General features: G+C 44.3%; 1 protein-coding gene across 2 annotated transcripts; it reads right to left on the bottom strand.

Annotated features, from left to right (window-relative positions):
* Window positions 1–27,689: 27,689 nt before the first annotated feature.
* On the bottom strand, window positions 27,690–66,135 carry SLC17A5 (solute carrier family 17 member 5). 2 transcript variants are annotated; one of them, XM_034766200.1, is made up of 11 exons: window positions 65,934–66,135; window positions 58,434–58,630; window positions 56,672–56,905; window positions 55,940–56,027; window positions 54,079–54,165; window positions 52,359–52,477; window positions 48,598–48,756; window positions 44,047–44,179; window positions 38,780–38,927; window positions 31,382–31,472; window positions 27,690–29,160 (listed from the first exon to the last, which is right to left on the bottom strand). In XM_034766200.1, exons 1-11 carry the CDS (start codon window positions 66,016–66,018, stop codon window positions 29,023–29,025), a joined length of 1,479 nt encoding a protein of 492 aa, XP_034622091.1. In that variant the 5' UTR covers window positions 66,019–66,135; the 3' UTR covers window positions 27,690–29,022. The 2 variants fall into 2 exon arrangements, with proteins under 2 accessions (XP_034622091.1, XP_034622092.1); XM_034766201.1 differs by lacking the exons at window positions 27,690–29,160; window positions 31,382–31,472 and adding an exon at window positions 36,566–36,895.
* Window positions 66,136–72,089: the final 5,954 nt, after the last annotated feature.

The following is a 72,089-nucleotide window of genomic DNA, read 5'->3' as shown; positions in this document are numbered from 1 at the left end:
CAGCCCACGCTCCAGGATCCAGCAGCCAGACCAGCCGGCATGTACCCTGCGTCCCAGACGGAGGACTTGACAGAGGGAAATGGACTGGTAACCCCCCCCGCCCCCGGAGTGGAGAATATGACGTTGAGGGTAGGAAGTGACCCAGGGGAACTTTAGGGACAAGCTGTGTTAAAGCAGCACTGACGCTTGATGTGTTGCAAGTGGATCCCTGCCGAGTCAACGGCAAGGGGAACCCCGCCACTAGGAGAGCCCTGGGTCAGGACCCAGTGGAGAGGGTGGGCCTACTCCTCTGACCATTAGGCAACACTTCCCCGCCTGAGAGAGGGAAATATGGACTCTGGCCAGTGGGCCACGCTGCCCTGACACTCGGGTCGAGCACGTGGGAACCTGCCATTAGGCCCCATCGGGACTCCCTTAAAGAAGGCAGGCTGGGAAACTTGAGAGGCGAGGTGAGGCCCTGGCACCCCACCCTCCTCTGCCACAAAGGGGCGCTGCGGTGCCAGACCCATCACATATGGCGATGGGAGAGCTCTCTCCTGTCGGCATATAGCGTCTTCACCAGACATGCTACAGTGGTGCAGCTGCATAGGTGTAGTGTAGACTAGCCCTAAGACTGCCTCAAGGATGATGGGTTTGGCTGAATTTCCACTGTATTGATCCTGCAGTTACTCTTATAGTTTCCAAAAAGGGATCTCTTAGCAACTGATTACATACTATGAACTACTTAATTTAATGAATATAATTTACTGTGTAAATTCTGCAGAGAAAAAACTCATCTTCTTTGCTTATAAAACATGGGGCAAAGGGAAAGGGGAAAAAAGTGATCTGGGGAACTACAGTCCTGTTAGTTAGTCCTGTCTGTTAAGGACAAAGGAAAATGGGAATTGGAATAAAATGCAACATGGTTTTACAAAAGATAGATCAGGTTGGTCTGGCATGATCTCTTTCTTTAAGAAGATAACTGATATTTTAGACAAAGGAAATGCTATAGAGCTAATCTACTGGATTTCAGTAAGGCGTTTGATAAAATTTCACATGGGAAACTATTAGTGAAAATGGATAAGATGGGGATTAATATGAGAATTGAAAGGTGGACAAGGAACTGGTTAAAGGGGCGACTACAATGGGCCTTACTGAAAGGTGAACTGTCAGGCTGGAAGGAGGTTCCTAGTAGACTTCCTCAAGGATCAGTCTTTGGACCAATCTTATTTAACATTTTTCTTAATGACCTTGGCACAAAAAGTGGGAGTGGGCTATTGTATTGGCAATTTAGAGGAAGATTGGAGTATCATACAAGAAGATCTGGACACCTTGAAAACTGGAGTAATAGAAATGGGATGAAATTTAATAGTGTAAAGTCATGCCCTTAGGGATTAACAAGAATTTTTGCTATAAACTGGGGACGTACCAGTTGGAAGTGACAGAGGAGTAGAAAGATCTAGATGTATTGGTTGATCACAGGATGACTGAGCTGCCAGTGTGATGCGACCATGAAAAAGGCTAATGCAGTCCTAGGATGCATCAGGCACAGTATTTCTAGTAGAGTTAAGGAATTTTTAGTACCATTATACAAGGCACTTGTGAGACCTCATCTGGAATAGTGTGTGCAACTCTGGTCTCCTGTGTTTGAGAGAGACTATTTCAAACTGGGACAGGTGCAGACAAGGGCTACTAGGAGGGTCAGACAAATGCAAAACCTACCTTATGAGAGGAAACTCATTGTTTAGCTTAACCCAGGGATCAGCAACCTTTGGCACACGGCCTGCCAGGGAAATCCACTGGCAGGCCAGGACAGTTTGTTTACCTGCAGAGTCCGCAGGTTTGGCTGATTGCAGCTCCCGTTTGCTGATTGGCTCCGGTTTGCCGTTCCAGGCCAATGGGGGCTGCGGGAAGCGGCGCAGGACGAGGGATATGCTAGCCACCACTGAGGAAAGATATGATTGCTCTCTATAAATACATCAGAGGGATAGATGCCATGGAGGGAGAGGAGTTATTCAAGTTAAGTGTCAGTGTGGACACATGAACAAATGGATATAAACTGTCCATCAACAAGTTTAGGCTTGAAATTCGACAAAGGTTTTCTAACCATCAGAGTAACGAAATTCTGGAACAGCCTTCCAAGGGGAGCAGTGGGGGCAAAAAACCTAACTGGCTTCAAGACCAAGCATGATAAATTTATGGAGGAGATGGTGTGATGAGACTGCGTAGAATGGCACGATCTGTAATTGCTAGTAGCAAATTTCCCCGACAGCTGGTGATGGGACACTAGATGGGGAGAGCTCCTACTTACTACAGAGAATTCATTTCCTGGTGGCTGGCTGGCAGGTCTTGCCAAAATGCTCAGGGTCTAACTGACTGCCATATTTGTGGTCAGAAAGGAATTTTCCCCTGGGTCAGATTGGGAGAGACCCTGGGTTTATTTTGCCTTCACCTTCAGCTGCATCATGGAGCATGGGTCACTTGCAGATTTAAACTAGTGGAAATGGTGGGTTCTCTGTAGCTTAAAGACTTTAAACCATGATTTGAGGATTTTAGTAACTCCGCCAGAGGTTATGGGTCTTCTACAGGACTGGGAAGGTGAGGTTTTGTGGCCTGTGATGTGCAGGAGGTCAGACTAGATGATTATGATGGTCCCTTCTGGCCTTAAAGTCTATGAGTGTCACAATAATAGATACCTGCCTCTGGAAATTTCATTACTTGTGTCTGATGAAGTGGGCATTCACCCATGAAAGCTTATGCTCCAATACTTCTGTTAGTCTTAAAGGTGCCAAAGGACCCTCTGTTGCTTTTTACAGATTCAGACTAACACGGCTACCCCTCTGATACTTGACAATAATAGATAAATGTCCTTTTTGTAAGCAGGAGCGATGTCTGATTCTTCCCTCCCCCCGCTTCCCATCATTTCTCTGCTTACTTCTCCCTTAACATTTATGCAACTAAACTACAAGATGACTTAGTCCAAAGAAAGTGGAATGGACCAGCAAGCCTATAGGATAACACTCCATCTTCCTACCCACCAATCATGACCTGACCTGAAAATTAACATAATCACCTCAAAAATGCAACATAGTGAGCTGTTCTGACAGTATAGTGCAGACAATCCAGTAATCCGCATCACAAAACAATACAGTAAAGGTACCCCGAGGTACCCCAAAGTAAACTTTTTGATGTCACTTTCTTTGGACCTAAATCTGAAAATTTCATAGCATTTTTTGTATCAGATTTTGAAGTGAAAATGAACTCTTATGATCATCTGATCTGTGTGTCACCCCCCTGATTACCGCCTGTCATCCACAGGTCAGACAGAAACATGTTTCTGTAAAAAAAAAAAAAAAAAAAAAAGTCAGGCCAGTTCATAACTGAATGCTTGTACCTTGCAAAAATTTATTCACTTTTTCAAAGGTCTGAAAATTATAACAACTCTGCAGAATTTCACTGGATCCCCACTGCCACACCTTATGTAGTCATTTCACCTGTGCAAAGTGGATACATGACATGTCAGTTGAGGATTCTAATTTGATAGGTTTTACACTCACTTCTCCCAGGCCTGGTCTACACTACGGGTTTAGGTCGGCTTTAGCAGCGTTAAACCGAATTAAGCCTGGACACGTCCACACAACGAGGCCCTTTCTTTCGACTTAAAGGGCCCTTTAAACCGGTTTCTTTACACCACCTCCGACGAGGGGATTAGCGATAAAACCGGCCTTTGCGGGTCGGAATTGGGGTAGTGTGGACGGAATTCGATGTTATTGGCCTCCGGGAGCTATCCCACAGTGCTTCATTGTGACCGCTCTGGACAGCGCTCTCAACTCAGATGCACTGACCAGGTAGACAGGAAAAGACCCGCGAAGGTTTGAATTTCATTTCCTGTTTGCCCAGCGTGGAGAGCACAGGTGACCACGCAGAGCTCATCAGCACAGGTAACCGTGATGGAGTCCTCCCAGGATCGCAAAAGAGCTCCAGCATGGACCGAACGGGAGGTACGAGATCTGCTCGCCATATGGGGAGATGAAGCAGTGATAGCTGAACTCCGTAGCAGTAAAAGAAATGGAAAAGTATTAGAAAAGATCTCCAAGGCCATGAAGGACCGAGGCCATAACAGGGACACACAGCAGTGCCGCGTGAAAATTAAGGAGCTACGGCAAGCCTACCACAAAGCCAGAGAAGCAAACGGAAGGTCCGGGGCAGAGCCGCAAACTTGCCGCTACTACGCGGAGCTGCATGCGATCCTAGGGGGTGCAGCCACCACTACCCCAACCGTGTGCTATGACTCTCTCACTGGAGAAACACACAGGGAAGACGGTTCGGGGAACGAGGAAGATGACGATGGAGGTACTGTAGGTAGCTCACAGCAGCAAGGAAGCGGAGAAACCGGTTTCCCCAACAGCCAGGATATGTTTGTGACCCTGGACCTGGAACCAGTAACCCCCGAACTCACCCAAGACCCTCAGGGCACACAGGAGACCTCTGGTGAGTGTAACTTTGTAAATATTTGTAAACATTACAAAAAAAAAGCAAGCAAGTCTGTTAACGTGTATGGGGATGGAGCGGAAATCCTCCAGGGACATCTCCAGAAAGCTCTCCTGGTTGAAATGGGGTGATTTTATTAAGGGGGACATTCAGAGGCGCCCGTTCCTGCTATTCTGACCAGAAATGTTCCCCGCTGTTAACCACGCGGTGGGGGGGAGGGGTGAAGTGATCATCCCAGAGAATCGTGTGTGTGTGGGGGGGGTGGTTTACTTGTGTTTGTGCCGCATGTTAACCGGGAAACCGCAGCCCCCTCCTTTCACATTGAAACCCCATTTTAAATGGACAACCCAATTCATCCTTGATATGGGAAATGCGCTGCTGTTTGCAACCTTTCCCACATGTTAAGAAGGTTAAAAAAGCCAAAACACTGTGGCCTACGATGGCTGCCTGCAAGCCGAAATATGCGACCTTGTAATGAAAGAGTGTACCCATTGTTCCCTAAAATGTGTCTTTTTTAACCACCTCTCCCTTCTCCTCCACCAGCTGCAAATGTTTCTCCTTCGCAGAGGCTCGTGAACATTAGAAAGAGAAAACGTAAGACGAGGGACGAGATGTTCACGGAGCTGCAGATGTCCGCCCAGGCTGATAGAGCACAGCAGAATGTGTGGAGGCAGTCAATGTCGGAGATGAGAAAAGCCCAACATGAACGAGAGGAGAGGTGGCGGGCTGAAGATGATAGGTGGCGTCAGCTTGCAGACAGACGGCAAGAGGCAATGCTCCGTCTGCTGGAGCATCAAAGTGATATGCTCGAGCGTATGGTTGAGCTGCAGGAAAGGCAGCAGGAGCAGAGACCGCCGCTACAGCCCCTGTGTAACCAACAGCCCTCCTCCCCAAGTTCCATAGCTTCCTCACCCAGACGCCCAAGAACACGGTGGGGGGGCCTCCGGCCACCCAGTCACTCCACCCCAGATGATCGCCCAAGCATCAGAAGGCTGGGCTTCAATAAGAGTTAAAGTTTTAAAATGCAGTGTGTCCTTTTCCATCCCTCCTCCCCCACCCATCCCAGCTACCTTGGCAATTATCCCCCTACCTCTGTAAGGAACTAATAAAGAATGCATGAATGTGAAAAAACAATGACTTTATTGCCTCTGCAAGCGGTGCTCAAAGTGGGGAGGGAAGGGTGGGGTGGTTGGCTTACAGGGAAGTAGAGTGAACCGGGTCGGGGGGGAGGGGTTGGAGGGTTCATCAAGGAGAAACAAACAGAAGTTTCACACAGTAGCCTGGCCAGTCACAAAACTCGTTTTCAAAGCTTCTCTGATGCGCACTGCACCCTGCTGTGCTCCTCTAACCGCCCTGGTGTCTGGCTGCGCGTAATCAGCGGCCAGGCGAGTTGCCTCAACCTCCCACCCCGCCATAAAGGTCTCCCCCTTACTCTCACAGATATTGTGGAGCGCACAGCAAGCAGCAATAACAATGGGGATATTCTTTTCGCTGAGGTCTGAGCGAGTCAGTAAGCTGCGCCAGCGCGCTTTTAAACGTCCAAATGCACATTCCACCACCATTCGGCACTTGCTCAGCCTGTAGTTGAACAGGTCCTGACTCCTGTCCAGGCTGCCTGTGTACGGCTTCATGAGCCATGGCATTAAGGGGTAGGCTGGGTCCCCAAGGATCACGATAGGCATTTCAACATCCCCAATGGTCACTTTCTGGTCCGGGAAGAAAGTCCCTTCCTCCAGCTTTCGAAACAGAGCAGAGTTCCTGAAGACGCGAGCATCATGTACCTTTCCCGGCCATCCCACGTTGATGTTGGTGAAACGTCCCTTGTGATCCACCAGGGCTTGCAGCACCATTGAAAAGTACCCCTTGCGGTTTACGTAGTCGGTGGCTTGGTGCTCCGGTGACAAGATAGGGATATGGGTTCCGTCTATGGCCCCGCCACAGTTTGGGAATCCCATTTCAGCAAAACCATCCACTATTGACTGCACGTTGCCCAGAGTCACTACCCTTGCTATCACCAGGTCTTTCATTGCCCTGGCAAATTGGATCACAGCAGCCCCCACCGTAGATTTGCCCACTCCAAATTGATTCCCGACTGACCGGTAGCTGTCTGGCGTTGCAAGCTTCCACAGGGCTATCGCCACGCGCTTCTCAACTGTGAGGGCTGCTCTCATCTTGGTATCCTGGCGTTTCAGGGCAGGGGAAAGCAAGTCACAAAGTTCCATGAAAGTGCCCTTACGCATGCGAAAGTTTCGCAGCCACTGGGAATCGTCCCAGACCTGCAGCACGATGCGGTCCCACCAGTCTGTGCTTGTTTCCCGGGCCCAGAATCGGCGTTCCACGGTATCAACCTGCCCCAGTGACACCATGATTTCCACATTGCTGGGGCCTGTGCCTTGTGAGAGGTCTATGGCCATGTCAATTTCCTCATCACTCTCGTCGCCGTGCTGCAATCGCCTCCTCGCCTGGTCCGGGTTTCGCCTTGGCATGTTCTGGCTCTGCATATACTCCAGGACAATGCGCGTGGTGTTCATAGTGCTCATAATTGCCGCGGTGATCTGAGCGGGCTCCATGATCCCAGTGCTAGCTATGGCGCCTGGTCAGAAAAAAGGCGCGAAAGTAGTATCTGATGGACCAGGAGAAGGAGGGCGGGAGGGAGGGAGGGCCGAGTGACGACATGGCGTACAGGTACAGGAACAGGGAGAAACACAAACAACTGTCACACAGAATGGTCCCCCCAAAGATTAAACTGGAAACCCTGGGCTTAGCAGGCCATTGATTTCACGGAGGAAGGGGAAGCAAATGAACACAGAACAAATCTATTTTTTACATCTTAAGGTGGCAGCCGACGGTGCAGCATGAGTGATAGCCTCTCCAGTACGATGATGACGGATACCAATCATAAAATACCATCATCTGCCAAAAGGCAAGGGGCTGCTGCTGTGTAGCAATGCAGCCCCACGTCTGCCAGCCCCACGTCCGCCAGCACCCAGCATCGCCCTCGGCCTCTTCTGGGTGCTTAGCGGACAATATTGGGCAATTGGCAGAAAATAGTATATTATGACTGGTAACCGTCATCATCGAAACAGTAGCATGTCTGCCCAGGTGGCCATGATTGACAGCCATACCAGTACGACGACGATGGGTACCAGTCATAATATACCATTGCCTGCAAGGGGCTGGTGCAATGCAGCCCTACGGCTGCCAGCCCCACGGCTATCACTCATGCTACACCGTCTACCGCCAAAAGGCAGTTAGCAGCTGCTGCTGTGTAGCAATGCAGTCCCACGTCTGCCGGCACCCAGAGGACATATGGTGACGGTGAGCTCAGCTGTGCTGAGCGGGCTCCATGTTGTCTGCACAGGTAACCCAGGTAACCCAGGTAAAAAGGCGCGAATCTATTGTCTGCCGTTGCTGTGACGGGGGAGGGAGGGGCCTGACGACACGTACCCAGAACCGCCCGCGACACTGTTTTGCATCATCCGGGCATTGGGATCTCAACCCAGAATTCCAAGGGCGGCAGAGACTGCGGGAACTGTGGGATAGCTCTGGGATAGCTACCCATAGTGCAATGCTCCGGAAGTCGACACTAGCCTCGTACTGTGGACGCGGTCCGCCGACTAGAGCGCCTAGAGCATTGTATTGTGTGGACACACACAATCGGCTGTATACAACCGATTTCAATAAAACCGGCTTCTATAAATTCGAACTAATTTCGTAGTGTAGACATACCCCCAGTGTAAGTGGCTGAACAATGTGCAAGGCACCATAATCTTTACTGCTACCCTGCGCTGACACCCTCACCTTGTCCTTTGACAAGTTAGCTCTTTGAGGCAGGGACCTTCTTTTTGTCATATGCCTTTACAGTGCCTAGCACAATGGGGCTGGGACTTACAAGCACTACCGCAATACAAATAAGTAACAAAAGGGAGTAGAGAGTTGAACCTTTGAATTTATTGGTGCCAAAATGCAACATAATCATAGTGATGTCCAATGGTTAGGGCATTCACCAGAGACATGGGGAAACCCCTGTTCAAATCTCTTCTCCTCAGGCAGAGGGGGGGAAATTGAGCCAGGGTCTCCTACATCCTGGGTGAGTTCCCTAGTCACTGGGCTAAAGGTTATGAGGGATAACTCTGGTGCCACCATCTCTTCCTCCTCTCCTCCCGCATCATGCCATGGGCTGTTTTATGTCAAGTTCGGTGCACATGGCCACTGATCTTGCAAGAAATAGCTTTGACAAGAAACACAAAAAGTGGCTGTGGACCCCATGTGGAGATAGAGGCCTAAATCCAGCCTAGAAGGAGACACCTAACTCCCTGGAAGGGGTGGGGCTTAGGACAGACCTCTTTTCTTAGCATCTGCTGTTGGTTAGTTTATGCGGCTGGCCACTTAGCATGCTGGCTTTTGTGAATCCCATTCTAAGATGCCTCTCTCTCTTCTCCCTACCCCCGGTGCATTGTAAGTTGTGGATTCCACTGGGTGACTGGGTGCCTAAGGGCTTGTCTACATGTGCTGCTATAGCATTTCATAGCTGCTGCTGCACTGCTGTAGCACTTCAGTGTAGACACTATCTGCACCGATGGGAGCTGTTTCTCATCAGTGTGGGTAATCCACCTCCTGAGAGGTGGTAGCTAGGTCGATGAAAGAATTCTTCCATTGACCTAGCACTGTCCACACAGGGACAGTGGTTGGCTTAATTGTGTCACTCAGGGATTTTTAACACCCCGGAGTGACATAACTGGGTCAATCTAATTTTAAAGGCTGGTCTACACTAGAAAGTTAGGTTGGCAATGATGAGCATTGTAATGCTTAAGTCCCTTTGAGAATCCTGGCCCAGGGAACTGGGTATTCTGGTGTGTGGCCCTCTCAATCTCTCCTGTTGAAGCTGTTCCACTCTGCCATTAATAAAATATATATTGGAGCAAGGATTTGAACCTGACTTTCCACATCTCAGGTGCATGCCCTAATCACTGGGCTCTAGTGTCACTCACTCCCCCTGCTTCCCCCCCCCACCCAATGAATACACCTCTACCCCGATATATCTGAATTTGTGTTATATCAGGTCGTGTTATAACTGGGTAAAGCAGTGCTCCAGGGGGCAGGCCTGCGCACTCCAGCAGATCAAAGCAAGTTCGATATAATGCAGTAAGATTTTTTGGCTCCCGAGGACAGCATTATATCGGGGTAGAGGTGTATTTAATTATTCATACAAAGTGGAGCAGTTTCAACAGGAGAGACTCCCCCTCCCTAATATACAATTGCCCTAACCACACCAGGGTCTCACCTGGGATGTGGGTTTGAGTTCTTGCTCCAAATCAGGTAGAGCAGAATTTGAACTTGGGTCTCCTACATGCCAGGTGAGTGCCCCAATCACTGGGCCATTGGCTATAATAGAGTTAGTTATGGGACAACTTACTCCAGTTTTTCACAAGAAAAGGCTGACCTGGCTGAATAGCCTAATTCCAGGAGATGGGTTACAGCTGAGAAACCCAACCAGAGGGATGTTCCACCCTCCAGACAGTCAATCAGGGACCTTCTAACTCTCCCCATACAACACATGCGGAGCCCACCTAGCTCTGAGGAAGGAATTTTGCTAGACCGCAGGGCACCTAAGAGTTAAGCATTTTAAATGCTGAGCTTTGCAATGCATAATCCCCTTTGTGAACCTAGCCCTAAGTCCCACTACATTTCACTTAGGGGTTTTTGAAAGTGTTACCCACATGCTATAAGGTGTCTGTATACAGAATTCTAGAATAATAAGAGTAGGCTTTGGGATTGCAAAGAGACAGAGCTAATTTATGTATCCATGAAGCAATACATTCATTGTCTTTGAAGAGGGTATTAATTATATCAGCTACCACCCTACCACATCATCCCCTTTTCTTTTGAACATTGCTCCTTTCTCCATGATTAGTCTCTCTCTGTGTCATAGGAGATGGTTTGATATGCAAGGCCAATAGAGAATCTTGGCAAGGAAATTCTATCCCCATCCTCAAACACACACACATCAGAGGCTGAAAAGTGAAAGAATTGATTGCCTTGTCCCTTCTTTCTGAGGCATGAAGATTAAGACTGTCCTTAGTTAATCAATTATTCCTCACTTAACCTCTGAAGACCTCATGCAATAATCTTAATGAAACTGACCAAAGAACATACTAAAGTTAGACAATAACCAGATTACTATGGTTATGGCAAGTCTCCTAGCAGGGCTGTTGTTGCCTGAGGTTTAAAAGGAAACAGTTTGGATACAAAATATTCAATGTACTTCACAAGCAATGGCTGGCTGTGTAACTCTTATCCCCATTTTTAGTTTCCTTGCCTTATTGAGTGCATTGTCCAGACGGATACATTTTGAGGCCCAACAACAGTGCCTAAAATAAGCTGGAGAGTCACTGCATGGAAGAATATAGCAGTGATGGCTCTGGACATCACCACTAGGAGCTTCAGGGCTATTTTAAAACACGATGTGAAAATGCCTAATTAAAACACATGGCACTTCAAAGCCTTGTCTATTACAGGGAAATTTTGCAATAATTTCACAGTAGTACTAGTACCACTCCAGTTCCTCCAGTGTAAACAACATCACAAATGCTGGCATTTCAAGCACTGTCATCTAGGTGTGCTCAGCGCAGGTCTAACTGACTCAGTGCTTTAAACAATGCCAGTTAGGGTGACCAAATGTCCCGAATTTATAGGGACAGTCCTGATATTTGGGGCTCTGTCTTACATAGGCACCTAACACACCCACACCCTTTTTGGATGTTTCACACTTGCTGTCTGGTCACCCTAATGCCAGCAGTTAGTGGCCCATTTATGCAAGGGCTCCCAGAATCGTCAACTCCAGTGGAATTGAATCAGTATTAGCTACAATGGGAAATCTCTGCAATTTTTTTCCAGTGTGATCAAGGGAAATGCTTTTCATAGCATAGAGAGGGAGCATGCCATAGAGTAGAAAGATGCATTTGTGATTAAAACTGTACGTCTGGTAACAGTAAGAACCAGGGTCTTATTCCAGACTACCATAGACGTCCTAAATGTCCTCGGGCAAGCCATACATCTTCACTTCAGTTTTCAGATGAGGATAATGATTTCTATCTCACACTAATTGTTACTGTTTGTAAAATGCTATGGAAGCACAAAGTGTTATTTTCAACTTCAAAACTACAGATGCCTGTGAGGTAGACACCTACCATTCTTGTTTGAAATATGGGAAGACAAAAGGCAGAGAAGCTAGTGACTCTGCCAAAGCCACAGAATCAATGTGAAAACCAGGATTGGAATGAAGAAATTTCTGGCTCCTAGTCTCTGCTCTGAATACACCTCTCTCCAAACCAGTGCACAATTTGGAAGGGTTTTGTTTCATGTGATTGTACTGAAATCTCTGCTTACTGGTGACTAATAACAGCACATATGATAATGTAGTATAATCCATTTAACGGTGACAGACATTGTTTTTAGACTAAATCAATTCTCCAAGAGAATGAATAGCAAGAATTTTTGCTAATTCAGCACAGAATTAACACAAGTTTTGCTTAACAGGGATGCATTGAACCAGTGCCAAGGGGTTAAGAGGCATGTAACCAATTATTAAAGAGGTATGTTCTAAAGTCTGTATATTAATACAGAAGCTGCTAGAGATAAGAGGAACAAACAAGTCAAAAGGCAGTGACCATTATAATATCAGCATGTTATGCAGTACAATTTTAATGTCCTTTTAATATTTTTTATATTTTTTCTATTTAGAAGCTCCTCCTCCCCCATCACCATGGTATCTGAGCATCTTCCAGACACGAATGTATTTATTCTCATATTACAGGCAGAGAACGGAGGCACAGAGACACCAAGGACATACAATACCAAAACTGAACACAGCTCTCCTGAGACCTAGTCCAGAGCTTTAACTGCAAGAAAATCCTTCCACCTCTTTGTGGAAAAAGGGCAGCAGCTTGACTCACCATCCACCAGCGTATGTCAATTAAGACTCTGCTGTATTGCCAAGTGTACCATGATACCAAGAAGTTATCACCAAAGTGCTTACTACCTTGCATCCAAATCATCCCTTCTTGGGCAAAGACAGAATAAATTGACCTTTTGTGTAGGGGAACTCTGGATGGGCCATGGAACTCCAGCAAAGCAACTCCATAGCAGTTACTACAGCCCATTGCCAGCAATAGCCTCTGCAGACAGTGTCCCTCCCTACAGCAGAGTCTGGGAGATTTGGCTAGTGGCTCTACTGAGTTAGACTTTCTTATGACCATCTTCCCTGAGGCACCACTCTATGACATGCAGGGCACAGTAGCTGTCCATATGAAGGCTCTCCTACCTCAATCCACTCAACAGACCTGAACCACTTCCACTTCAGCTACCGTACAGCACCCAGGCACTCACAGGTCAGGCTTCCAGGGGTATGACTAAGCCTTGTTAATGAAATATTGGATCATGATTTATAATTGAGTAATAGTGACTGTCCCCACCCAGCTCTGCCCCAAAGAGCTCACCTTCTTTGGAAAGCGAACCCCTCCCTATCTTTACTAGTCCACCGAGTCTAACAAGTGCTCTGCACCATTCTTGTTTCTCTTCTAATTATTTCAAAATAAACAAAATTCCCAGTGGATAAAATAAGCAGACCTCATATTATAGCAGCTGAGGTTCTACAAATGCTTCATTTATAGAAGTGCAGAACATTCACCTTCTTTTGTTAATTTGCAGTCTATGTAGAACACAGAAGTGGTAATCATGTTTGTCATGTACATAAGCTACAGAGTTATAGAACCTTTTTTATTTGGCTAAGAAACCTGAATAACCAAACTTTTTGAACATCAGTCTCTTCCATTAGAAAAAAAAAGAAAAGAATGCAGAGCAATGTGGGAAGCACGGGCTGCCAGAAAGTCATTAATTTCAGTGAATGTGAGATCAAAGGGAGAAGATATAAAAATAGAGGCAGCTGCAGGTGTGGTGGCATGAAGTTTCTCAAATGAGTAGTTCTGTCTGGATTGGACTGACAGCAGGTTTGATCACTGGGACTAGATAGCAAAAGAAGATGAAATGAGATAAATATGCAGTAGAAACTCATTCCTCAGCTCTTGAATTCAGAAATCTACACAAACTCCCCAAACAACTCATCATGCATTGTGTAGGTGGTTTCTATATTTGGAGCAATTCAGCCTACAGTCAGTGTAATGCACACACTCACCAGTGTCCTTTCTTCCCCCTCCTTGTTAATGAGAAAGTTCAGTCTACCACAATTGTACCTGGCTTTTTCTAAACCTCCTTGCTTTTGATCTCCGAACTTCATTATGAAGTCTGCACCCAGCATGCAGGCAATCTGCTCCAGAGACTGCCCCTCAGGACCTTGCCTTTACAAACCTGTCTTTAAAAAAGAAAATCTAGTAAAATTCTCAGTTGCAACTGTGAAAGTTATTATACAGATGCCTTTTGCCAAAGAATTGCTCCACATACTTAAATATGTCTTTTTCAAAGTAACAAGCAGAACTAGACCTATATTAGGGATTCAATAGTTGCCAATTTCTCTCTCTCTTTTTTAAACAACATCATACCCGTATCTTCACTAATACATCTTCTTTAGCTCAGCTACAAAGAGCATGAAGTCATTTTGGCACTTCAAATAACATTGCAAACTATCACAGCCTTTGTTAGGGAGACAGCGTTGTCTGGTGGTTTGAACCTAGGGTCTACTTCCAGCTCAGTCACTGACTTAGTTTTGAGCATATCCTTTTGTGTCTGTGTGCCTCAGTTTTCCTCTCTGTAAAATGGGTTCAGGATTCAGCCTTTGCTGCATACAGGTTTTCCAAGCTGTAGAACCCTTTAGTGTCCATACTTACCATAGCTCTGAAAAAGTGGAAAGCTTCTAACGGTTTTCACTGCACAGACTATCTTCAAAACCTGAGCTGATGGCTGAAACCAGAAATGTACATGCCCCCTGACAATCAGGAACTGGTCATAGTCCTTACTAAAGCTTTTTGGGGCAAGGAACCCAAAAAAACTATTTTGTTGGGCTGTGTTTGCATTTAGAGGGGTGTTAAGTATCATATTAGCCTTCCCCAAACTCCAAAGGCCAGCCTTGCCAGTTAGGGTATGCCTACACTGTAGTTAGACACTGGCAGTTGGCCCTAGCCAGCTGACTCAGGCTCACAGGGCTTGGGGTAAGGGGCTCTTTAATTAACATAAGAGTTGTCATACTGGGTCAGACCAAAGGTCCATCAAGCCCAGTATCCTGCCTTCCGACAGTGGCTAATGCCAGGTGCCCCAGACAGAATGAACAGAACAGACAATTGCCAAGTGATCCATCTCCTGTTGCCCACTCCCAGCCTGCCCCTGCTCAGGTTGCAGCCCATGCTTGGGGACTAGGATGACCAGATGTCCTGATTTTTATAGGGACAATCCCAATTTTGGGGTCTTTTTCTTATATAGGCTCCTATTACCCCCCACCTCCGGCCCCATTTTTCACATTTGCTGTCTGGTCACCCTATCGGGGACCCTCAACACTTGCGGGGTCCTGGAGTCCAAGCTTCAGCCCGAGCGCAAACATCTACACTGCAATTAAACAAACTCTTCGCCCAAGCCCTAGTCAGTTGGTAGGTGTCAGATTGCAGTGTAAACATACACTAAGACTTCCCTTCCTAACAGAAGTGATGTCAGCCTGGATGTTTGTAATGTGCTTTAAGACCTTCAGACAGAAAGCACTAGATGAGTATAAAGCATGGCTATTCATGCTTTATTATCACATTATTAATAAGAGTTATACTTTACCAACGATTAAATTCCTGGTCACTGCCTTTCTCAGAGAATCAAGTAGCATTTAGTCAAACTTTTGCAGACCAGGCTCAAAGGGTTTTTGTCAAGTCTTACATAGCCTTTTCCCCTTTGATCTTGAAGGAAGGGGTGTTAAAATTCAGCCTGAAGCCATTATGCTTTAAAACCTAACAGTGTAAGGTGCTAATCATGCAATGGGCTGCATGTGGGTACCGGGGCCCTCCTAAGGAGAGGATTGAGACCTGTCTTGAACATTCTTTTAAGGATAGCACTGAGATGAAAATCAAGTGCTGTTATGATGCTATACACATCATGAGCTACAACTAATAATATGTTGTTATTATTGAACTAATGTATGATCTGCTGTGCTGTTTCATTTGGACTCAGATCCAAAAATCCTTTAATGGATCAGTGTTTTAACAGCCCTTGTAATTAGGTCCACGTGTTTTGCACCTTGAACATGCCTTAAATTCCTATAATTCTCCACCATATACCTTCTTCTTCTTTGCCTCCGCCAATCTATCATAACATAATGCCATTCTGAGGGAGGGGGAGGGGCACTGAGTGTACTGCAAGCTTTTCTATATAGCATGGGGCACCGGCCAGCTCTCTCTATTGTTCCACAGGCATGCACCAGCTCAGCAATGTGGTTTCAGTCATTCTAAATCCCTTCCTTTGTGTTTTCCAGCGAACAGGGACAGTGGCTCTAAACAGTAACCTCCTTGCCTAGTGCATTGAGACAAAGAAACGTACAACTACATAGTTATGACTCATGACTCAGCTAAAAAGATATGAATCAAACGGAACTCTCCTGAGAGAAACAGGAGCTGCACATTAGCCGTGATATATGGAAAAAACCCCTCTTGTTTGAGTCCTGAATCATACATTATGATTCAGAAGAGTTCAAATAGGTGTGTGTGTGGGGGGGGGGAGGAGGAGGATGGGAAGGGGATTTGCAAAGAGATTGTTTAGCTCTCCATAGAAAAACATCCGCCCTTGTAAAAGTGTGTTTATTCAGCATGCCTAAGTTGCACATGCTCTGAAATAGTTCATCTTTGAAGCCTAGATAGAAGTGACGTACTTTCACGGAGCAGAAACAGACAGCAGGGCCTAGTTTTGACTTTTGTTGGGCATGTTTGTGTTTTTCCAATAGGTCCTCAGTCAGAAGTGAAGCCAGCTGCTCCTTATAATTAAATGTCAGCGATTCAAACTGGATGTTGGTGGTTTGACCACTTGCTTAACAGAGTTGGTCTTTCAATGGCTAAAAGGAAGTTTTGAAGTTAGCACCCTGTGAAGAAGGAGTGTGGGGGGAAAACTACTGTTCCGTGTCCTTGTGGTTTCAGTCTGTTCTTACGAAGCTGAAACAAGACTGATGTGCATTGATTTTCTATTTTTGCAACAAGAAGGTACCCTAAGCACTTGTAGAATGAAAATGATGAACCTGCAGAATGTAGCCAACATCTGCAAAAAATATTTGTTTTGATTGTGTCTCAATCTGAGCTAACAGCATTTCATGTCATTTTTGCCTCTCATAAAACCAAGATTTTTTTCAAGGACTGAGGAATGGAGAAGTTTCTGGCAGCATACTGCTAGCTTCCTTACTGAAATTGCTATGCTTATCAGTACTGCAAACATTCAAAAACTATGAGATTGGCTAAAAATCTTGAGCTTTTTAAAACTAACATTTGGGCCTTTTATTTTTCTGGCTTCTTTGATTTTTGAACCATTAAGGTGATAAAAACTGGACAGGGACTTATAACACCCGGTTTTTATTCTACCGGCCTGCTGAGTGACCTTGGGTAAGTCATCCAGGGCTCTGTTCCTCAGTTTCCCCATCTGTAAAATGTGCATAATGATATGGACCTCCTTAGTAAAGTGCTTTGAGCTCTACTGATGAACAGCACTCTGTAAGAGCTAGGTGATATTATAGCATTATTATTAATGATTTCCTTCACAACCACAAGGGCTAGAAACTTTTAAAACTCATATACTCAGATAATCCAAGGATTCCAGGAACTGGGACTTTAAGAAAAATACCAAATATCACAATACTTGCAATATAACTATACAATTGTTGTTGTATGTGATATTTTATCTGAAACCTGATAAAGAGCAAAGCCTGACAGTTCTGATTTTGCAAGCACTTAACCACATGAGTAAATGTATTCACATGAGCAGTCCCATAGGAGTAAATGGCTAAGCAAGTAGTCTGGGGCTTGCTTACATGAGAAGGTTGCACTGGTTTAAGCTAATGTATGATTTTAAATTGATTTAATTAAACTGGTGCAAACCCCTTTGTGGACAGTCTTATTTCAGTTTAATTTCCGTTGCTTTGGAGCAGGTTTAAGCTAAACCAAAAATGCCTCTTTGAGACTGATGCAGGGGTGTCCACACAGGGGTGTGCACCAAGTAAACTACGTTCAAATAAAAACTGATTTAAGTTAAACTGATGAAACTTTCCTGTTTAGACAAGGCCTAGGATTCAAGAGATCTGGGTCTGATTTCCAGCTCTCCCATAATTTCCTGTGTGACCTTTCCTCACGGGGCTGGAGTAGTTAAGCCAATGGGACAGTTCTCGTCCATTGGCTTAGAGCAGCTACATTAGAGAGCTTGCAGCAGCAAGTGTAGCCATGCCCTTATTTTTTGTGAAGGGCTCTGAGGAGCGGGAGGGGGCTGCACAAGTAGCTAGAGAGACTGGCTTACCTACAGCTGATGCTCTTTAAAGCACTTTGAGACTACTGAGTCATACCTGTCCTTCCATAGTTTAGAGCAGGGGTTGGCAACCTTTCAGAAATGGTGTGCTGAGTCTTCATTTATTCATTCATTCTAATGTAAGGTTTTGCAGGCCAGTAATACATTTTAATATTTTTAGAAGGTCTCTTTCTATAAGTCTATAAATATATAACTAAACTATTGTTGTGTGTAAAGTAAATAAGGTTTTTAAAATGTTTAAGAAGCTTCATTTAAAATTAAATTAAAATGCAGAGCCCCCCAGACCGGTGGCCAGGACTCGGGCAGTGTGAGTGCCACTGAAAATCAGCTCGTGTGCCGCCTTCACCACATGTGCCCTAGGTTGCTTACCCCTGGTTTAGAGAGACAAGGTGAGTGACGTAATAATTTTTATTGGACCAACTTCTGTTGGTGCGAGAGACAAGCTTTCAAGTTTACACAGAGCTCTTCTTCAGGTCTGCATAAGTTTGAAAGCTGGTCTCTTTCACCAACACAAGTTGGTCCAGTAAAAGATATTACCTCACCCACCTTGTCTCTCTAATAGCCTGGGACCAACACAGCTGCAACAACACTGCAGACTTCCATACATTTGATAGTTACCATCACCCCTGTGTGAATATTTCTGTACATTTGACTCTTTTCTACTAATATTTCTTCAGTTCTGTATTGGCACTTGTACATTTCCTGTGCTTCACTTCCCTGCTCCCCCACCAAAAGTATTCAGCAATCCCATCTGCTATGTAATCATATAGCTGAAAGCAATTGTGTGACATATTTTAGTCTCCCACTCTTTACCCGAAGAGGTTTTTTTAACAGAAACAGGGTTTTTTGTAGGCTCGTATAACCATGAATGGAATATTAATAAAGATTATGTAAAAATACCCACATTATGTAACTAAACTTCATGATACAAAAGCCAAAAAACACTAACAAAAATATTCTGGACAGTGAGTTATGCATTTTCATGAACATTTGCAAAGGGTTTAGAGAACAAATTACAGACTGTGAGAGTCTCTTTTTAGTCTAAATCCTCAGTCGTGTGCACAGGCAGACCCTATGCAGAACTCCACTGACTTTAATTATCAGGGGGTAGCCGTGTTAGTCTGTATCCACAAAAACAACGAGGAGTCCAGTGACACCTTAAAGACTAACAGATTTATTTGGGCATAACCTTTCGTGGGTAAAAAAGCCACTTCTTCAGACTTTAATGGGACTCTGGGTGCACATAAGGGTCTACCCATTGGAGGATCAGGGCCTAAATGTACAAAAACTGTTACTGACAGTAGTGGTGAAAGGCAGTGAGTGACATAGAGTTGAGGTAAACCAAGAGGAAATTGGATTCTAGTAAATAACCAATTTCTCATTACTCCAGGGGCTGATTTGGGCCGTCTTAATTATGTCAAGTAGTGCCCTACTCTCTGAATATTTCCTTTGGTGAGTGTAACTCTTTTTTAATGTATGTACTTTTCCAGCCGAGCAAAAACAAAACAACCTATGCAAAGTGTACTGCACATGCAAATTTGAAAGTGTCAGATCTTGGTCAGATAAAAACCAAATTTTACTTGAAGAGTTCTTTCTTTACCAAATTTCAGTTTTTATTCCTAGCCATTTTCCCTTTAGAGCTGTTCAAAAAAAAAAAAAGAATTTTTTAAATAATGCAAAAAGGAGGTTGTTTTTTAACTCCCAGTCCCCTTTACTCAAAATAGCTGAAGTGTTTTTGCTTAATCTTTCAAAACAAAACAAAAAAAGCACCCTTGGATCGCTTAGGCAGTTTGAGTAAGAATGGCAGAATGAGGCCTGGAATTCAAACAAGTACACAAAAGCTCAAATGTGCTTCATTTCATTTCCCTTTTAAATCTGCAGTTTATAAACAGAGTTCATCATAGCAGCAATTCTTTGCCCATTGTCCTTTCAGATGTGAATTGTAATAAGCAATAAAGGAAACATTTAGTAATCATTGGCTTCTCACTTGAAGCAGGATTGTCCCTTGGCCTCACACCTTTACATGGATGGGTAAGCCCCCTTGTGCCCCTTCTTGCACTCCACATAGACTTTGGGGCTGGGCTTGCAGAGGTAAGTAGGAACTATTCACTGACTAGTCCCTATGGGTGTCAGGGGGATGGGGAATGAGCAGAGTCCTAGTTCTGCCCAATAGGTATTGGCCAGTACAGCTAAGCCAGCAGGGGAAGGTTAGTGATTTGCTTCTGGTACAGATCAGCAGAAGAGTTGGCTGAAGCCTTTGATGGAACCATATTCTATTGGAATGCACAGTTCCACCAAAACTGAAATCCTTTATGACATCGGGTTGCTTGGGCCAGAATTTCATTTTGGCAGGAACCCCCCGCCTCCAAATTCCAACAATGTTCCCTTTCATCATTGTTGGAACAAAAGGTTTGTATTGTTTTTAATTATTTCTCAATTGTTTTATTGTTGCTTCTATTATATAGAAGAAATTTAAAAAAAAAAGTCAAAATCAAAACAAAACATTTCAACTGACCTATTTTTTAAAATTTCCTTTGCCGAGATTTTAAACATTTTTAGTTTTTGTTCCAATTTGGAGCTAAGCCAAATTTCAAAACCTTTCCCAAAATGGAACTTATATACTTTGCACAGTTCTAGTCAGCAGCAAATTATCGTCCCTTGGAGGAAGGTGGGTGCAGGAAGGAAATTCTGGCTTTTGAAACCACACTTCATTTCCAGAGATGCTCCTGGGGTGACACAGCAAGTGCTGCTCCGATGATAGGCATATTCCAGCAGTCCAATTCCTCCCATACCATTAAAGCTAAGGTCACACGCTTGCATTAACCCTGCTTTCAGTAACTCACACCTACTTGATTTTTCACCTTTCAGGCTGAAGTTTTCCAGGCTTGGACACTGCCAATGTGAATATTTTTTGTGCGCATACACTTGTGGGAAAATTTAAGCAAACGATTCAGCAATTTTTAAGTTCCAGAAGAGTAAGGGGGAAAAATGTTTCTCATTATAAAGTAATTCTTATGACTTTTTTTTAAGCAGCCCTTCTGTTGAAATGGCTGGAAATAAACAATTGAAATTCACCATGGAAATAATTCTCCCAATGAAATTTGGTTGTACTAAGTTACAATCCTTTGAAGATTGAATTAGCCAGGTGTGTAGGAGTGTTAGTGGGGGGAAGGTTACTGAGTGTTGTATTAGACCTGACCCATTGTTTTAAACATGATAAAGAGCTAATTTTTTCATCTATCATTCCTGTACCTAGAGTTGTATAAAATACCCACTGACAATTGTAAATTCTTTGAGACAGGGAACGTATCTCACTATAGAATTACATTTTATTCCATAAGCGTATTTGCCTGAAAGGAAGAATGAAGATGCCTTCATGGTCCTAGTTCATCAGCAAGCTAGTACATTGATATTGTACATAGTATACATGTACTTAGTACATTACATGCAAATAAACATTGAAATAATCCACACTAAATTCAGTGCCAGTGTAGAGGCCTTTGGTGAGCATTGTATGAAGCAAACCACTTTAAGCGAGGGGCTAATGCAATCAGTTGCCTCTAAGCTGTTTTCTTCTCGAACTTCCTTCTTCTTTGGCTGTTTGATTCTAATAAGATGTTAATTTTTAACATAATGACCAATCAGACCTAGATCAATTATTGGGGTTATAATTTTTTCTTTACTGGAGAAGGCTAAGTAGTCTCATGTCATTTTGGTTTTATATTAAAACTGGGAGCACCTTGTACGTAGCACCATGTAAACCAGGAAAGTTAACCTCTTACATAACAATCAAAACAATCTTTGGTGTTAATAAATGGTTAAATAGCTTAGTCACACTAAGGCCATGTCTACACTATCACTTTATGTCTGCAAAAATTTACATCACCCATGGGGTGTGAAAAAACACACCCCTCTGAGCAACGTAAGTTTTGCACAAGTGGCAGCGTGCACAGCACTATGTGGGTGGAAGAGCTTCTCTAGCTACCGCCACTTGTGGTTAGCATGCCCAGATAGCAAGAGTGAAAAATCGGGACAGAGTGTGGGGGGTAATAGGTGCCCATATAAAAGAGAGCCCCAAATATCGGGACTGTCCCTGTAAAATCGGGACATCTGGTCACTCTACTTGTGGTGGTGGTTTGATATCAGTGGAAGAGTTCTCTCCCAGAGCGGCTACACGAGCGATCTTACAGCAGCACAGTTGCATTGGTACAGCTGTAAGCTCGCTAGTGTAGTCATAAACTAAGGGTATGGCTACACTGGTGCTTTACAGTGCTGCAACTTTCTCGCTTAGGGGTGTGAAAAAACACCCCCGAGTGCAGCAAGTTACAGCGCTGTAAAGTGCCAGTGTAAACCGTGCTCCCAGTGCTGTAAGCTAATCCCCTCGGGGAGGTGGAGTACCTGCAGCACTGGGCGAGCTCTCACTCGCAACCACACTCGCACTTCAAAGCGCTGCTGCGGGAGCGCTCCCGCATCAGCGCTTTGGAGTTTCGAGTGTAGCCAAGCCCTAAGAAAGCAATGACATTCCAACTTAAGTCTGCCATGCACCCATTTTCTCTTCCTTCTGTGGCTTTTTAAAGTAAAGCTTTTTGTACAGTATGAGCATGCTGAGGCCGAACGCCAGCTTGCACTGTTTTACTGAGACATCTCTCAAGCTGAGTAGAATTAGGCCAGCTCAGATCCAGGCTGGGAGAATTCCAAGAAAAAGCCCCAGAAAGCTGTTTGCAGTGGTGCGGCTGAGGCAGCATTGCCAGTCCTTTCCCCAAGGCACAGTCTTTTTGTTTGTTTGCATGGTGCAGAACGCAAAGGGGCCCCAGGCACTCTTGCAATACAACTGATAAACAATAACATTATTGCTGTGCTAGAGCATTAGTTCAAAGAAGAATGTGTTGCTCAAACTGCCATCTCGAGGGTGTGATGGAAAGCCTTCAGCCAAAGCACCTGCAGCTGTTGCAAAGTCTCCAGCGCCTTTTGTTAAGATAGGGGCATCAATACTGGGACATGGCTGAATCGCAGATATTCTGTATGTCTCAAATTTCCCCTGTAGCTTCAGTTGTTATTACATGTGTCTTTATTCTTTCCCTAGCTACTGTTCTGGTGGCTACACTCAAGGGATGGGTAAGGGATGTCTAGAGAGATTATATATTTCCTTTAGAAGCAGTTTGAGTTACTTTGGTGTTAAAGACACATTTCAAAATTAACAGCATGTTCAGCATTGTACAAAACACAGAGGAAGACAAGGTCCCTGCATACGGGAGCATCCAAATGAAACAGACTGACAAAATAATTCAGACACAAAGCAGCAGTTTTTTTGCTCTGGTGCAAGAGCTGGTAGGTTGTTGGTGGGTTAAAAGGAAACTTAAAAGAATTATTGGTTATGGTGGGTGGGATCCTCAAAGGGACTGAGGTGTTGTGATGCTCAGCGTGACAACACCTAACTTTTAGGCACCTAGAAAAAAACACCACCACAGGGACATCACTATGACTCAAAGTCTGTTAGGCACATAGGCCCCCCCATACAATGAATAGGGAGAACAAGGTGTCTTCGGCAGCTCCCTGCTTAGCATGCTGTTTTTGTGGATCGTGGTCTATTAGTGAATGGGAGACAGTGACCAAAAGCGTGTGTATTAAGCCCCATACCTCTGATGGAGATAGGTGCCTAGCTCTGCTCGCGATCCAGAAACCAAAAAAAGATAGGCATTCAATGGCCTAGTTGCATGCAGGGCCCAGAACAAAACCATCAGGGAGCTGGGAGGGGTAGGAGAGGCCCCTCATTGTAATCTTTAGCCTAGTGGCTAGGATACTCACCCAGAATGTGCAAGACCCCCCCCCCCCAGTTCAAGTTCCTCCTCCTCCTGAGGGGGGAGATGGGATTTGAACAGGGATCGCTCTCATCACTAGGCTATGGGATATTCTGAGGTGGGGCTCCCTCATTCTCTCCCATTGAAGTTTTTCCACTTTTACTAATTGAATAATTAAATATTAATTGAGCCAGAGAAAGAATTGGACTGACTCTGTAGCCTAGTGGTTAGGAATGTGTCACACATCCCGGGTGAGTTCCCTTTCCACTAGGCTAAAGATTACAAGGGAGGTTCTCTTCCTTCTCCTGCCCCCCTGCTGTTTTGTGTGAACTTACTGGAGGGACCTGAACCAGGAGCTGGCCTCTGCGCACACCTACCCGATCAGGCCACACATGCAAGTTAGGCAGCCAAATGTCCATCTTTCCCACGTTGTGAGCTCTCTAGAGGTCAGGTGGGAGATAGGTGTCCTGACACCTGGCAGCAGTGCACATCCCAGAGACTGAAACATAGGCACCTAGGGAACTTTTACCACAAAAAACTTAGATGCCAAGTGAATTTAGGTACTTGCAGGGTGAGGTGGCAGCCAAGCAGGAGTTTTGTGGCATGCAGTGGCGCCTAAAAACAGGATTAAGGTGCCTAAGTACCTTCATGGACCACCTGCTTGGTCATTACCATGCAGGCTGACTAAGTTATCCAACTTTACTTTCTTAAATGTTTATCTGTATTTTGGACAACTCTTTGCAGTATTTCCCAAGATTTCCTTAGGGGCCTCTGGTCTTTGATCATGAAGGCATGATTCTGAGTGGTACTGTACTTCGGAAGGAAAAGGATGGGCTGGCTGGCATGGACAGAAACACACTTTTGTAATCTCTCCTTGGAAGCAACCAGCATCCTGAACTAGCCCAGTTGTGATATCCTGCAGCACAGGATCCTGGAGGTGGTGAGGGAAGAGGACGGGAAGTTTCCAGCGCTGGTGAGAAGTATGTACTAACTCTTGTACATCCTTTTAAAAATGTCTATCACTAATCTGCATATTAGGAAAGACATTACAGAAGGCTGTTTCTGCCACTTGAATATTTTGCCAAGGGAGTAGGTTCTATCCTGGACCATTTAATTCATTGTTGCTAAACTTGGTACTGATGGAGTGTTAACTTCTTGCGGGCATAATGTTCTAATTTATTTAACACTTATCAATTTGGTAGTGGTTGGCATTGTCACAGTACAGCAGAAATAGTATATCATTGATATATCCTTGTAAATATAGCCTGGCTATTAAATTAGCTGCCTTTACAAAGAGAGTTTTTGTTTATCCTATTGCTCCCAGAATAGGACATGGCCAACCAACTACAGCTGTTTATAGATGTGACTTTGAAACACATGAAAGAGAGAATAGTGGACAGTAGACCTTTCCAGTACAGAAGTGTTTATATGGAGGAAAAACATTTAAGTTGTAAAGGTAGCCTGATTTAGGTCACAATATCCAGGTCTTGTTTCATATCGTGTTCCCTTCATGACAAATTCTGAAAATAGTTAGCTATCAATTAGACTCAATTACCAGTTATACAAGGTGGAAACAAACTATTCCAGCAAAATCAGGATTGGAAGGAAAATATATCTTTTGAGAATAGGAGCTACAGCCTGAGAGTAACTTAGATAGTCTGGTGACTAGCTACTAGGGGAAGACACAGGGAAGTATAGAAGCCATTAGTTCTATTTTTAATATAAGCTGACAAAATGAAGTAAGGAACCAGTTACAAAGGATAAGGAGGAAAATGAATAAATACAAAATTTAAACAGATACAATTTTTAAAATTAATTTTTAATTTTGGGTGTTCAACTTGAAACTTCTTAACAGGGCCTGATTGGATGTTTCAGAAAGTGCTGGACACTCAAAGACCCTTTAAGGTATCAAGCTGGGCACCCAAAACATTCTGAAACAATACAAGGAAGCAAGAAAACAGATAAATTGAGACGGGAGAGTGAGCAGCAGCATGGTGAAGAGGCAGAAGTGCAATAATGATTTGAATTATTTTTGACATTTTAATATAGTTTTTCTATTCTATGGGCTTGAGCCTGCAAAATAAAGTTAAGCATACGCTGAAGTGCTTTGCTCGATTGGGGCCAGAGTGCTTAACACCTTGTGGATCAAACTATCATCAAATGTTCTGGTTCCTACAGAATAAGAATCCCAGTTAGCCTTGGTCTGCTTTCTAGAAATAAACATGAGGATCTACTGTAATTTTTTGTCCCTGCTTTCCAGCCAAGCTTTTCGCTTAAAAATTAATGGAACACAGAGCACCTGTGTGAATTATGCATGAGATTAGAAGAAAAAAATAGGTATGAAAATCTGAAATTCCAAGACTCCTCAGTCTGGCCTGGATAACTCAAATAGATCCAATGTCACGGATTCTATTTAATGTTTACTGTCTTAACTCAGATAAAAAAACAATCAAAATAATGCTCTGATTCCATTTCTCTTCTGAAAATTCAGTGTTAGTGTTCACCAAAGTGCCAGACTGACAACACTGGTATCTAAAGCTCTGTCTACAGACCAGTCGTCAATTTAAAAAAAGAAAAAAAGTAGTGGTCATGCAAGCCTCTTCTCATCCTGCCACACCTCTGACCTGGAGCACAGTCCCAAGGTGGCAGGGGAAGCGGTTAGTTCAGTCTATGTCCAAACAATCCTTTGGACTCTTTGGCTGAGACCAGTAAAAAGCCCAATTGCTTTGTGAACAGAAAATGCAGCTACCTCTTTTCATAGAGACAGTACTCACCCGTCTCTGCTAGATTTGAAACTGCTGCAGTGGTTAAGGGTTCAGAAGCCCAATCACAATCCTCTAATCCATTCACCACCCACAGTTGGTACATTCTCTGTTTAATTGGAGGCTACAATTCTAATTTGTGGGAAGTGATCATTTCCAATAACAGTCACATGTGCAAATATTAATTCCATATGAATCTGGCACCATTTATTGTAGAAACATATTGATGATACAGCACAGCTTTAACATACTTCCATAGTAAGACAACATGACACTTCAATGCAGGTGAAAACACAAAGGTTCTTAAAGCTGGTAAAAAGAGGCAGTAGCCATTTCCTAGAAATGAATTCAGCCAGACTCCCCTGGAGCACCAGTAGGCAGGTGTGCCAGGCTTCTCTTTGTAGTGTTGGTAGGTGGAAAAAACAAAGCAAAGTGACCTTCACCAACCTGCTCCTATCCAGGAATCTTTGGAAAGGGGATTTTTACCTGCTCTACATGATGAATACTCTAAGTTGAGTCCCTCTGATTTTCAATCACCCATTCCTTCTAGACCAGTGGTTCCCAAACTGGGTTTCGTGAACCCCTGGGGTTCACGAAATGTTATAGGGGGTTCTCAGGAAAAAATTCCCTAATGGTGGACAGAGCTGTCACTAGGGATCCCGGGCAGCACGGGCCAGCAGCCTGGAGCCCCTGGACTTCCAAGAGCTAAGCAGATTAAAGCAAGCATATCTAGCATACTGAGGAGATTTAAACTTCAAGACTCCTTATAAGAAATGGAAAGGGAGGTGGATATTTTTTGCTGTTTTTAAAATGAAATAGGCAGCTAGTATTGTTTATAAAATTATTATGAAGAACAAGTTTAAGCTTTGTTGTAACGTGTGGTGCTTTCCTGGACGACTCAAGACCTGAATGCTTGTGTAGGAGGAACTCTGAGTTGGCTTCTTAAATACCTTCATGCTGTTTCACATTTGATACTCCTTGATGAAACACAAGAGCCTTGTCTTATAACAGGCTTATTCAAGTGATACAAGCTACAAAAGTGAGATTTTGGAAGAGTGTTGCCATTTTCATAATGTAATAATACTGTAATGATAAATAGTAATGAATAATAAATAGTGTGTAATAAACATGTCATAAAAACAAATTTTATATTTCCAAGATCACTGCTTTTATAATTTATACTCAGGTAAAGGAGAAAATCCCTGGGAATATTTATTTTTAGGAGGGGGTTCGTGAGATGACATTTTAGTGAAAGGAGTTCACAGGTTGTTAAAGTTTGGGAACCACTGTTCTAGACTATAATTTTCACTCACAATTGGGTTTAATCGGGTGTGTAGCATCCAAGTGTACATTTATAGTAAAAGAAAGCTCCAAGTGTGAATTCTGTACTAACAGCACAATTCTCTCAGACTCCCAACAGCAAGCGCCTGGGGCAACTTCCAAAAATGAAGTTGCACTGGTTCTTTTCCCAATATCACTGATTTTTAACCTGTGAACAGGGCTAGAGTAACCGTAGAAGAGAACTAAAAAGTATTATCCTTACGCTCTGCACTGGCCTCATTTTAGTACATTTCTACTGGCAAATTTACAACATGAGCAGAAGAATTTGAGAGTTCCATTGCTCTGAATGCTTATTGTCATGAAAAAAAAAAAAGGTTGTCAGACTGAAAATCATTTTAATACATACACTCAGCCATTGTGTTTCTAGCGCAATCTTCACATTGCTTAGAATTCAAACCATAGCAACGTACTCCTCTGTCAATGCATAGGACACTGAACGTATGGTATGTCAATATCTTACCCCACTGAGAAGAGGGGGCGGGGGGAGGGGAAGGACTCCTTCTGTCTGTTTGTCTCATATGTAAGCTGCTTGTTGTAAATTTGCTCTGTAATTACGCTGTATTAATTGTGAAGCCATGTTCTTGAACATGGAACATTTACATATTGGAAACGTGTGTAGTAGAACAGAGCCCTATAACACCAATTAAAATATTGGTAAAAAGAAAAATTAAAATATAATAAAAACCTCTAGAAAACCAGGACGTTCCTGGACATTAAAATTGTAGAAGCATGTCAATTTCATCATAAAAATTAAAAAAAGGTTCCTTATTACATATCATTCCTCCTCCTCCCTGCAACACCACACACAATCCCTTCTCTCCCCTGCGCCCTGTCAATGATAGACATCTTCCTACCCGTTTTAATTCAGAAAATATTAAGAGGTGACAGATAATGGTGCCCAGCACAGTGAGTTAAAATTCTAGGTTTTAGATCAAGTATCTGATGAAGTCCTAGCATGAGGCTATTCTACTAGAGCTAAGTAGTTTCTTGTTACAGATATAACATACATGCACTGTCAAGTGACTTCCAGTACAAACAGTACACAGAGAAAATGGTTAAACTGAAAAGCTTTTGTAGCTTTCTGGGCATCAATAGGAAAGGCACTTTTCAGGTCACATGACTTTAGTACAGTGATTCAGTATAGCCTTGATATCTCAATAACTCCTTCAGTTTCTATGCAAGTGGCGGCCATTGACTGCCCAGTCCTGCACGTCTCCACTGCCAAATAATGCAAAGAAAATTGCTCCAAATAAGTTAATAGAAGCAGCAATATAGAAAACAGTCTGCCACTCTCCCACAGTATTCTGCCAAGAGAAAAAAAATAAAAGCAATCAGTTTACAGCATCAGATCTTAGAATAAAAGTTGTTTAAAAGACATATTCCACATGCTCTTTCTTGTTAAATGAAAATTCTACCCAGTTCAGTTTCACGTTGACATCAAAAGCATTACAAACACAAAAGGTCAACTTAAATAGCAGTCTGAGTCAAATGCATTTTAAAACCATGCAATTTAACATTGTGATAAGGGCTGTTCCATCCAGTTTGTCATTTAACAAAGTGAGACAAAGTCCAAATGTATTGTCTCAAAATTGTATTTGGGCTAAACCAATGCATGGAAAATGAACCTAATGGAAAGGACTATTCAGTTTTCAGAGCAGCACAAATCTTTCCTATGCTTTATGGGTAATCAGTTTTATTATTTGTTACTCTATTATTATTCCAGACATGGGTTGTACATCAACATTTCAGCCCTGGATTGATTTTGGCCCACAGAGAAGTTAACTATTGGCAGTCACTGAAACCAGGATGAAGGTTTATAGTCTAAAAAAATGTCTCGGATGCATGCATGGCATTGGCTAATACTTTTCTAAGAAAATAAAAATAAATACTGAGGTTTACGTATATGTAGATGTTTTAAGGTTAAAAAGCCATCTTTAAAATAGCAGGTGACTATTCAAACAAGCTTGCAAAGTGTCTTTACTGGTAAAGAAAGGAAAAGCGCAGCTGAACGAGAATGTATTAACACCAGACTAAACAGTATAAGAGAATTTTTGTTAAGCTGTTCAGACAAAGCTGATCTGTTTGGACCCACAGCATTAAATAATACTTCAGTGTTTTTCAAAGCAACGGTTGGAGCGATTTATTACTAGGTTACTCAATTCACCAATTGTACTAGTAAAGTCACTCATCCCACTTGCCCTCCCTAAAGTATTCTTAAATAATTCTATCAATAATTCTAAAAGAAAAGCATTTTGGTTATGTACAGTAAAAGCTTTGTTATCCGGCACGTTGGGAGAATGGGAGGTGCCAGTAAGTGAAAAATTCCAGTTAACTAAGAGGGAGGGAGTTTGGGTGTGGGAGGGGGCTCTGGGCTAGAGGTTGAGGTGCAGGGGTGTGTGTGTTCAGGCTCTGGGAGTTTGGGTGTGGGAGGGGGCTCTGGGCTAGGGGTTGAGGTGCAGGGGTGTGTGTGTGTGTGCAGGCTCTGGGAGTTTGGGTGTGGGAGGGGGCTCTGGATGCCGGATCTGGGCGGCGCTCACCTTGGGAGGTTCCCCACAAGCGGCGACAAGTCCCTGCTGCTCCTAGGCGGAGGCACGACTAGGTGGCTCAGTGCGTTGCCTCCACCTGCAGGCGCCGCCTCTGCAGCTGGGGAGCCAGGGCAGTGTGCAGAGCCGCCTGGCCGCACCTCTGCCTAGGAGCAACAGGGACTTGTTGCTGCTTGCCAGGAGCTGCCAGAGGTGAGTGCCGCCCGGATCCAGCGCCCTCTCCCACGCCCCAACCCCACACCTCCTCCTGCACTCAGAACCCCTCCTGGCCATTCCTCTGCCTAGGAGCAGCAGGGACATGTTGCTGCTTCCAGGGAGCTGCGTGGAGCCAGGTAGGGAGCCTCACCAACTGGACTATAAACCACTTTCAATGAAGATCAGAAATGCCAGTTTATAGAGCTTTCCGGCTGGTAAAGTGCCAGATAACACAGCTTTTACTGTACATGATTGTTTCTGATTTTATGACTAAGTAGTGCTGGGAATAAAAAGTCTCAGACTGGGTATCTAATTCAAGTCTTTGAGGAACTGTAAAGTGTTTTATAATGTACACTAAAATCCCAGGATACACATTACAAATAAATACAATTGAAAGGAGTTCCTTCCTTGTTTACCTGACAAGTTTTTAATTCAGGATTCAAACGCCATCATTCTTCCATAACTATCCAAGGCAGTGTTTACCTCAACCTGCTAACACGTGTTAAAATACACCCACCTTTTTTTTCCTTAGTGAAGACAAGGCCTATTGACAGCCAAATAGCTAAAGCCCTATGCGGCTCTTTGAAATGCAACCTCACATTTTACTGCCAGTATAACAGCCACCAAAATAAAAGCCAGGGCACAGAGCTTTATCACAACTTAAGAGTAAGACTAGCATATACATCACGTTTTATTCTTATATAAAACAGCATCTCAGAATGGAGAGTGTCCATTAGAAGAGGGCATAGGAAATTTTATCAGTGAAACAACAAACTAGCAGTCTTACATGATGAGTCAGGCTTTTCGCAATGACTGGCCCCACCATTCCTGGGATAGTGGCAAATGAATTGGTGATTCCGAGCAGGATCCCAGCATACCTGTAGAAGAAATTGTTCACACTGCTTATTCAACTTATTCCCGTATTTGATGAAATTGCTTGTTATAGGAGCCAAACCACCTTCAGCTGTAGTCTCGTCAGATCACATGAGCTAAACAAAGCCAAGACAAGTTAGTACTTGCGTGGGAATGGCTCCCATTTATTTATTTTAAGAGCAACTCAGTGTCACCTTAAAATGAGTTACTGGTTTAGGTGCTTCATGCTGGCCAGTTATAGGGTTGCCACCTTTCAGCTAGGCCAAAACCAGTGAACTGCCAAGAGTCTCACCCAGCCTCTTACACCAAGCCATGCACTCTTTGGGAAGCCCCAACTAATTTGTCTAGGATGGATCCATTGGAGAGGTGAGGAGAAAAAGGGGTTGGAAGGTGGAGGTGGTTAGCGTGTGGCGCATGACAGGGTAATGTGTGGGATAGACAAAGAAGACCAAGATGCCATTGCTAATAAGACAGGAGGCATTAAGGATTTCTCCATTTACCTTTTATTGCAAAGCATAAATTCCACCAACCCAGGGCTTTAGAATATGCTCCATTGGTTTCCTTCCGATTTGTATGGGTCATGGCTATAGCACACAAATGGTAGGTGGGTTTAACTTAGGCCACCCATCTTTCTGGTTGCCACACCCACTTTTGCAGGTCCATTTGCAGACATTTGGATCTCTCTGGGATCTCAGGGTATGCTGCTCAACACACACAGCAGCAGTCTTACTTAGATGACGACTTGCTCTGTAATCTCAAGAAACTCACTTAACCTCAGTTACTCTTCCCTGTGCCTGTAAAATGAATATATTTACCTCTTATAGGGATGTTGCAAAGCATATGGACACCATGTTTGCAAAATGCTCTACCAGTTCAGAACATTAAAGCAAGTCAGTGGCAGAAGTGAGACTAGAACTAAGAATTTTAGTTTTCCAGTTCAGAACGCAAGGGATCGCAGAAGCAGAAAGGGGTAACAGGGCAAGATCTGCAGGCTGGATTTGCTGCCCCCAGAAGCCATATAAAAACCACTAAGGTTGGCCATGAGCTAATAAAAGGGAAAGGAGATATTCCTAATAGTTGTATTGGTTTAACTCGCTGTTTAACACAAACGGGATGAAATCCTGGCCCCCCTGAGTACAATGGCAGAATTCCTGTTGACTTCAGTATTTCACCCCATGGAATCTATAGCCTTCCTAAAGAGATATGCCCAGCCCTGGCATTTTACCTACTGAAACAGGAGACTCACACTGGAGATAAAAGGCGATGATGCATATGTATAATAGGGGTGTGAGAACATTTTGTACAGTGGGGGTGCTGACAGCAATTGAACCAACTGTAAACCCTGTATATAATGGAAACCACTTCAAGCTGGGGAGTGTGCATCATTCTCCCCGCCCTCCCCCAGCACCCCTTGTTCCAGCACCTATGCATACAATCAGATGGGATTAGCAGCACATGTGTGTGTTCTGAATAAAGCATTTACAAGGGAGCTACACATTCATGCATCGAGCCTATTGGCTGATTTTTATTTAAAGTCAACACACTTACCAAGCTTTATTAAGGCAGTGCACTGTATTTTACTTTGAACTTTGAAATTTTGACTAAAGTGATACTTATTTCTTTTAAATAAGGTATGTATTCATATTCCTTTGGCAACCTGAAAGTGCATAAAAATTAATATGGCATTCAGCTTCAGAGAGCCCAAGGGTAAAAGCCTCTAGGGGCACATAAGCGTATATGACAAGACACTATGAAGCCCTTAATGGACCTACGTGCAGCATTTCTTCCTTAAAACATTTAAGCACTGCAACAATATTAATATGCACTTTCAAAGCTCATCTAGGCCCCAGAGAAGCATTTGCAACTCATTCCTGGCTACATGTCTTTAATTTTTAGTGTTTCTGACATGGGTTGTGTACTTGATAACACACAGTCTGATGCACACAACTGTGGTTCAACTCCCTGTACAATGTAAAGAATCCAACATGAAACAGAAAGCTAAATATGACAAATCTGCAAAGCAAGACAGTCCAAATGATTAAGATCTTCTATAACATAGTAGGGGATGCATGAATACTATGGACTCACGGATTAAGTAAGGGGCAGAATGAGGAGACAAGGCAAGATATACGATGTGTTCAGCGCATCAGAGAGCCATGGGAACAATATGAGGGCTCTATGATGAGTGAGGTATTAAGAATCATCATCATTAAGGAAATATATTACTGTAATTGGTTGAATTAGCCAACAGTTCAGGAAAGAAGCCAGAAGTGAATATATTTTCCCCACACTGATAATTTTTCCCCTTCCCCAATAATTTCAAATGTTTACAACATCCTGGGAAGACACACCTACATTTTTATATTATAATTCATGTTTTCTACTTGGGTGTGAACATTTTTGTTCATTTATGGAAATATTTCTTGCAACTTAAATGTATTATACAAATTCCTGCTCTGGTGTGTTACAATTTTTTGAATAGCAAAAGGCCCTTATGGTAATAGCCAGCAAGCTCATCACTATTTTATTTTCTATGCCCACAGTAATTCCACAATTCATTTTCTCCCCCTTCAATGGTGGGTGTCTGCCTCAGTCTGAAGGGTTTTTTTGGAAGATTTCAGTCAAAATGGTTCAGTTATTTTCAAACATGACTTGTTTTTCCTGGGTCTCATTTTGCCCATGTCAAAAAATTCTGGGAACCTTTTCTTTGAAAAGTGCTAGGGCCTCCCTGCTTTGGAGCAAGGTATTGAAGTGTGTGTGTGTGTGTGTGTGTGTGTGTGTGTCCGTCCGTCCGTCCCTCCCTCCCTCCCTGATTGATCATTTTGCCACCCCTAGGAATATCTGACCAAATATAACCTTTGGTTAAAAAGAGCAGTTTTCACATGCTCACTAAAGCCTTCTTAGATAGCAGCTAAATTTCCTGAAGATTCCATCTACATTGGGCATATTCAGCAGGATGGGGAGTAGGGGGAAAAGTGAGACTGAGTGGGCAAGGACACTTGGAATGGAGAATCCAGCGAACTGAGAACAGGATGTGCTGGGCAAAGAGATTGGGAACAGAAGCCTGAGGAATGGAGACTGGGGCTGGCTAGGTGAGGAAGTGAGATTGGGACAAGAATTCAGGGGTAGAAAGAGATAGGTTGGAGGGTACAGGGTGAAAGGGGTCATGCTTGGAGGGAAAATGAACAGAAGATTCTGTACCCATTAGTACCACTCCCTCCACTGTGCCTCGAATGGAAGCCAAGGTATCCTAAGTCTGATAATTCCTCTGCTCCAAGCAGATATCTGTGAAACCCACTGGCATCCCCCTCTAGTGCTGGTTATGCAGAGGATGACAACCTACTATTACTCTCTGTTACGCCATTAGCTCAAGTGGGAGATACCTGTGTGATTGATCTAACAGTTCCAATCCTGCTGATGGCCCAGGCCGGGGTCAATATGATGTTACTTGGTTTTTTTTTCAGTTTGCTTTTTAAAAAAAACTTAGGAATTTACACATACAAAAGCTACGTTAAAAAACATTAAATTGCTAAGTCAAACACTCAAAAATTAGACAAAGCCAGAATTAAGAATGTCCGTGTAACCTTAATTCGGCCCTCTTGTATGCACTATAATACAGTCTCTCATTATCTGATTACATAATATTTTTTGCAAAGGACTTATGACTTATTAACTGCACAGGATGGACCTGCTCTGGGGCTGAATCAGGACTGGGTAGGGAAGGAGATTGGTCTCCTGGACCACAGCTTCACTTGTTGCAGAAATTGGAAGGTGTGTAGTGACAGAGGCAGGGGATTGCAGAAACAGAAAGAATGGCTTATGGTTAAGGCAGTTAAATGCTGCACCGAATACATGGATTCTATCCCTGCCTCTGCCACAGAGTACCTGTGTGATGCTGGGCAAGTCACTTAAGCTAAACTTTCCACACTGTCACTCACTATGATTTTAATTCCTCATTTTCTGGATATCCCTGGGGTCCGATTTGCAGAAGTGCTGTGCACTCACATTGAAGTCAACAGGAATTGTGCTTTCCACATACAAAATGCTATATAATGACAAGTTCTTTGTAAAATCAGATCGTAGGTACCTCTAATTGAGTACCCAAAATTTTTAAGTATCAGGGTAGCCGTGTTAGTCTGTATCCACAAAAACCACAAGGAGTCCGGTGGCACCTTAAAGACTAACAGATACTTTCTTTAGTCTTTAAGGTGCCACCGGACTCCTAAAATTTTTTAAATAAATACTTTAGACCTTATATCTCTGTGCCTCAGTTCTCCATCTGTAAAATGGAGTAATATCATGCCCTTACCCAGGGCCGGCTTCAGGTTTTCCCCTGCCCCAAGTGGAAAAAAACAAAACAAAAGCCGATCGGCGGCACTTCAGCAGCAGCTCAATCGCGCTGCTCCATTCTTTGGTGGTAGTTCGGTGACGGGTCCTTCACTCCCTCTCTTCCTCTTCAGCGGCACTTCGGCAGCAGCTCAAAGAGGAAGAGAGGGACTGAGGGATCCGCCGCTGAATTCCCGCCGAAGACGCGGATGTGCTGTCCCAATAACGGACGGAGTGCCGCCCCTTTGTATTGGCCGCCCCAAACACCTGCTTCCTTCACTGGTCCCTGGAGCCGGCCCTGCCCTTATCTCACAGAAGTTTTGCAAAGATAAAGTAATTAGCGTATGTGAAAAACTCAAACTATAGTGATGAGCACCACAGAAAAGCCCATGAGGAAATTAATAATTCTGTCTTTGGAGCAGAGTTTGAATTGTGTGCTGAATATAAGGCCTGGGATCTGAACAGTGGGGACAAAACAAAATATTGAATAGCTGCTCATTAAGGGAACACTGTCATTCTGTGGAATGAATGAGACAAGAGTCCTGTGGAAAAGATAGTATAGTCTTTAATGACATGATTACATATAATGCAAGAGGCCTGCACTATGGCGGTACAGGCAACCTTAATTCAGTCATTGCCTATCTTGAGTGCCTTACTTTGCAATCCTAATATTTTTTAATGTCGTTTTTTGGTGTATATATATGGCAGCCAGCCATCTAGAAAGATGGTGGTGTAAGAGTGAGTGTGTGTGTGTGTATATTATATATATTACATACACACCAATCAATACGAGGCCAATGATTCAGGGCAAGAGATGGGATTTATTGAGATTTTAGGAATTTGTCTGTTGTGTCTGTGAGGCAGTGTTCACAAGCAATATTTGTTAACAGTCCACAGCCTGTCTTCTGTGCTCCTCAGTCTCCTTTGTTCATAATGCCACTTCTCTCCAAGAGGTTTACACCAAATCTTTGACTTTTAAGAACGCAGAGAGCATCACTGAAATCTTTCTCCAATAGTAAACTGTGGAGCTGGTTTGAGGAGTTCAACGTGTAGCCCAGAATCCTGCACATCACCTGATTTCCTTTTGAACACTTAGATTAATCTTTTGTTGAAAAAGAAGGAAATTTCAGATTTTTTTTTATCTTGACCACCTCTCTTACAATTAATTCTCCACTTTGGGAAGCTAGGTGAATTGCATCTTTGAAGAACAACAGTAATACCACATTAAAGTAATACCACCATACGGCCTACTGGAATCAGCCATGACCCTTCAATAGATTTCATGCATATAGTATTTATAAACATGCATAGCTGAGGATGACCCCATCAGAATCCAAGTCTCACCCTGCTGCTAAGTTAGAAGAAGCCAAAAGCATGGGGAAAAACACAAAACAAAAAACCCCAAAACAAACAACAACTGTGCAGTAGATTGTCAGAGAGGAAATTCCTTCCTGACACCTGCAATTAATCAGATGGTGCAGAGGAAGCAGAAACCACACACAAGTCCCCAGTGTGGGGAATCCCCAAGGGAGACAGAATCAGTACAGCTGACTGTTAGCCTCCCTCCACTCAGCTACCAGCACAAAGACTGGGGTGGCAGAGTGACCAAAATCCGGCTATGCTTCCTGTGGCAGACATTAGAATAGAAACTAAAACTACAAGACTCCAAGTACAGTGCTCAAACCATTAATCCACAGCTCCCTGAAGGTGGGGGGGTCACAGACAGCTGGCACAAGCCAGAGCAGCCCATTCTGTTCATCCCCTTCTGCTTTGCTGTGCCCAGAGGCCTTGCACAGCAGAGAATCTGCCCTGATAAGTGTAGAAATCCTGTACTTCACTAGTGTCCTGCGTATGAGGGTAAATCAAACAGAGCTGTGTATTTCTTCAACTGGTCATTATTCGGTATGTATGTGGACATCTAAAGAGTACAGATAAATCTTTTAGGAAGGGAGATCTGCCAGGCTCCAGTCTTGTACAAGTCACAGAAACACAGATTAGAACAGGGGTAGGCAAACTTTTTGGCCCAAGGGCCACACTGGGATTGCAAAACTGTGTGGAGGGCCAGGTAAGGAAGGCTGTGCCTCCCCAAACAGCCTGGCCCCCACCCCCTATCTGCCCCCTCCCACTTCCTGCCCCCCTGACTGTCCCTCTCAGAACACCCGCCTCATCCAACCCCCCCCCTACTTGTCCCCCTAACGGCCCCCCCCCGGACCCCCCCCCCCCCCAACTGCCCTCCCGGGAGCCCACCCCCTATCCAACCCCCCTGCTCCCAGTCCCCTGACTCCCCGATCCCATCCACACCCCTGTCCCCAGACAGGCCCCCCGGGACCCCACGCCTATCCAACCCCCCCCTTCCCCATCCCCTGACCGCCACCCCCAAACCTCCACCCCATCCAACCACCCCCTGCTTCCTGACTGCCCCCCCGGCATCTCCCGTCCCTTATATAACCCCCCAGCCCCAGCCACGCTAAGCAGAGCAGCATGTCTGGCTGCCACGCTGCCCAGAGCTAGAGATGCTGCCACTCTGCTTCGCAGGAGCGCGCAGCTCCACCGCCCAGAGCGCTGCCTGCACGGTGGAGTGGCTGCGGGAGAGGGGGTCCAGCGGGGGAGGGGCCGGGGGCTCGCCTCCCTGGCTGGGAGCTCAGGGGCCGGGCAGGACGGTCCCGTGGGCCATAGTTTGCCCACCTCTGGATTAGAATCTAGCCTTCTATTTTGAAAAATTACACAATTACTGAAAAATAATTGTACATATGGATTGATCTGCTCATAGCCAGTGACTACATACTGCCTGCTTATGACACAGTAACATCTGACCAATTTATACAGCATGTTTTTCAAATGCAAATAACCTTTCTAAAAGGTTATAATGCTTCACCATTGTTAATATTTAACACTAAAGGGAACACATCACTCAGCTTTAGTGTTAATTCATGATGAAGATCATCAAAATGTCATCTGTATTAAAACCAGCTTTAGCAATACTTACGACGGTGCTATGTCCAGGTGGTTGATGCCAAAACCAGATGTACAAAAGCCTCCTAGTGTTGTTGATATGGTTAGGAATGCAACAGCCAATGTGTAGTCACAGCCAATGAATCCAGCTGCTACTAAAAATACTGCAGGTCCAATCATTCCTAAAAACAACAACATCATTTAGAAACCTCCAGACTCTTACCACCACAGAGATGCTTAATGTTATTTATCATACAAAGAACCTAAAACGAAGTTAGGTACTTAGGTGTATTTTCTATATTACTACTGCCACCTAGTGCACAAAACATAGCATGGTACTATTTAAATTAAAATGGAGATTTGCATTTTTATGGCTCCATTAGAAGAGAATCCAGGATGTCTGTGCTGCATGAACCCATTGAAGTCCATACCGGTGGCAGATAGGAGAGCAAACTTTAATTGGATGAAAGGTCATCAGAAATTATACTGATCAGTCCAGTCTTATCAGATCTGGTCAATTTTATGTATACACTATGATAAAATTAACAGAGGCTGCAATAGCAGATAAAATGGGGGAAGACTAGAGCTGTGTGAATTATATGTGATGAATAAGTTATCCAAATTGAACACTTTTCTTTTTGATGAACTGATCCTGACTTCTGCAAGTGTATTCATTATCTGTAATTGTGTAAACAGATGATTTGACCAACTTTCAGCCTGTGGGTGTTTGTCAGCTGTTTAGTTTGACTGGTCACTTAAGTCACATGTATTGTTTCTGCTCCCTCAGGGGTGACAAACTTTTTAAGACAGGAGAATAATGAACAACGAAAGGTGAATAATGAATACTGATGTTTGGGCACAAATACCCCCATTCAAATGCCAATACAGCATTGTTCTCTTCATGTGGAGAACAGCCATTCCTCAACCATTTGAGTGACCAGAAACTCATTTGCATGAATATTTGCAAATAGGAAATAAGGGTGAACCAAACCACCATTCAAATTCAAAGGAACGTCTGCAAATACTTTCTGGTCTTCAAGCAACTATATGTAATTAGTCAAAATAGTCTGAGCTTTGCAAACCATCAGATACCAAGCAGGAACAAGAGATTATGAATTCTGTAGTGGGATTCAGACATTATACTATCTGTAAGTACACTCTAATGGAACAGCTTGCTATTACAAGACATTACTTTAGATAGTCAGTTTCAAATGGTAACCCCATATGTTCCTCAAAAGTGTTAGCTTTAGAAAATTTTGATGCAGTATTTTGTCAGCTCTTTCCAATGGGCTCTTTACAATAGGTAAGTTCTGGAGCATCTTGAGACATACAAGCATGCAACCAAATCACAAGTTTCCGGATTTATGTGAGTTTTGTCAATGTACTGATATGCCACAACACTTGGATACTGAAAAGATGGCAGTCAGTTGTAAAAAAGTTAAAAATATATGCTCTAGCAATACATTTGGAAACTATGAATCATTCCTTGCCCTCTTTACCACAGATAGATGTGGTTGCATAAAAGGATGAAGATATGTCTTAATGATGTCTTTTTCAAGCTAAACGTATCTTGTTAAGGAATCTTAGGGAAAGGAGAGAATTTCTTTTTAAAATGTGTATTTCTGGATTTTTCATTTTGAGTTTTGCTGGCCTGGATTTCAAAATGTCCTGTCAGAATTTTTACTCCTTCCTCAGCTTTGTTAATTAGCTGTTTTTCCTCTAATTTACAGGCACTTACAAAAATTGCAACAATTAGAGATTTTCTTGGGCATGGGTGACTAAAATCAGCCAGGTACTGCAACCTGGAAGATACCAAGATTAGTCTATGATACCCACTTAATAACATTCTAAAGAGCATTGAATTACAGATAGTAATTTACGAGTCTAAGGGCTGGTTTACACTAGGTGACCAGATGTCCCGATTTTATCGGGACTGTCCCGATATTTGCTTCTTTGTCCCGCGTCCCGACCAATGTTTGGACGGGACACTGGACAAAAAAAGCACATTTGCCCTCCGCTCCAGCACTCATGCCCCCCCCTTCCCCCATTGGATCCCTCCTCAAATCCCCTCCCTGGCCCCGCCTCTTCCCCAAGCACGCAGCCCGCATTCCCCTCCCTCCCAGGCTTGCGCGCCGCTGATCAGCTGTATGGTGGCTGTGCAAGAGCTGGAGGGAGGCCGCCAGACACCAGTGTGCGGTGCTGCGTGGGATGTGAGGGGGATGGAGGGAGGCGGTTAGGAGGAGGGATGTGTGGAGGGGGGATGGAGGAAGGAGGGTTGGGTATCTACCAGGAGAGCAGGAGGGGAAGGAAAAGTTGCTGTGGCTGCCGGGGGCTAGCTGGGCATGGCCCAGGCTGCGTGCAGGCAGCAGCCCGGGCTGGCTCTGGCCCAGGTGGGCGGCGCGGCCTGGGGGCGTGGGTCGCCGGAGACGCGCGGGAGAGAGGAGCTGCGGGGGTGAGACTTTTCCCAGGCGGGGCGGCCGGCGGACAGGGGCGAGGAGCTGGCCGGGGTCCCCGGAACCCATGAACTTCCCCGCCGCTGCTGGGGAGCCCCGCACCTCTCCTGCTCGGCTGCGCTCCAAGCGGCTCGCCCTGTTGAGAAGGAGCTGCTAGAGCGCAGCCGAGCGGGAGAGGCGTGGGGCTCCCTGCCGGCAGCGGGACGCGCCGCATGTGCCCAGGGCGGCCGGGAGGCTCCGCGGGACCGGGAAAAGCCCTGGCTCCCACCCGCTGCCCGGAGCCCTGGGGAGGCGCTCGAGAGACTGGCTGCTGCTGCGGCTCGGCTGTGCCAGTCCCGGCCCCCTGCACGCCCGCGCCGCCCCCGGGGTCCCCGGCTCCCAGGCACCGACATTGTTCCGCGCCCAGCCCCGGGCTCGGGGCCTCCTGCAGCCGCTTCCAGGGGAGAGACAGCTTTGTCCCCGCCCGGTCCCGCTATGGGGCTCTGCCTCCTTGTGCCCATCCAGCCTGTGCCCTGCCCGGGGCCCCGCTAGAGCCATACGCCCTCGCCCACCCGGACTCCTGTGCTTCCCAGCGCCTCCTCTTGATCCCCCCCGATGCCCTCTTTATCCCCAGCCCCCTCTGCATTGGGGCCACCTTTTGCCCTGGAGTGGGCAGCGCGTGTGGCTGGGGCGCTGTGTACTATCCGGCAGCGTGGCTGGGGCCTGCTAATGCCCCCCACCCCTGCGAAACTGCTTTTTTTTTTATGCTCCCCCCACCCCCGCATCCCGATATTTCATCCGTGATCTGGTCACCCTAGTTTACAGTTACAGCACTGCAGCGTCGCAGATTAGCTTAGTGAAGATGCTACCTATGGGCACTCCACCTTCCGGGGAGGCGGTAGCTCTGTCGATGGGAGAAGCCCTCCCATCAGCATAGTGCTGTCTAGCCCAGGAGTTCAGTTGGTGAAACTGCAGAACTCAGGGGTGTGGATTTTCCATATCCTTGAGCAACGTAGTTATACTCATGTAAGTTCGTACTGTAGACCAGGGTTAAGGTCTACATGTCTTCACTGGTAACGTTAAAGCACTGCCGCAGCAGCGCTTTAACATGACTGTGTAGTCGTGGCACCAGCGACTATAAAACGCCCCCCACCTCCATGAGGGGAATAGCTTCTAGCGCTGGTGCACTGTCTACACTGGCATTTTACAGCACTGAAACTTGCAGTGCTCAGGGGGGTGTTTTTTCACTGCCCTAAGCGAGAAAGTTGCAGCGCTGTGAAGTGCCAGTGTAGACAAGCCCTTAGTCTCACTGATTTTTAATGATTTCCTCAGTCATTTAGGCGACTTTGAAAATTTCACCCTTTGATGCAAGCACTGTAAAAGAAATTTCTGCTCCAGCGGAATCTGTTTTTCTGAGAAATCAGATGACAAAAGTTGCTTTAAATAGATATGTTCATCTTTGCTTGTTAGAGATAACATAGTGGAATGATAAACTTTTTTCCCAGAAGACATTTCAGTGCAGATCGGTGGGAAAAAAACAGCAGGTTTATTATTATTTAGAAAAAAAGGTCTGACATTTAATTTCTTCAGTTATGTATATATAACGTACCCTCATCAGTGCGGCAGACAAGAATTTAGATTTGTAAACTTAAAATATGCCAAACACACTTCTTAACCCATCCGTTGCTGGGGACAATAAGCACATCCAATAGTTGAAGGAATTAGTAAAAACATTTGCAGCTCACCTTTTAAGAGCAGAGTAGGAATTTAAAATAGGAAGGGGGATTTTTATTTTAAAGCTAGACAGAAAAAGACAAGGCAAACCAAGCTAAAGTGACCAATGTATGATTGATGCACAGAGCTGTCCCTAGAGATTGTGGTGCCCTATGCAGCCTCCCTGCTCGGGGGCTGGCCCTGGGCTTCCAAGGGGTGTGTGTGTGTGTGTGTGTCTCAGGTCTCTGCAGGGGGTAGGGCTGCGCCCAAGGGCTTTGGGAGGCAGGAACAGCCAGTGTAGGAAGGCAGCAAGGGTTAGGCCCAACCCCAGACTCACGGGGTGGCGGGAAGTGGAGCGACCCGGCCCCAGCCTGCTCTGCTCTGCTCCCCCAGCTCCCAGGCTTGGGGGAAAAGAGGAGAACCTCCCCCCAACACTCACCGGCGGCATGGCTGTGAGCCGGTATGGCGTAGCGGAGTGGGCTGGGGCCGGTCGCTCCACTTCCCGCAGGGGGAGTGCAGGGCGGGCCCGACCCCTGCTGCAGTTCCCCGGGATGCATAGCTTAGGGGACGGAGTTTGAGGGGGGAAGGGGCGGGGCTGGGGCAGAGCAGGGGCAGAGGGGAAGGGGTGGGATAGGGCGGAGGCAGCTTTCCTGGGCCCTGCTGTGCGCAGCCCACGGGGGGCCAGCTCAGCCGTCCAGGCGATTGGGCCGGCTGCTGACGCTGGATGCAGCACGCAGCTGCATAGGGCACCAGGAAATCTGGGGCAATTTGGTGCCCCACATTTCCTGGTGCCCTATGCAGCTGCGTAGTTTGCGTATGGGTAGGGACGGTGCTGTTGGTGCATATCAAACCAGTCAAACATAAGATACATAGGTCCAAAGGAATCCTAGGAAATAGCGTAATATTAATGATTAGTCCAGCAAGCAAACACATACATTTTGGTACAACTTCTGCATGTGCCCTGCAACTCTCGGAGATCACTACGATTACCAGCATTGAAGAACAGCACCCCACCCCAAACACACATATACTTGGACCGACGGCAGACCATTTGTAAGGAGTCAAACTCATGATGCCTACGTTATCCCTAACAAGGCACCATTAAGTGTTCTAAACTGAAGAAAAAGCATGCACGTTATTCACCTAATTTACCTACCTATTAGGGTAAATGTTTTGCGCACACAGACAGTGGACAAGTTCTGTTTGTCCCTTAAGTAATCAGCAATTTGACCAGACATGATTATACACAGCCAACACCCAAAATAAGGCAGTGCAGATAAAAATCCATTCTGGAGAGGAGATAAAAAGGTTAGGGTTATTTTAAGTTATAATACCGAAACAAACATAAAATATTCGGAAAAAGCACTTGTGCTCCAGCGATAAGAAGATACTTTGCTCTACTAAAAATGTCAAGTGAGCCAACAGGATAGCCATCTGTTCTTTCATCAGATATCTGGTGATAAGGTAGGCAGATCATTAAATTTTTTACACAATTATTTTATTACATTTTAGAACGCATGAGTGCATGAATACTGCTCAGAGGCCACCACATACAGTTAGTCTGATCAGTATTCCGTTTAACAAAAATGGGGTTGGAAATAATTGTCAGATGAAAGCCAACAACTCAATTTAAGGGACAAAAGAGAAAAGAAGTAGAAAAACTCTATATAGTCAGGTTAACATACACCAAATGGCCAAGTCACAATTTTTAAGGCTAACAAAAATTTTGAAAGTTATATTAAACCTCATGGTTCAGAGTTTAATCCAATATCTATTAGAGAGCTACTTGAGACCTAATGTGGGCGGGTCAGATTATCGCAAATCTGCCTTTTGTGGGGTTTCTTATCCAGTATGGCAATTCCTACATCCTTGCAGGCCCTTACAGTGTTGCCACTAAACAAACTGCAACACACACATATTGACTTCCACAGAAGCAGGATTGGATCCTTAGTGTGCCCTTGTACTATTCCAAGTGGTTCATCTGATGTAGGAAATCTAAACTACTGAACTGTGTTATATGGTTCCCAAATTAACTCAACCTTTTTGCCTTTTCATTTAACTTGAGGGCTGATTATCTGTAGTGGCAGGGTAAGTTGCTAGGCTTTGACTTAAAGAAGTGTTTGGATGTCCACTGGATGGGGGTACATCTCTTAGGCACAAAAATATTATGTTACTCATTAAATGTAAAATAAATCAGGGAAGAAGAGAAACTTCTGCATTACATTTAATTTTAAATTAGAGCTTATTGCTATATTTGAAAACTAAAGCACAAGTCTCATCCCAACAGGATTCCTCCTAATCAACACTCAAAAATGATGCCCATTGTTTTTTAAACTTCCGCTTTTCAGAAGAGCAATAAGTAAAAACACCTAAAATCAAGAGACAGTCTCAGCAATAAAGATCCCCCTTTTGAAGTGCCTTTGAAATATCTATCAGCATTTTAACAAATTCCCTTTTATTAGGTGGACAACTAATCTAATACCGGAATAGTGTTGAAACTATGTGGCAGCTTTGCATTTTAAATGTTAATGTAATTCCCAACGGAAAGTGTGGCAATAGGCTAAAACGACACTCTTATGCAAGTGATTTTTTTTTTTTAAATGTCAAACATATGGCAGTCTGAAGTCAACTTGCTTTAAAAAACGCCAGGGATACAGGAAAGCTGCACTCAACACATTACTTGCTAACATTTAAGCAACAGTTTTATATAAAGTAGTAAAATTAAAGGCTGTGGTGGCAAACACCTCTGTCATGGGCTTGCTTGAACAGCTCCCGAGTCCTCTGATCCAATGGCCTGTGTTAAATAGGAAGGACACTAAGCTATGCTTTCCAAGTTCTTATTTAACTCTGAGCACCTCTGAATTTGTTCCCTGCTTACTTCTCCTGGCAAACTATTTCAGCTGTGATGCTGGAACTTTCTTCTTAATATAAGCATCGCAGTCAAGTGGCTTGGGCACCCACCTAGGAATCAGGACACCTGGGTGCTGAGCTCATTCACTGACCTGCTGCGTGAATACGGGCAAGCCACGTCACCTGTTTCCCTTGGTCTGTCTCATCTGTTTAGATTCTGAGAGACATTTGTCAAAGGTGCTAGGCTCCCATTTGTGGCTTTGAAAATTTCCCTCTGTAAGCAAAGTAGGCTTCAAATCACAATTGGAACCTTTAGGTGCTACTGTAATACAAATAAATGAAATCTAAATCAAGGGTTCTCAACCTTTTTCTTTCTGAGGCCCCTCACAACAAGCTATAAAAACTCCATGGCACATCTGGGCCACAACAACTCATTTTCTGCATATAAAAGCCAGGGCCGGCGTTAGGGGGTAGCAAGCAGGGCAATTGCATGGGGGTCCCGTGAAATTAAGCTGCTCAGGCTTCGCCTTCAGCCCCAGCTGGTGGGGCTCAGGGCCCTGGGCTTCAGCACCATGCACTGGGGGTTTGGCTTTCTACCCTGGGCTCCAGCAAGTCTAACACTGGCCCTGCTTGGCAGCCCCCCAGGTGTCCCGGATCCCCAGTTGAGCACCACTGATCTAAATTATATGTTCCTTTTGTTCAACTTCAGCCAGTCAGTCTTGTTTTATGATGTGTCTAACTGTTTTCCCTCTCATATCATCCTCATTTAAGTATTTACATAGCATAAGCATGTTTCCCCCTTTCAGGCTAAATAATTTCAATTACTTTATAATTTTCTCTTATGTCCTGTCATCATATTCCTGAATTATGTTACATTTTTGGATTTGTAGCACAACTAAATCCTGTATTACAACAGTGATTTGTATTTTACCTCTGCTGAGGAGGAAAAAAGGAAAAGGAATACCATGTTTTAAAAGGGATCCCATCAGATTAAAAAACATTGCCTAGATTTCAAATAAAAGAGTTAAAACTAATTTAAGATTATAAGAACAGCCATACTGGGTCAGACTAAGGCCTGGTCCCCACTAACCCCCCACTTCGGACTAAGGTACGCAAATTCAGCTACGTTAATAACTTAGTCCGAAGTACCTTAGTCCGAACTTACCGCGGGTCCAGACGCGGCAGGGAGGCTCCCCCGTCGATGCCGCGTACTCCTCTCGCCGAGCTGGAGTACCGGAGTCGACGGCGAGCACTTCCGGGATCGATCCGGGATTGATTTATTGCGTCTAAACCAGACGCGATAAATCGATCCCAGAACATCGATTGCCTGCCGCCGGACCCTCCGGTAAGTGTAGACGTACCCTAATGGTCCATCTAGCCTCGTATCTTGTCTTCCAACAGCGGCCAGTGCTAGGTGCTTCAGAAGGAATGAACAGTTTCAAATACTTTACCTGCACATCAACCCCAATATTTTTGGTTTTACCATTTCTCTCCCTTTTTTTTTTGGTTGCCAGGTGGAATACCCATCAACCCCTCTCCCCCCCCAGCCCAAAAAAACCCCCTGCCAACTAGACAAACAAGAAAACCAATCCCACCTCAAAGAGAAACTGACTATGCTGGGGAAACCATGAAACCGACTGCACACAAAGCACTAACAAATGCACAACAAAAATAAACTCCAAAGAATTCAGAGAAAATGTATTTTCCCACCTACTCTTTCAGTTAAAGTAATCTTAGACGTTCTAGTAACAGGTAAAAAATTCCAACAGAAAAAGTGATTTGGTAGTAGGTGCCTAAGGTCCTACCAAATTCACAGTCCATTTTGGTCAATTTCACAGTCATAGGATTTTAAAAATCGTAAATTTCATGATTTCAGCTATTTAAACCTGAAATTTCATGGTGTTGTAATTGTAGGGGTCCTGACCTGAAAAAGGGATGTTATGCGGCCCACAAGGTTATTGTAGAGGGGGTTATGGTACTGCTGCTGGCAGCAGTGTTGCTTTCAGAGCTGGGCAGCTGGAGAGCAGCGACTGCTGGCCGGGAACCCAGCTCTGAAGGTGGTGCAGAAATAAGGGTGGCAATACTGCAACCCCCTGAAATAACCTTGCGACCTCCCTGCAATTCCCTTTTGGGTCAGGATCCCCAATGTGAGAAACGCTGGTCTCCCCTGTGAAATCTGTATAGTATAGGGTAAAAGCACACAAGAGACCAGATTTCATGGGGGGGGGAGGGGCACCAGATTCCATGGTCTGTGATGAGTTTTTCATGACTGTGAATTTGATAGGGCCCTATAGATGCCCCTTGAACTAAGTCCCTTGGAACAGAAAATATTACAGTGTAGATAGGATCTCAGATGTATCCATTTAGTCTCGGAGATACACATTTTATTAGCTGATACTTTACTATTTTCTAACTGCACTTGTAGCCTCTTCTTGTTCCTCAAATTCATGCCACTTTCAGTGCACTGATTCTTCCTTCTGGGCTAATAAATAATGAGAAGTATTTATTTAGGAATTGTATTTTCTCCCCTTCCCTGTTCCACTGGGCTCCTACTTTGTCCTTTTCTTACATTTTTTTTCCAGAACACAAACAAAAACAAAAAGAACAGTGCAGAGAGGAGACAGTGCAATTAAACAATGTTAGTAGCTATGGAATAATTTAATGGACATCAGCAGGAAAAATTCAATGTGTGGAGACTAGTGATGACATGTCAATGACAATCTGGGGTAGAATCCAAGCTTCCCGACTGAGTACCCTGTTCTAAACACTAGACCATATCACCACTCTACTACACAGAGAAAAACTAAGTCAAGAACTATAACAGGAAATGGATTGGAATATTTTCATTTTATCTCACCTCTTGTGCATCAAACCGCAAGATCTCCTTCATGTACGTAGGCAATAGTGTGAGAAGAGTGTAGAAAGTCCAGTTATAAGAAAAGTGTGCCACTACAATAGCCCAGAGTGGAAGGGATTTCAACATGGGTTCCCATGGTACAGACTTCTGAGTAGAAAGCTAGGAAAATGGAGGGGAATAATCAGGACAACTCCTAGGAATATTTATTCAAGATATTTTGAACCTTACCTAAATCTGATTATTTTGCATTCTGAAGAGCACATTCAAACTCAGCCCGAATCCTTAAATGTGTGTTCTTTATAGTTAATTATAGTAACTGAACTAAACAAAACTTGACAAATTAGGAAGCAAATGGAAAGTCAGAAATCTATTATGGAGTCAATTATTAGGCCATATTTTTTGCCTTTTTATTTAAAAAGCTACTGCAGCTGAAACCCTACCGAAACCAATAATACAAAAGTGGGTTTATTCCCTCAGTTACTTTGGTATGTAGGTGTGACATTATCTGATTAAATTATGACCACGTAGATCGTTGCTACCACTGTTATACAAGTGCAACAAATCTTGTTCGAAATGTGGCATGTAAGAAGTCAATGGAAACGTTCTGATTCACTGAATATGATTATGCTATTTGTATGCATGTATCATTTTTGTAGCTGAAGTTAGGAATATTAACTATGTACTTGTATTTCTAAGGTGTTTGCTTCTGGGTAACACCAACAAGGTGTTTAGCCAGCACATTGTTAAGGAACTATTCAAGTAGAATGGCCCATTAAAGAACACTTAACTTACAATGGAAGATGTCCATCTACTCTTAATGGACTCCCCCCATCACTAAGTGAAGTCATGCATGGACATGTGACTTGCCCATGTGACTCCAAACTCCATCTTTTACCTGTAATTTTCCACAGTAAGAACAATGGGATTCCCTTCCCTTGAGAGAAGTTATAAAAGGCGCTGGAAAGATCTCCATTTTGCCTCTTTCCTGCTCAAGCCTCTGGACTATGGACTTATACAAATGGGAGCATTCTAACCAAGGGATTGAGGACCTTCCAATGATTTGGAAGCTACCAGAGACTTGACTTAAGCCAACAGTTTATTCCATCACTGCTATAAGCCTGAAAGAAGAACGTTGCAATTATTGTATGTACTTGATTCCTTTAACCAATTTTAACTCACCTTTCTTTCTTTCTTTTTATAAATAAACCTTTAGATACTAAAGGATTGGCAACAGTGTGATTATTGTGTAAGATCTGAGTTATATATTGACCTGGGTGTGTGGCTGGTCCTTTGGGATCAGAAGAACCTTTTATTTGATTAAATTGGTTTTAAAGAACCACTCATCTTTAAGTCTAGTGTTTTTGGTGGTGATACAAGGACTGGAATGCCTAAGGAAACTGCTTTTCTGACTTCTTGTTAGCCAAGTGTGGTGAAACAGAAGTTTACTTTTGTTGCTGGTCTGGTATATCTTAGGGGAGAAAACCACCAGTTTTGGGGTGTGTAGGTGTGACATTATCTGATTAATCCTATTTCTCAGCAGTTTGTCCCGAATTTGGTGTCCATTTATTCTTTTGCGTAGAGACTGTCCGGTTTGGCCAATGTACATGGCAGAGGGGCATTGCTGGCACAGATCACATTGGTAGATGTGCAGGTGAATGAGCCCCTGAATAAATGGACACAAATCTGACATCAGGAATCATAACATTCAAAACCCAGTAGGAGAACACTTCAACTTCTCTGGTCACTCAGTAGCAGACTTAAAGGTGGCAATTTTGCAACAGAAAAGCTTCAAAAACAGACTCCAATGAGAAACTGCTGAACTTTAATTAATATGCAAACTAGATACCATTAATTTAGGCTTGAATAGAGACTGGGAATGGTGGAGTCATTACACAAATTGAATCTATTTCCCTATGTTAAACATCCTCACACCTCTTGTCAACTGTCTGAAATGAGCCATCTTGATTATCACTACAAGTTTTTTTTCTCCTGCTGATTATAGTTCATCTTAATTAATTAGCCTCTTAGAGTTGATATGGCTACTTCCACCTGTATGTTCTGTATGTATATATAGATCTCCTTACTATATGTTCCATTCTATGCATCTGAAGAAGTGGGCTGTAGCCCACAAAAGCTTATGTTCAAATAAATTGGTTAGTCTCTAAGGTGCCACAAGTACTCCTGTTCTTTTTATAACAACTCAATTACTCCCTCCTTACTATTATCAACAATTAGGGACTTAAAGTCACTCCTCAAACACATGTGAACTGAATCTCTCCTATTCTGAGATCTTGAGCAGTGAGAGCACCATAGACACTCAACGTATAATGCTTGCATGTCTTGTAGTTAATAATCATTTGAGTCCATTCATGTTCTGAATTATGTAAGTGTTCCTGTATGCACCCAAATCACTTATCAAAATGTGACATTATATGCTAACAGGCCTGTAGTGGGGTGGTTACCCGCTCCTGCCCTGCGGGGCTTGAAACAGCCCAGGAGAGGGGCTGGGGCAAGAAGCCTGGGCTGATTGGGGAAAGTAGGCTCAGCTGTGGCCATGCCCCAATCAGACCCAGCTGGCCCCCATAGGAGGCTGTGAGCCAGAAGCCCAGTAAGTCTCCCTCTGCTTGTAGGTCCCCTGGCTGCAGGGACCGAAGCAAGACACCTAGATTGGGAGCAGGGGAGCTGGGAGCTCCGGCCTGGAAAGCCCCAGGCTACAGGCCTGACTATAGGCTGAATAGGTGCAGGGTTGCAACGGGGCAGCCCATGGGTAGGCAGAGGAAGCAGGTCCGAACCCCTTTGCCTGTGATGAGTGGCTTATACTGCAGTCTGCCCCAGTGAACGGGGGATAGATGGAGACTGGGCAGTAGCCAAAACTGAGGCGAAGTGGGGATAGCGGGTGGGGGTTCCCCTGGGAGAGGGAGACCCAGAACTTTGGGGGTACTGCCAGGGGACAGCACCCAGTCAAAGGGGCACTAGGGTCCTGGGAGGGACATGGGGGCCAGCAGTGGCAGCAAGATACTGGCCTGAAGAGGGTGCTCTAGAGGCTGAATGCTAATTCCCCGAGGACAACCAGCAGGAGGCGCCGCCGGGGAGTCTGCGCACACTTACAAGGCCAAACAAAGCTTTTTTTAAAATGCCAAACAGTGTGATTCCGGTATCTCAGTTCACTGATCTGCAAACAAGAGCTCCACTTTTTTTATTTTAAATCCATTTTAGTATGAAGTATTTTTGTCGATCACAGTATCTTTTATGCAAAATTAGACACAGAAGCAAACTCAATTTCTAGAGTCTGCATTTCCCAATTACTCTCTTTTAATTATACATCCCTACACTGTCCAGGCAGAAAAAGGTATGTTGTAATGCAAATCAATGCATTAACAGGAGACCCATGTTGCTAGAAAATGTGGATGGCATGCACCTGTGTATGTTGTCATACTGCATTCACCTTTTGGGGATATTTACAAAATGAACATGCATTCACATTACTTTTTGATTAAACATATTCAAGGGTAAACTTGCTTTCTTTTTACCAGGTATATCTCTTTTCATGACTAATGATTGTTTCTCACTGATCTAACAGTCCAGTATCTTAACATCCTTTGTTTTATTTGATTTTTTTATTATTATTAAAGTTTACTCAGTTGCTTCAGATTAAGAATGTTGATCTAAGCTTCAATTTTTCTTTCAACATTATGGCAGGTTTGTCCCTCAGTAGCTCCTACTCTTATTTAAATAAGAAAAGCTGCATCAAAGCTACATACCTGATCTTTGAGGGAAGAAAGAATATATTCCCTTTCAATGGGAGAGATTCTTCTGTGAGTTTCCGGAGTATCACTCACCAACCAGATCCAGAAGAGGAACCAGAATACTCCAAGTGCACCTTCCATTGAAAATAAATAAATAAAAGTTGCACATTAAATTGAAGAAATCCCTGAGGTACTACACAGATACAAACACTTAGAACCACAAAGGGAGGAAATGATTCTCTCAAGCAAATAAAAATGGCATTAGAATATTTGGGCCAAACTCTATCCTCATACCAACAGTGCCTCAGCTGTAGGTGAGGACAGAGAATGGACCTTAACATTTAGTGTGGGCAAGGATTCATATGAAGGACCTAGCATGGAGACATCTTCAAAGTGACCTTATTTGCAATAATGGTAAATAATGAATCTGTTATCAGTCCACTACATGGAACAGCTACAGGACAAGGTATCTGGAGGACACAGGAAGTAAGTAACATACATATACAAAATTTTAATCTAAAAATTCACAAGATGCACAATTATGAAAAGCCCAAGTGATTGTGGTATATCTATTTTTTAAATATAAAAATAGTAAACTTGGGCTGTGTTAAAAAATGTTATTTAACAACAATAATAAAACTGGCAGTAGCAGCAATAAATACTGTACTATAAATTATGGAAAACCGTTTCTGTGGTGGAATACCAGATCACAGCAGTACTACTCAATTGTATTTGTTTTTATATAATAAAAATGGTCTTCTCTTTCCACTAGTTTATCCATGTTTTTCTGCTTTTAACCCTTTGTTTTGCTTGGAGGTTAGGGTTGGTTTTGTTTTTTAGGAACATGAAATCAGGAGCTATTTAATACTTCATAATTTATTCCTGGTCTCCTCTCTCAAATATAAGGTAGATTTGGAAGTAGGCCAGATGCAGGGGAAGGGTTGTGGAAAGCAGCAGTTGAACCTGTGGTGGTCATTTCAAATACATTCTCTCTTTCCTTGAGGTGTGTAAACTGAGCTGCTATCACCTTTTAGGATGTGATTCTCAGTAAGACGACATCATCTCACTTTTCAATGCACTCTTTAGTGAATCCCTAGCTCAACTCCTGTGGCTTTGCTAGTGAAATATTGTAAATGGAGAACACATGCAAGTTACTTTTGAGAAGGTCTTCAGATAAGAAGAGCAGGTTAATTCCAGGGAAATTCAAGTCCTAGGTTTTTCTACATTGATTGACCTCAGAATATTTGATGGGTAATAGCATTTAGCCCAATTTAAGGGCAAATTTGCTTACTGAAGGCATAGTTTACAACCTCCTACAGGAATTTACCTTATATTGAAAGCAGCAGTTTCTCTGAAGAATCAAGCAACAAAGGAAGCAATGTTTTAATGTTTTGGGAAGTCTGGATCAGAATAAAACAATAAACCTTATATTTCTCTTGGGAAATATATTATTTACATTATTAATTATATATATATAAATATTAAATATAATTAATTATATTTTCCTTCAGGAAGTCCTTGTGAATCACTGTTCTCGTAAAGCAAGGGAAAGTGCCTTTAGATTTTCCATGACAGAAAATGTCTCTGCATCAGCAGCTTCAAAATATGGAAGAGCACATCTTTAGAAGTATTTGATCACTTATTTGCAATCCTAAGGTAAGAGGTGTCACAGAAATGCAAAAGGAAATCTCCACTAGAGGAGTACGTTTGGAATTTAAAAAACCCAAATACTTACCAAATATGTAGAATACATAAATCCAGTTCACGTAGTAGCAAATTAAGCCAGACAATGGAAGAGACACAACTGTTCCTAACTGTGCACCTAGAAGAAAACAGTTTGTTTTTCCATTTACCAATACACATTTAAGTGGCATATGGGTTGATCCAAGAAAACATACAATGGCTGGAATTACTAGTTGGATTTTGTTGTTGATTTACCATAAAGAAGTGTGCAGATAAACATTTTCATCACCACTAGAGGGCTGTCATTTCAGCTACTGGGAACAACAATGAAGTTCAACAGTAGTACTGTAACTGCTTTGATAGAATGAAAAAATGGAATTGCAAAGTCTCATAACATTCAACACTACCAATGAAAGATCTATGAAAGAGTGAGAAACACAGGGGAGTTCTTGGCCTATTACCAATCTCTGATAAACTGGGGGGTTCCAAATGTGAAATGGAGACATACTAAAAACACACTTCGACTCTGAAAAGTGACAGCATAAAAAGAAGGGCACTTTTTTTTAAGTCAAAGATATGTTCCCTACAAATCTTCTGACTCACATCTACTGACTCCCACACTCAGTTTTTACTGCTCTTAACTGCTGATAGCCATGCAAAGGCAGCACAGCTATGACTGTGAAAGCTGGATAGTATTCCCATAATCAACAGAACTGTTAACTAGGTTCCATTTGTAGGGCCACCATCTGCTCTCAGTTATGCAAGGCAAATCCTATTAACCTCAGTGGGATTGTGTAGGTAACAGAAGAATTTCATGTGCAAAGCTATTACTGGTGATGCTTCATGAGCAGGAAAGAACCTTTCTTGACTTTCCAATCCAAGATTCAGGTCGAGGAGACGGCAGTTAGGGGGGAAAAAAGCCATCATAGTGCTTTTAAACTAAGGAAATCTAACCTGGGAATCATTTAAACACAATCAGTACAGAACCTCAAAATGTCATTTTACAAAATCACTTTCCAAACCTAGTCTGAAACCAGCAGATATCACTGTGTTGATCTGTTGGTCAGGCAGGTTCAAAAAGTCAGAACAGACTAAGGTGTCTGAACTGTATTCTGGCTGAAATAGGGCAATATGAAGAGATGTGATCAAGTTCACTTTGGGAGAAAGCTTCAACCACAAATTGGCTAATTAAACAAAACACAATGTTCACATAAAACACACATCAAAATAATAATTCCATGGATATTTAAATGGGAACTATATATTACATTAACATTAAGTGTTGACAAAAGAAAATAAGCCCAAAAATCACAGGACTGCTAAGAATGAAAACATGAGCAAAGAAGAAAAAAAGATTGTTCTCTGAATTTACATTTAAGATGTCTTATCCAGCATAGTTCCCGCCCACTGAACAGGGTTTGGAATGGATAGACTGATTCTCCTCTCACTTATATACCTAGCTTATGCCATTGTAACTTTATTAACTTCTTTGGACTCTATTGACTCTCAAAAATTCTCTTTTTACTCTTGCCTGTGACTATCTTTCCTCCTTGGTTTCTAAGTATTTTAGTTTATTTACTATACAGCATCTTTGCAGCATAATTTTCAGTAATTTGTTGCACCATTGTATATAACATAACTCCGTCAGAGTGTTTTAGGACCACAGAGACAAATTGTACTGCACTGCACTTTCATGTGTGGAGCAGATAGTAAGGAGAGTCTTTATCTTGTTATTATGGGCTATTTTTCTAAGTCATTATCCTGAAGAGACATTTGAGAACAGACACTGAAACAGTAAACAATAGCTTGCAGGGTAAATTATGTTTTTAACTAGATACATGAATAGTTTTTAAAAAGTGTTAATAGACTAAACATAATCCTGTTATCAATCTGGACAGTTCATTCTCTTTCACCTGCATATGAAATGCTAAGGAGCTTGCTGCGTTCCAGTGGTGGAGCCCAAGACGACCACATGGCATGCATAGCAGGAAAGGTGACACCCTGGAAAACAATTTTTTATTCTGTTGAAATATATGGTAATTCCAGAATTATCTACTCAAACTTTCATGTGTCAATTAAATAATATACTTCAGAACAGCAGCACAACCTATTAGTCTCATGAATCAACGAGAAGCTGTTTGACAAAAAACGCACATGGGCAGTTAGGCAGAATTAATCTTTTGCTTGCAAATATGCCTTGTGCATGAAGAGGATGCAAAAGAACAAATAAAATAACTCTCTTTTTAACTCTTGATTTCCCATATGCTAGACAGGGGTTCTCAAACTTCATTGTACTGCAACCGCCTTCTGACAACAAAAATTACTACACAACCCCACAAGGGAGGGTGGTGGGCCGAAGCTTAAGCCCGCCCAAGCCCCGCCACCTGGGCAGGGGGGGCCAAATCCAAATCCCAAGAGCTTCAGCCCGAGGCAGGAGGCCTGTAACCTGAAGCCCTTGGGCTTCGGCCCTGGGCAGCCAGGCTCAGGCTTCAGCCCCAGCCAGGCTAACACCAGCCCTGGCGACCCCATTAAAATAGGGTCCTGACCCACAGTTTGAGAACTGCTGTGCTAGAAGAACACACAGGAAATGATACAGGAAATGACTCCAATTTGGATTAAGGGTAATACAAGACAATGTGGTGTACCTCTCCGAGCCCCTCCAAGACTCTGACTGCTATGAGGTATCCAACCCCCAAGTCTGCCGCTAAGGGGGTGAACAGAGTGAAGACAGCAGTACCCAGGATGCCAAACCCCAGCAACAGCTTTGCTCCTATTTTACGTGCAAAATATCCACCAGGAATCTGAGTAATGATGTAGCCGTAGAAAAAGGAACCAAGGATCCATCCTTGAGTATCCGCATCCCAAGAATACTTTTTCCCCTAAGGAAGGAAAATAGAAAAAGGCTTAACTAGAATTCTTTCTGCATCATGCAATACTAATGTCAGACAAAGAATGTAATTAAACCATGGTTCATTATTTAGTCCTGATGGCTAAACTTTGAGGGTCTCACTGCATTTCATCTTGGCTTTTACTCACTTGGCCTTTACTTAGGCAGATAGTTTTTGGAATAGGCATAGCCTGATGCAAGCCAAAATGCAAAGAGAAAGAAGAAAAGGAAAGTAGAGGTGAGACGAACAGATTATATGGGGCAGGATAAGCAGCAGATGGAAAAGCAGACAAATGTATACGGGAGCAGCAAGGTTATGGAAAGGAGAATGTTGTGATTACATTAAATTCAAGAAGAGACAGGGATGCACTAGTGGGTGAGAGAGAGATCAGAGTAATCGCATGGGCAGACAACCTTAGTAGAAGACTGGATGACAGAGTGGTAAAAGAAGAGATCAGAGAGGCGAAGTTTTCAATTATAAAGGTAAGAGATAGAAGGGCACTGACAGATGCAGAGGTGGTGGTTTTGGAGAGCATGAGACATAGAAGTTCTGAATCATCATTAATTATTTTCTGAGAATCCAAGTGTGTGTCAGGCACTTCACATGATCAAGGAGGGATCTGGTCCCTGCCCCCTGCCCCAAACAGCTTCTTCTAAATTCAGACACAACTCAACAAGCAAGTCCTAAATGAGCCTAAAAGGTGAGTCAGGATGAGTTTTACACTAATAAGATGCACAGTTGTCAGTTAAGACATGCACACATTTTCATGGGCACTCAACTTTTTTATTTTTTTAAATCATCAACTCATTTCTCATAGGCAGTATGACAAAGATTCTAGGAAGAGCTTCAGTGAAGAGAGATGGCTTTGCAAATCGGTTTTCCAGGGGAGAATGGAAAAAAGAGTAGGAAACAGAAAGGAAAAATCAGTGTGTTTGTTAGAAATAGATCAGAGAAGGTAGTTTCAAAGGTCGGAGAGAGGGGAGGAAAGAAAGGATGGATATGAAGGACCAACCAGAATTGTGAGAGAGATCACAAGTGAGGGGATAAAGAATATTATGTATGCAGTAAAGATATAATGAAACATGTCCCTTTCATTACAACAAAATTTCATACCAAGTCAAGACTATGAAAAACAGATGTAACTTAATATGGCAATGACACGGAATTCTCAATTGCTCTGACGCAGATACAACAACAGGAAATGTCCACTTCACACATACAATTCAGAGTGAGTCATATTAGACCTACAAGGTCAGTGTAGCCATTTTGCTAAGTACAATTTAGAAAGGATGTAATACAGTCTGTCCATTAGGACAGCGCATTATTCACCTAAGGTCTCAGAATAGCTCTAAAAGAGCCAATCTATATTCTGAGAAGGTCTGTTGGTAAAAAAACAAATAAAACAGTGCACCGCTCCTCTACTGTTAATAGAGCAATTAAAAATGAAACATCAAACTCAATCGCAGCATACTGTTGAAAATAACATCACATATTTTAGAAAATATATATTAAATCCTACCGTTGTATTCCGAGGTATGTTTAGGGCTGAAGAATGTTCTGGACACACTTTGGAAGTTGTATTCTTTGCTAAACTTGTATTAGGTTCTACCATGTCTACAAGAGCAACACTTAGATTCACACGTAACGCATACAACAGGAAGAATCCAAAAAAGGCCAGTAATGCTAAATTGTAGCGAGCGGAGCAGCACGTAGGCACTGAAACAAGAAATTTTTAAAAGTTAGATGCTGCAAAAAAAAGGATAAAAAGCATTTTGGTCAGTATAACAGATATTTATGTATAAAAAGTGAGAAAACAAGTTTATTTACCCTGAAAAACATATTTTAGATATTGAGTGACTCAGTGGGAGTGGGAAGAAAAGTTTTTGATCTAGTTCCCTGCGGACATGCAAATTATACAAGTGTAGCAACTCTCCCAAACATATTGGCAGTTAAGAGCATATATACCTATTGGTCAAAGGGCTGATCCTCAAGCATAAATGTAGTGCATGATTTTTACAAAGGGGATTTAACAGTATGGTTACAAAGGTTTCAAGAGGTCTTCTGAAACATGGTTATTCAAAATGAAACTTCACAATAAAAATAATTAAAAAAAAACAAAAAAAAAAACAAGGATTAGTGGCAGGTATGTTACACTTGAAAATGCGTGCAGTAGCCTGCTTCCCTTTGTGACTTAAGAGATTCTCCTGAAGTGATTCTATAGAATGGCCACCATGGGGTTCCATGTTTGTCACATCTCTATAGGTTCCAGGACAAATTTTGTTCTGGATGTTACTCTATAACAAGATGAGATTTCTAACTCTCCAATGAACTCAGCCTTGGATCTGGAAGTCAAGCGGGTTCTGCGTTTCACATCATCAGCATGAATATAGATTCTGTAGATAGAACATGGCATCATCAACAGAATTGAAAATGTGAGCCATGAAAGTCCAGCTCACGTTCTCAATGCTGATGGGACTGAAGAGCAGTAAAAATGTATCTTTTGGCTCAGTAAAGTGACTAGATCTGATTGCTACACCTGGAAAAGAAAAATCTTGCCCTCTCCTTTACAGCTAGCGAGATCTCTCCAGCAGCTCAAATAGTGCAACTCCTATACACTCAGTGTCAGATAAAAGAATTTTTTGGCTCTGTACACTATGGAAATTGGGGACTACTCACCTTCCTTAAGCCAGACAGATACTCCTAGGGGAATTCTGAGCTACTGCGCGCATACACAATTAATGAGCTGTGCATATTTTTATTTTTTTGTGCAATAAAAAGCTTCTGCTGAAATGTTGATGCAGTTCCGCCTTATGCCCACCTGGCACAAGAACAGTAGCAGCTCCCAGCAGAAAATAACTTCTGCAGTTCTGCCCTTTGCCCATCTGAGGGCACTGTGGTAATAGAACAGAGCAGCAGCTCCTGGCCAGCTAGGGAAGAGAAAGGGCCTGCCCTCATCACAGCACCTGTCAGGCCAGGTCAAGAGATGGTGGCTATGGGGAGAGAGACAGCGTGGGATGTTGGGGGTGTTTGTGTGTCAGACAGGGGCTTATAAGGGCTAGTGGGGGAGGACAGAATGGGCAGGGGCTGAATGGGAATGGAGGCACATGGCCACATGGTGACAGAGGAAGGGGTGCAGAGCTACATAAAGACAGGGTAACTAAGTGGGGGGAACAGAGACACATGGGGACAAAAGGAGGGGGTACAGGGACAGGGGGTGGCTGAGTAGGGGCACAGAGACACATGGGGAAGAGGTTCAGGGCCACATGGAGATGCAGGGGTATCTGAGTGGAGATGGAGGGACACATGTGGACAGGTGGTACAAGGAAACATGGAGGTGCAGGAACACATGGGGACCGGGACTGATGTGCCTGACTGAATGGGAGAGGCTAGGGATCAGCCAGCATGGGGGAAGCCCCCTAACAATCCCTCCCTGCCCCCACAAAAACCCGTTCCATATTTTTCCCACCCATACCCAACAACCCTACAAGTTCACACCCCAGGCTCTTTCCCAGCAATTTACTTCCCTCTCCCTCAGCTCCTGATTCCTTCTTTGCACTGCTTCTGAGAGGTGCGGGAAATACGGCTCTGTATTGTAGTTTAAATGAATTATTACTCAGAGTTTTGAATTAATATGCCTAGTAAGGAATCTATTTGTCAAAATTTTTTTCCTGAATCTTTTTTGTTGTCTGTATTGTTACAAAAATAATTAAAACTGGTGTGATTATATGGTGTTATTTTGACAAATAAAATATGCAAAATTTTAAAATAGTGTGCAGAATTTTTAATTTTTTGGCAGCACAGAATTCCCCCAGGAGTAGACAGACCAAATGATATAGTTATAAATATGAGAACATCTCCAATTAATAGTTATTAGATTGAATATTTTAAAATATAGTATGAAATATTTTTATTATATTAAATATATACTAATCAAAGCTAGAATATTTAATTTCAATATGCATGGCAATTTGATTTTTAAAATAAATCTAATATTCAGGCTCTCATTTTGTTCTGAGAACATTTGCTAAGTAGGCTAATTGCCTGGGTGTATTTATGAAATGTGACTTAGAAATGAACTTGAACAAGTCCAGCTGATTCCCCAGCTCTAGGGGAAAGGGTTCCTGATGAAAGCAGAACTTGCTGGAGACCATACAAATCAGAAAACAGCAAGTGCATTGGATATCTGAGCCAGAGATGCTTTGCTGCCTTTTGAAAAATAGATAGGGCTAAGATAGGAACTTTACTAGCTCCTAAGAGAAAGGGACACTGAGTCTTAGATGGATCTGGACACAAATTTGAGCTGAATCAAGTGACTGACGCTGAGACACCAATTCCAGCATTTGGCATCAGCAGCCAAAGCAAGCAGGAAAGCTGTTTCTTGTCCCTGTGGAAGACTGGTGGACTTGGATCCCATGATGGACAACTACCAGGACGCTGAAGAGGACACCATGGCTCTGACAGTTCATGACACCAATACCAGCAAGGTAGCAGAATGACTAAAGATGAGCTGAACCCCAAAAAAGGAACCTGAGAAGCCAGGCCTCTCCCAGAAGCCCCACTCCACCCTGATCCCTCTCTCCCCCCTCACCTCCCGACACTTTTCTTCCCAGCAATCCCACCACCACCATCAGTCAGAACCGCTCCTTTCCCTCCCGGGTTCCCCACCACCACCAGCAGCCTGACCTGCCAGGTTTATTTTTTCCATTTGTAGCTTACAAATTTTAAAAAAATCACCAGCACCCTGCAACTGGCAATGCAGAAAACTGGCCAGGTAGTCAGGTGCCTTGTGCAAGTGCAACCAGTGTACAATGGTTAATTCAGGTCTGCTACACACCGTGGAGCCTTGCTTTGTGAGGATTCCATGCCTGGTAGCAGGCAACCCATAGGATTCCCTGTGATGGGGATCCTTCCCACACTGGAAGGCAGAACATTAGTAGTGGACGTGTTAGTGAAGTATCGGGGCGGGATAGCAGTTGAGGAGCAGCTCTGAAGCCTGCGCATATATATTAAGTTGCAATAACTGTACTAGGGCAAGCTGCGGCTCTAGTGTAGATGAGTCCTAAAAAACAAGTGGCCCGAATGGGAGCATGTGTGGAAATTACAGGGATTCTTAAAAGCAAACACTGAATCTTTGGACTTCTGGAGTTGGCCCTACACCTAACTCCTGGCTAGTCAAGCTATAATCCAATCTGTACTTTCCCAATTTGTCGTTTATTTTAAGGTGAAAGCAATACCTGTTCTACATAGTTTGATTCCCAAACATGGACAAGTTGTAGTTAGAGAAATAAGATTTTAAGACTCCAGACAATGCAACAAAAATACTCTCTCAATTTATGTACTGGACAACTACAGTAATAACAATGCTAGACACAAAACAGCTGATAAATGCTGAGATAAAAGACAAGAATGAATACAATTTAAAGCATTCCCATGACAAGAAAACACATTCAAACAGGTATTTTTTGGTAAGAAATCCAGAAGAGACAACATTTGTGAACAACTGAATTATGGACCAATTAAAAACATATCTGATACAGGTAGAATAAATGTTAAGAATGAATTCTAAGATATACATCTAACACAGTAAGTTAAACTTATGCCTCCTGCCAAAATCACTAACATTCAAAATCATGGCCACTAGGCCAGAACACGGATTAATCAATCATAGAGAGAATGGGGAATACAGGTAAAAGTTGAAAAATCAACTGTTGTGTGCCTAGACCTTCAAAACAACATTTGCAGAATTAAAGGTAAAAGAGGAAGATCAGGAACTGCACACCTGCTTACTCAAAAGCAATGGATTATAGTAGTGAATAACTAAAATTATACAATGAGCATGACGCAAGGAGAAAGTAATCTTCGCTGCAGACATACCAGAGTGTACACTGCTTCGTGGGCAGCGTTTAGTGTATTATAAGACAGGCTCATCAAAGAAATCTGAAAACACACCAGGGAAATATAATGCTACGTTGCTAGAGGAATCTGAACGGATGCCCAATGTTTATAGATAGAAGTTTCAAGGAGTTTAAAAAAAAAGGATTATGCTGAATTTGTAAAAGGTTGTAGGACAATGGGATTTCCACTAGTGAGCTAAGTCTGGAGCTAATGGAAATTTTACCAACAGTGCACATGAAATATAAGTGTAGATTGGTGACCACACCTCAAAATGCTGTGCCGGTGCATACTGATCACTTCTTTTTCTGCATATATTAAAAATGTAAATACAAAAGAAAAATCTAAAACTTCAGTGCAAAAGAAACACAGGTCCATCTTTACCAGGATGTGATAATTCTGAAAATCTTGTTTCTAAGCAGTATTTGAGAGAGGCACATCTCATTTTTAAGTGAGATCAAGGGGTACAATTGAAATGTATTGGGTACTTAACAAATAATTCTTCAGGAAGTCCTCAGTGTGCAAAACAAGTCAAGCAACTTTATCCTCTCTCAAGTTGCTTTGGAAGCAATAGGTTCTTAATATAAATTGATTGATCATGACAGTTTCCAAAGAATGAGTACAATTATGGCTAAGTCTGTTTAGACATCATGGTTAATAGAAAGGTTAAACAAATGAAACTTCACATTTTTATGATCTAAAACTCCCTTGGAAATGTAGATTAATTGGAATTTCTATTACTCTTCCTTTAGAAATAAAGAATGGAAAACGAATACACTACACAAAAATCTAAAGCATATGACTCCACCATACAGTTTTAAGTTGTAAACTTCTCACCATATATTTTGCTTAATGCATCTACCTATTGATTTATATGTTATTTGAGAATGCTAGATCAGTCAAAGTACAGAAAGCTCCAGATTTACTTTTTTAAGATAGATCTCACTCTCCTCCCACCTTTTAAAATGATTATGAATAGGATGAAGGCCACTGCAGGGTCCAACACAGTCAGACACAAGGTTCAATTCCTTACCTTGAACAGTGCCTTCTGCTTGTACTTCTGTTGCTTTCAAAAACATGCTTTCCTGTCTGTTAGAACTGTAAATAGTCTTCCACCCCCCGCATTCTTTTTTTCCCCCTTTTTTTTTATTAAGACAAAGTCTGTACTGAAAGTTCCCTGATACTATACTTTTGCAGTTTAAGGATGTTGTTCTCTTGTATTTGTTCTTGTGGCCACTCAAATTAGAGCATGGCACATTGTGCAATCTTAAGAATGTATTGCTTTAACAACTGACAAATAGAAAGCCACAGTGTCTGGTGCTCCCACGAACGCCATCATGCCTTCTTCCACACACCCCTTATGGGTGGAACCACCGTCACCCCTTGTTCCCCAGAAGCTGTAAAGCAACTACCAATCCTCCTTACAACTAACTTCTACCATGACTAGTGTGGAACACTGTCAGCTAATAATAGTTTAGGCAGAAAAAAGTGTTAGGACTCTTCATTTGCCTCAATTAGTAAGCAAACCTATGCCTCCCCCACCTATATATCTACTTTGTACTTACAGGTTGTCTACACAGCTCAGCTATTAAAAGACATGGTTGTATTAGTATTACTATAACTGTTTCAAAAATCCCTTTAGTTTGTTTTAAAAATCAAAGATATTTAAAAATGTTCAAAACTGGAACATTGATTTTTGTCAAAATCAAATGTTTTGTACAACCCAAAACAATTTTTCTTCCACTTTCTGAAACTGCCAACAAACTGAAAAATCTATTTTTTTGCCCAGTTCTGTTAACTTCCTCTTCTCTTGAAATCCATTTGCTCGCTTTTCCTACCAGTTAGTGTTTAGGTCAAGACCTGATCCTGCAAAGACTTAACTTTAAATCAACAGGACCACCCTTGTACTTAAAATTATGAACATGTTTAAGGGTACGTCTTCACTACCCACCGTATCGGCGGGTAGCAATCGATTTATCTGGGATTGATATATTGCACCTCGTTAAGACGCGATATATCGATCCCCGAACGCACTCACCATCGACTCCGGAACTCCACCCGAGCGAGCGGCAGTAGCGCAGTCGACGGGAGAGCCACGGCCGTCGCTCCCGCGCTGTATGGACCCCAGGTAATTCGATCTAAGATACTTTGACTTCAACTACACTATTCGCATAGCTGAAGTTGCATTTCTTAGAGCAATTCCCTCCCCCCCCCAGTGTAGACCAGTCCTAAGTCTGTACAGGATCAGGGTCCAAGATTGTATACTCTTTGGAATAGAGACGGTCTTGTACCATATACTCGTACAATGCATAACACAAAGGCTGGGGCCTCTAGTGTGCTGTGGTAATATTCATTTTAAATAAAAACGAGAAATAATAATGAAAATGCGCCTCAAAAGGTCAGAACTGATTTATTTCTCTTGCCTCATTCTTTAAAATGACCTGTGTTTTAGAGTTTCCTCTGCCCTATTGATTTTTCTTCACCTGTATGCACAACTCACAACACAATGCTCCCATAGCAACTAGTTAATAGTGCATAAAGGACCACAGATTCAGATGAAGATTAAAATACCGAGTGAAGAAATGCTCAAACCTTTACAAAGATTTGGGACACCGTGGAAAATTTCAGTTCCCTGGAAGTGGCTTTTAGCAGCAGTCTGCTGGGTAACAGAGCACGGACCCCACGTGATCCAGGACATTCATCCATCCCCGTGATCATCCGTGTAGCCGGGGGGAGGTTTAGAAGAGGAGCCCCTCTCCGCAAAGACTCCTGATCGGGGCAGAGCGCCCCGCAATACCCTGAAGCGCCCAGCCCGGAACACCCGGGCCAGCCGCGAGAGGACGCCCTGTCCCGGTGCACTGGGGCTGGGAGAGGGGACAGGGCATCCCAGCGGCGGTTCTCAGGAGTGCAGGGGCCGGCACAGCAGGCTCAGAGGGACCCCTCAGTCCCTGCCAGGAGCGCTGGGCTCGCAGCCCCGCTGGGCCAAGCTGCTCCCGCTGCCACAGCCTGGCCGGGGCGCTGTGACCCCTGCACCCCGCCCGCCCTGGGGCGCCCGCTCCATAGCAACGCGGGGGGGGCCGGCTCGCCCGGGGCAGCTGCTGGCCCATCCCTCCGCCCCGGCTCTCACCTGTGCTCGGCTGGGACTCGCCCAGCAGCGGGGTGCGGTCCGCCCCGTCTTCGGGCTCCTCCTCGCGGCCCGCCGGGGCCTGCATCGCGCCCAGCGTCAGCCCGCCCGTAGCCACCGCGAAGCGGACCCACGTCCCGGCCAGGGCTCTGCAGCCAGCCCGGCGCGGCCAAGGTGGGCTAGGGGCGGGCGGCAGCGGCCACGTGACTGCAGCCGGGCGGAAGCTGCCTCCGCTGCGGCGCCGCCCAGCCCTGAGCTAGCCCTCAGCCGCCATCTTTGGTGCTGGCAGCGTCTCGGGTTGAGGCTGACAGAGTCTCTCCCTCTGAGCGTGGGGAGGATTGTGCTGCATCCATCTCACTCACACCATTTGCAAGTGTCTCCTCTTCAGGCCCACGTGAAAGTGGTGTGTGTGTGGGGGGGGTTAGGCTGAAATTTCCAAAACACCCCTATATTTACATGCACCAAGGGGCCCAAATCCCAGCCCCTTCTGACCTGCGGGCACGGATCACAGGACCCCCCCCCCCATCTGACTTCAGTTGCAGACAGACATTTAACTTCTCTATTTTATTGCTTTGGATTCATAAATAACTAAAATGCCTAATTCAAGGAAATAAAGGACAATGTGAAATAACCATGTGAAAACTAATAGACAAAACTTGTAAGAGATGCTTCTTATTTAGACCTTAATTACCACAATTTATCTCCCCTAAGCAGCGGCGGCTCCAAGCGCGTGCCTGGGGCACCCAGTCATGGGGGGCGCCCTGCCGGTCCCTGCGAGGGCGGCAGTCAGGCAGCCTTCTGCGGCATGCCTGCGGGACCGGCAGACCTCCTGCAGGCATGCCGCTGAAGGCAGCCTGCCTGCCGTGCTTGGGACGGCAAAAAAGCTAGAGCCGCCCCTGCCACTAAGCAGCTAGTGGGAAGCATTTCCTCCAGCAAAATAAACGCTAGCAGTATTTAACTTTCCCAACTTCGTAAAAAATAGTCTGCTATATTTTTCTTGTGCTCATACTGATAAATTAATTTTACATTAGGTTTGATAAGTACAGTTAGGGACCATCAAATTGTGGAGGTAAATGCTTGGTTACGCAGGTGGTGTGGGAGAGAGGGCTTTGGATTCCTCGACCATGGAATGTTGGTCCATGAAGAAGGATTGATAGGAAGAGATGGGATCCACCTAAGGAAGAGAGGGAAGAGTATCTTTGCAGGTAGGCTTGCTAACCTAGTGAGGAGGGCTTTAAACTAGGTTCACCAGGGGATGGTGACCTAAGCACTGAGGTAAGTGGAGAAATGGGACACCGGGAAGAAAAACAAGGAGGAGGGTGCAACGTGGGAGGCTCCTGATTCATACTGAGAAAATAGGGCACTGTATGTAAGTGAGCAGTATGATTGATCAGATCTTCAGTATGAAACTGGAGAAAAGCCTGTTGAGAGAGAGTCTTTGGATAGGGTTACCATTCGTCCGGATTCTCCGGACATATCCGGCTTTTCTGAGTTAAAAATAGCATCTAGGGGGAATTTGTAAATGTCCAAATTTCCCCCCCAATGCAGAGCGCGCAGGGCTGACAGGGCAGCCGGCCGGATTGTGCCACTCGCACGGGGCTCTGGCAGCCAGAGCCCTTCCTCCGCTTCCCCCTCCTCTCCCCTGCAACTTGAGATCACTCCCCTCCTATCGCTCTCTCCTTCCCCCTCCCTGCATTCGCAGATCGCAGGACATTCTCATTGGGCCTCCGGTAGTCTGGAGCTCCTCCCCCTGTTCCCCACCCCGCTGCCCAGTGCGCTGCTCAGCAGCACTCTGCGAGGGCGGGGACTGTGCTGTGCGCTCTGCTGGGGAGTGTGGCAGTGAGTCCGGCTCCGCGCAGAGCCCGACACACTGTTCTGAGCGGCACGGTAAGAGGGCCAGGGAGTTGGAAAAGGGGCAGGGAGGTTCTGGAGGGGGCAGTCAAGAGACAGGGAGCAGGGTTGGATGGGTCGGGAGTTCTGGGGGGGGTGTCTGTCTGGGGGTGGGGGTGTAGATAAGGTTTTGGGCAGTCAGGGTACAGGTAGGGGGTAGGGTCTCAGGAGGGGGCAATTAGGGTACAAGGAACAGGGAGGCTTAGGTAGGGGCTGGGGTTCTGGAGGGCAGTTAGGAGAAGGGGTCCCAGGGAGTGGCAGTCAGGGGACAAGGAGCGGGGGGGCTGAGGGTTCTGAGGGGGGCTATCGGGGGCAGGGGTGGGGAGAGGGATCGGAGCAGTCAGGGAACATGAAGCAGAGGGGTTTAGATGGGTCGGGAGTTCTGGGGGGGGGGCTGTCAGGGGGTGGGGAGTGGTTGGATGGGGCGTGGGAGTCCCAGGGGTCTGTCTGGGTGTGGGGGGGTGGATAAGGGTTGGGGCAGTCAGGGGACAGGTAGGGGGTAAGGTCCTAGGGGGCCAGTTAGGATGGGGGAAGGGTCTCAGGAGGGGGCAGTCAGGGGACAAGGAGCAGGGAGGCTTAGGTAGGGGGGTGGAGTCCTGGGGGGTCAGTTAGGGGGTCCCAGGAAGGGGCAGTCAGGGGACAATAGTGCTGTCCACACCAGCGCTTCTGTCGGTGTAACTTATATGTTGCTCAGGGGGATGTTTTTTTCACACCCCAAGCGACATAAGTTATACTGACAAAAGTGGTAGTGTAGACATAGCCTTAGCCCTGGTCTACACTACGAGTTTAGGTCAAATTTAGCAGCGTTAGATTGATTTAACCCTGCACCCGTCCACACGACGAAGCCAATTTTGTCGACTTAAAGGCTCTTAAAATCGATTTCTGTACTCCTCCCTGACAGGGGGATTAGTGCTGAAATTGACCTTGCTGCGTCAAATTTGGGGTAGTGTGGACGCAATTCGACAGTATTGGCCTCCGGGAGCTATCCCAGAGTGCTCCATTGTGACCGCTCTGGACAGCGCTCTCAACTCAGATGCACTGGCCAGGTAGACAGGAAAAGCCCCGCGAACTTTTGAATTTCATTTCCTGTTTGGCCAGCGTGGCGAGCTCAGAGGTGACCATGCAGATCTCATCAGCAGAGGTGACCATGCAGTCCCAGAATCGCAAAAGAGCTCCAGCATGGACCGAACGGGAGGTACTGGACCTGATCGCTATATATGGAGAGGAATCTGTGCTATCAGATCTCCGTTCCAAAAGACGAAATGCCCAAATATTTGAAAAAAAATCTCCAACGGCATGAAGAACAGAGGCCATAACAGGGACCTGCAGCAGTGCCGTGTGAAACTTAAAGAGCTGAGGCAAGCCTACCAAAGAACCAGAGGCAAATGGCTACTCTGGTTCAGAGCCCCAGACATGCCGCTTCTCTGATGAGCTGCATGCCATTCTAGGGGGTGCCCCTACAACTACCCCACTCTTGTGTGTGGACTCCGTCAATGGATTCTCATGCAACAGGGATGCGGATTTTGGGGATGAGGAAGATGATGATGAGGAGGAGGTTGAAGATAGCGCACAGCAAGCAAGCGGAGAAACAGTTTTCCCCGACAGTCCCAAGGTGGGCTCCCAGACCTTGAAGGTGGAGAAGGGACCTCTGGTGAGTGTACCTTTGTAAATATAATACATGGTTTAAAAGCAAGTGTGTTTAATGATTAATTTGCCCTTAAGGCCTTGGACGCATTCACGGCCAGTACAGCTACTGGAAAAGTCTGCTAGCGTGTATGGGGATGGAGCGGAAATCCTCCAGGGACATCTCAATGAAGTTCTTTTGGATGTACTCCCAAAGCCTTTGCAAAAGGTTTCTGGGAAGGGCAGCCTTATTCCGTCCTCCATGGTAGGATACTTTACCACGCCCGGCCAGTAGCACGTAGTCTGGAATCATTGCATAACAAAGCATGGCAGTGTATGGTCCTGGTGTTTGCTGGATTCAAGCAACATCCGTTCTTTATCTCTCTGTGTTATCCTCAGGAGAGTGATATAATTCATGGTCACCTGGTTGAAATAGGGTGATTTTATTAAGGGGACATTCAGAGGTGGCCATTCCTGCTGGGCTGTTTGCCTGTGGCTGAACAGAAATCATCCCCACTGTTAGACACGCAGTGGGTGTGTGTGTGTGTGTGTGAAGCAATCATCCCAGAGAATTGTGTGTGTGTGTGGGTTTAGTTGGGTTTATGCTGCACATTAACCGGAAAACCGCAGCCCCTCCTTTTAAATGGCCAACCTATTTTAAATGGCCAACCCAACGGGTGCTTGGAATGGGAAATGAGGGCGCTGCTGTTTGAAATCATTCCCACATGTTATGAAGGTTAAAGAAGCCAAAAGACTGTGGCTTACCATGTCTGCCTGCAAGCCGAATTCTGTTGCCCACCGGCCCTGCGTGTGTGATCTCTCACACCAAACCGGCAGGCCCTCAATATAAGAGGCTACGTAATGTTAGCAGCTTGGTTCATTGTGAAAGAGTCTACCCATTGTTCTCTAAAATGTGTCTTTTTAAATACTACTCTCTCTTCCCCCCCCCGCACCTGCAAATGTTTCAACGCTCCCCCTATTATCTCCATCCCAGAGGCTAACGAAGATTAGAAGGCGAAAAAACGCACTTGCGATGAAATGTTCTCTGAGCTCATGCAGTTCTCCCACACTGAAAGAGCCCAGAAAAATGCATGGAGGAGACAATGTCAGAGTGCAGGAAAGCACAAAATGAACATGAGGACAGGTGGCGGGGGCAAGATGATAGGTGGCGTCAGCGTGATGAGAGGAGGTAGGAAGCAATGCTGAGGCTACTGGAGGATCAAACTGATATGCTTTGGCATATGGTTGAGATGCAGGAAAGGCAGCAGGAGCACAGATTGCTGCTGCAGCCCCTGTGTAACCAACTGCCCTCCTCTCCAAGTACCATAGCCTCCTCACCCAGACTCCCAAGAACGCGGTGGCGGGGCCTCTGGGAACCCAACCACTCCACTCCAGAGGACTGCCCAAGCAACAGAAAGCTGGCATTCAATAAGTTTTGAAATGCAGTGTGGCCTTGTCCTTCCCTTCTCCCCCACCCCTCCCGGGATACCTTGGCAGCTATCCCCCCATTTGTGTGACAAATTAATAAAGAATACATGAATTTGAAACAACAATGACTTTATTGCCTCTGTAAGCATGATCAAAGGGGGGAGGGGAGGGCGGTTGGCATACAGGGAAGTAGAGTGAACCAAGGGAGTGGGTTTTCATCAAGGAGAAACAAACAGAACTTTCACACCATAGCCTGGCCAGTCATGAAACTGGTTTTCAATGCTTCTCTGATGCGTGGTGCGCCCTCTGTGCTCTTCTAACCACCCTGGTGTCTGGCTGCACATAATCAGTGGCCAGGCGATTTGCCTTAACCTCCCCCCCCACCATAAACATCTCCCCCTTACTCTCACAGATATTGTGGAGCACATAGCAAGCAGTAATAACGATGGGAATATTGGTTTCACTAAGGTCTAACCGAGTCAGTAAACTGCGCAAGCGTGCTTTAAAATGTCCAAATGCACATTCTACCACCATTCTGCACTTTCTCAGCCTGCACTTTGAACAACTCCTGACTACTGTCCAGGGTGCCGGTGTATGGCTTCATGAGCCATGGCATTAAGGGGTAGGCTGGGTCCCCAAGGATAACTATAGGCATTTCAACATCCCCAACAGTTATTTTCTGGTCTGGAAAGTAAGTCCCTTGCTGCAGCCGTTCACACAGACCAGAGTTCCTAAAGATGCAAGCGTCATGTACCTTACCCAGCCATCCCACATTGATGTTGGTGAAACGTCCCTTGTGATCCACCAGTGCTTGCAGCACCATTGAAAAGTACCCCTTGCGGTTTATGTACTGGCTGCCTTGGTGCTCTGGTCCAAGATAGACGGAACGCATAACACTATCGTCCCACCACAGTTAGGGAATCCCCTTGCAGCAAAGCCATCCACTATGACCTGCACATTTCCCAGAGTCACTACCCTTGATAGCAGCAGGTCAGTGATCGCGTTGGCTACTTGGATCACAGCAGCTCCCACAGTAGATTTGCTCACTCCAAATTGATTCCCGACAGACCAGTAGCTGTCTGGAGTTGCAAGCTTCCAGAGGGCTATTGCCACTTGCTTGTGAACTGTGAGGGCTGCTCCCATCTTGGTATTCTTGCACTTCAGGGCAGGGGAAAGCAAGTCACAAAGTTCCACGAAAGTGCCCTTATTCATGAAAAA

This window comes from Trachemys scripta, chromosome 3 (genome assembly GCF_013100865.1).
Source record: "Trachemys scripta elegans isolate TJP31775 chromosome 3, CAS_Tse_1.0, whole genome shotgun sequence".
In the NCBI taxonomy this organism is placed as follows: Eukaryota; Metazoa; Chordata; order Testudines; family Emydidae; genus Trachemys; species Trachemys scripta.
The sequence above is the reverse complement of the archived record's forward strand: the minus strand, read 5'-3'. Positions and strand labels throughout refer to the sequence as shown.

Bases quoted from the DNA above. Each gene is read 5' to 3' on its own strand.
- SLC17A5 (XM_034766200.1), bottom strand. From the start codon at position 66,018: ATGCAGGCCCCGGCGGGCCGCGAGGAGGAGCCCGAAGACGGGGCGGAC. The intron at 52,478-54,078 runs GTAAGTATTTGG...TTTCAATGGAAG, and splicing joins TTATGTATTCTACATATTTG to GTGCACTTGGAGTATTCTGG. The intron at 29,161-31,381 runs GTAAGACTGCTA...TTCTCTTGGCAG, and splicing joins CGAAAAGCCTGACTCATCAT to AATACTGTGGGAGAGTGGCA.